Source organism: Chenopodium album, chromosome 14 (assembly GCF_948465745.1).
Source record: "Chenopodium album chromosome 14, dcCheAlbu1.1, whole genome shotgun sequence".
In the NCBI taxonomy this organism is placed as follows: Eukaryota; Viridiplantae; Streptophyta; class Magnoliopsida; order Caryophyllales; family Amaranthaceae; genus Chenopodium; species Chenopodium album.
The window spans coordinates 52,918,254-52,990,342 of NC_137847.1; the positions used below are offsets into that span (position 1 = coordinate 52,918,254).

A 72,089-nucleotide genomic window follows, 5' to 3' on the forward strand; every position below is an offset into this window, starting at 1 on the left:
TTATTATTATTATTATTATTATTATTATTATTATTATTATTATTATTATTATTATCATCTACCCTTTTTAGCAACTCTTCAAGTTCCTTCTTTGAGATCCTTATTCTCATTTGATTTCCCGTAGTCCCAACCGTAGAGGATGATTCCTTACAACCACCTAGAAGCTCTTCCTTTTCCATGGACTCCGATGTGTTGGGCCCCCAATCGTCTTCGGCCCACACCGCCACCGTCGATGAACCATGGATTGCACAACAATGGTTTCCCATTTTGCAAAGATTTTGTAGTTTATTTAAATGACGTGTAACCTGATATTACTGACTGATATGCACAGTTGCAACTAAAAGGTAACGGTGGATATATCTGTATAGTTACTGATAGAGAATATCTATAGAATATTCTCATCTTAGGTTTAGGATATATTTTGTATAAGATTATCTTTATATCTGTACATATCTTATAGTTATGATATGATAGAGAATATTCTATAGATATTCTCTATCAGTTACCCTGAAACACGTACGGACGTACTCGTTATAAGGTTTAATGATAGACAAATGGCAAAAATACTTGAAATTATTGGTTATAATATAAGAGAGGAATGAAGGAGAGATTGAAGAGTGGGAATGAGAGGGTATATATATATATAGCAAAGGTCACAAAAGTTGAAGTCGTTGCATGTTCTAAGAAAGTGGGAAATTTTGCTTACCCAAATTAATTAAAAGAATGGGAAAAAGAAAATAGGAGGAAAACAAAAAAAGAAAAAAAGAGAGGTGATGCGAAGGGGTACGTGGTAAGATTAGATAGGCTCATTTGGGTTAGGTTGGCGGACTATTCACCAGTAACCGTGTTGTGGCAGTAGATTATTGGATAAAATTGAATTAAAGTTTATAATTTATTTTTCATTTATTAGTTTGGGAGGAGTAAGAAGGAAGGTGTTTTATAAATAAATTTAATTAATTAAAAGAAATGGTCATTTAATTGAAGTGGACAGTGTGGTAAGGTCATTGTCGACGTAGTATTCTAGATGTTTATTATTGATGGGTACTACGAGTAATAACTGTGTTTGTGGATTACTTCTACTCAGCAGCTACTACTCTTTCTTGTTAAGTTTACTCCGGCGTAGGGCCGGGGAGGCGCTGATGGGGAACTCTTAGCGGCACACGATGCGTGATTTCCAATCACTTGAGATTATTTTTGGACCTAATGAATTTTTTAATATGTGGTTAGCTATATCGTATGATCAGCCATCATATAATAAGATAGGAGTTATTTAGTCAGTGTTAAAGAGGTTACTTCATCGGTGTTACTCGTATAAGGTTACTCAGTCAGTGTTATAGGGGTTTATTCGTTCAGCCTTAGAAGGTTTATTTGGTCAGTGTTATAAAGATTACCTTTATTCTTTTATAAGTGGTCACAGTGTCACACGGGGTGGCCAACCACACACAATACGGGCTGAATTAAAATACCATATAAAAAGTTAGTGAATTGTTGATTATTAATGATTAAAATGTTGAATCACTTGGTTCAAATAATGTAAATTCAAATTAATTTTGTCTCATTGAAATTAATCAAAATTAACTAAAAAATGATATACAACCCTAAGATCAAAATACATTTAATAATGAGATAAAAATGTAAATATAGGGTATGAATCAAACGTTAATTACACCGATCAGCTAGTAACTTTATTTTGTATTTCTAAATCCACATCGATACTAGATATATTAGGATTATTGTCATTTTGTCAAACAAAATTAAAATATTCAATTTTTAATGTATATGCTATATACTTGGTATACTCGTAGCACAAAGTAAAAAATGGAGGGAGTATAAGTAATAGAGTACTACTAGTATTTAATACTTACGTGCCAATGCATGGTCAAATTATTTGTACAATTGACTAATTATATAGCCATATAGGAGGACGGAGCATGCTGATGCAGTTGCCTACTTTAAGATCATTGTGTGAATTTCTTTTATTCCTTTTGACTTTGTATTAGCTTAGAAATGGCATGTCGAATTATTCCTAGTGTCCTAATTAACTCTCGATCATCCAATAATCCTAATTAATTAGCTAAGAATTTTTTTATTTGTGCGTGCATGCGTGTACATATATATCTAATATCAATTTTAAAGTTAGTATTTGAAGAGCGAGAGAGTTGGTCAAATGAGTATATTATGTATGAAGTATAAATTATTTTGATTGAACAACTTATCTAAGCTTATCTTAACTTATACTATGAACCTTCCTTAGCTTGTTTTGTATTAAATGAAACAGAATAAGATACTTCATACCGAAAGTTGAAACAAACAAACAAACTAACGCCGGCCTAAAGAACATAATGTAATAAGAAAGTAGTATATATGGTCTATGTTTTCCGATTTCTCATATGCTCAACACATATTTATGCGCGTTTGTGTCAAGTGTAGGTACAACAATCTTCGATTTTATTGCTCTGTAATAATGGATAAGTTTTATCCTACAAAAGATTATCAAAATAAGATTACTTGTCAAATAATTAAGTGGGAGTAGACATTATATTCTTTATAGATAATAATGACATTGTTGATGGTATTTCACCTTAGCCAACAAGCCGTAAGGATAAAATCACAAAATTCTACTATCAATAATACGTGTGTAACAAATGTTTCACTCAATTCGTGTATAAAAACGATTATGAGAAATAATATTCTTAAATATAAAATTTACATCATTAAAATTAATGACATAATTAATTAAGTAATTAATATAGCAAGTGAGAACATAAAAAATGAAAAGAATCTTATTCTTAGATCCTCTTTTGCTGAATTTGTCTTCATAATTTCCTAATTAGTGATGAATAAACATATGGTGTGGATTTGCCTGAAAAATCCCAGCTCAAATAAAGTATATGTAGCTGGATTTGTGTTTGACGTAACACTTCTTGAATTGAATATATTCCATTCATACCAAATAAAAATGTCCTTTTCTTTGCTCTTGTTTGATCTAATCTCTACTTTGAAAAACAAAGAGATCTTACTCGCTTTGATTGGCCGTGGAAGTGGAACTGTTTAGTTGGATAAAACACGCACGCCAATGTCTTTACGGTCACAAGGTCGAGTCACATTTTTTCCACTTATACTATATGTTCTCTTCGTCTAAAATATGTTTTTTTTTTTAATGATATTATTAATGCTTAGTATGCCTTAATATAATATTTTCTCTGTTTTTTTTATATTTGCTACACACCTTTTATTACGCTTTTCGAGGAGGTGATTAAACTAGGTAAACGAATGAATTAAACTATAAAATTTAAACCGTATCAACTTACCCCTTTCTTCTTATAGGTGGTAAAATTTTGTAAATTAATTTATCCATTTACCTAATCCAATATCTTCCTTAAAATGCGTGTCCAAGGGGTGTGTTGCAACTAAATAAAAACGGAGGAAGTATATAATAGCTTGATCTGATTTCAAATTTGAGTCATGTCAAATTATTGTGATCATGCGAGTCAAAATCTAATCCTGATATTCATGGGCCGATTTTAAATTGGGTCGGTTGGGTCATACACAGGGTAGTACTCGGCTTGGGTCGCCTAGGCTAGTAGGCTCGGGATATTGACACCCTTGTTGCATTAATGCAATATGCAACTCTAACAGTACAACAGAACCTGCAGACGACCCAAAACTGTTTGAATCTGTGCCCAAATCCATTAATGGATCACATCTTTATTAGACAAAAATCCTAATCTTTTGGATCGTGATCTCTTAATATCAATTTTACAAGTTAAAAATGCTGGCAACGGAAGAGCTCATTTTGCCCTTTGTCCATTAAACAAATTGGGTCATTGATTTATATGTTGGTCTCCTATTTGGCCCAATATAGGACAACGTTATCCAGCCCAGTATAAGCATAACATTTATTACATTATCCAGCCCATTTAATGGGGACTTTTATACACCGTCCAATTCTCACTTTCTTTTTTCAAAGATGAAGAAAAATAAACCCGACTTTAGGGTTTGTTTGGCATCAATGTGGTTTTCTGTTTTTGGTTTTTTAAAATCATATGATATATGTCATATAATGAATAAAAAATTAGTCAAACTTATTAAAATGATGATAATTTTAAAAACTGACAACAGAAAAGTGGAAACACCTTTTTCTTGTTTCCTGTTTTTGGTTTTCAAAAAAACTAGAAACTGAAAACCAAAAACAATGTCAAACAAGCTCTTATTAACTTAAATCCAGTTCCGCCAAAGTAGTTTTAGTTTGAGGGAACAAGTCCAAACTTCACATTGTCTCCGGTTTCTCACCTTGCAACAAGGTGGGCAATTGTAGTACAGGCTCATTTATCATTTGAGAACTTAAACACAAGAAATTGTAAACCGAGATATCTAATATCCTTAAAGATATGTTTAATTGGAGAGCAGCCTGCTGCATTGTCAATTCTCAAATCGATGCTGAAACACTGTAGTGTATCTCACTTTCAATGAAGTCTTGACCTATTGATTAAGATTAAGTTTGTGTACAATATAGTCACAATTCAAATCAAAGTCGCTAACATTACTTGAACAAGATTTAGTTATTGAGCAGAAAGGCTAAATTAAGATGCATGATAAGCTTCAAATGTCAGGGTTTTAATAATTTAATCACGTTTAACTTGTTTTTGTTTTTTGGAAGGAAATGGGGTCTGTTGATTAAGATGATGGAACCGCCCACTTTCGGTTAATACATGATATGATTAAGTGCACAATTTTAGTAGCTAGAACAATAACATATATTTTTCTTTTTACCGACATTTAGAGTCTACAATCGTGATCATTAAATTATGTGCATTATTTATTTAAAAAATAAGTATTGTTTGAAGCAATAGCGAGTCAAACTTTCAAAAATAAGGGGCATATGTATATTTCATAGTTTTTTTTTTTTTTTTTTTTTTTTTTTTTTGAAGAATGTTTATTTCATAGTTCATTATATAGTTAACAACTTAATATGACTGTTTCAAAAACAACTTAATATCACATAATTTTTTTTTTTGTTTGGAAGAAATAATATACTCCGGGTATCACATAACTTTTCAAAGCTAACAGCTTAAATTGCATAAAAGATAAAAATTAAAAACTACGTACCTTTCCCCAAAAAAATAAAAAAAATAAAAAATCATTAATAAGACCTTAAACTGTAACAGTAAGTCTTGTGCGTGACTGGTTGTTACACCATGTGGCCAATTGTAAAACAACAAACTAACCTCTATAACACTAATCGAGTAGCTCCCATAATATTGACCAAGTAACACTTATAACACTGATTAAATAATTTCTATAACACTAATGAAGTAGCCCCATAATATCGATCGACTAACCTTTATAACACTTATCAAGTAATCTGTATAACACTAACGAAATAGCCCTGTAACAATAACCGAATAACCCCTATAATGCTAACGAAGTAACCCCATAATACTTATGGCCAGCTACAAATACTGTAACAATTATTAGATTGCTAATGTGTTAGTTGTCCAATCGCATTATATTAGATTCCTATAGGCTGTAGTAGTTTATTTTTTTTATTTTTTATTTTTTATTTTTTTTATATAGTAGTTTTTTTTACTATATTTCGTACTTTTTTACAATTTTTTTTTTTAAAATTCTACGATCATAATTTATTTGCTAATATAACAAACCAAAAATAGTTGTTTACAAAGTTTAATACATATAGTTATAATAACTATTTTTATTAAGTAAAAATTAGGCTTAAATTGATATATGATTTGGATTTTAAGTAACACTTTATAGGTTCCGGTTTCAAAAAATCGAGAACCTAAACTGAAACTTGTTGCAACAGGTTCTCTATTTTACTACTCGGAATCGGAACCTGTGATTCCGATTTAGGGTACCCTGAATTTTTGCACAACCCTAATAATAATAATAAAATAAAAACCTAAGAACTACAACTTATTATATGTTCCGAGCTTCCAATTCTCTAATGCAACGGCTCAAAATAAAAAATGGAATCTACCAAATATATTATAAGTAGCTAGATAAATGATTTGGGTGTAAAAAATTTCCATATTTGCTAATCAAAGATGCCTAGAAACCAAAATAATCATGAACGATAGTGATGGGTGTCAACTTCGTTGGACCACCAAACTTATATAAAAGAACTATTATGGCTAAGTTTAAATACATTTTACTAACTTTTTAAAATCAATTAAAAATCTTATAGATGAGATCAGATTAACCACATTTTATAGCTTACACTATACTCATGCTTATCTTTCATTTTCCCTAATGAGATAACGCTCATTTATAGCTCTTTTTGACTATGCATGCTCCTATTGTTATTTAGTGAAATAATACATACCCTAAGCCTATTCGTCCTTCAAATATTATTTGCGAAGTATATCACATTTATTGTGGGTATCGACGGTATCGTATTAAGCATTCTTAATTTATAATGTACACTTGAAAATGTCTTTTTATAGCTCTAAAATATAAACAGAGATCTCCTAAAATTTATCTTGAACGACCATCCAAAATTATACAAAGAATTGTAGAAGTTTAAAGATATTGAAAGGTAAGGTAACAAGAAAAGGGCCAGCTTCTTGATACTTATTTATTTTTTTCTTTTTATTATGCAAGCTGTTCTTTATCATTTTCAAAAATTAATGAATCCCCTAGTATATTTTATAAATAATATAAAGGGGTGGCATAACAACTTGCCACTAATATGATCATCCTTTCTATCACAACGTACTATTTGTATCTGGTACTGTCAAAAACTAACCCGATTTGAACCGCTAATGATCTGAACCTGATCTGTACCCGAATAATCGGGTGAAATAGTGACCTGTAACCCAACCTGAATCGACCTGATGTTAACCGACAACCGATTTGATCCAATATTTTATAACCTAAACCCGAACCTACACCCGATCTGATTTTAACCGTCAACTAATTTAATCCGACCCGACAACAATCCAAACCCGAATTAGTACTCGACCCAATTAGAACCTGAAAACAATTATAACCCAACACAACCTGTTATTGACCCGAGTCATGAAAGGTTTAATAAAATTTTACACACCTTTCGTTCAGCTAGTACAGTTATGTAAACCCTCAATCCTTAACAAAATATTGGTACAATTTGTTCAGTTTATATACCTTTTGTTCTCTAATACTTCGCATATAGGCTGAATGAATTCTTAATAATGTTTGATCAAATTATAAAAGGCGTAATTATATAGGTTCAGCTTCACCACATCGATATTTATTCGAATTGAATTTGAACCAAAACCAAGAATGATCTAACTTTAAGATTATCCGACCAAATAATTATCTAACCCAACCCTAACCCGAACCCGAATGTACCATCTATTAACCCGCCCAAACCCGACTCAACACAACCCAAACCTGAAATTGAACCCGATTTGAATTTGACTTGAATCGAACCCAACCTATACCCGAATAGGTAAACGACCCGAAATAATCTTGTACCCGACCTGAACCTGATTTGAGGCTAGATTGACCCGACATAACCTGATTCTAATTTAACCCGAAACCTAATTTGACCCGACCCGAACCCGACTTTAATATACCCAAATTGACAGCTCTATTTGTATCCATCTATCAAATAAATACGTTTTCACCCAAAAAATAAAAATAAAAAAAATCATATATTTACGTGAGTTTTTCTCTATCGAATTACTCCTAACCGTAGGCCTATAAAATTACAAAAATAAAAAAAAAATAAAAAATAAAATAAAATAAAATTATAGCCTTTTAATTTTACAACTTGCTAACCTTTTTTTTCTGAAAATAAAATTAATTCATTTAACAATTTGCTAACTCCATAGTCCTTTGTTCTCTATAAAAATGCCTATAGAAGTCTTGCTCAATTTTCCATATTTAGCGGGACATAGGTCTTGGACAATTTGGACGTGGGTCATGCCTTCTTTCTCATGCAACTTCTAATTATTTGATTAGATAGGTTAAATCCACTAATTAACATATGACACATATACTTTCTTAAAATCATGTTTTTTAGTGTATATAGCCAAACAATTCTTGGTCCATAGGTCAAACAATTTGCTTCGTATCTATAATCTGTTATCGTCTAATTATATGATGTGGTATATTATCAAGGTTTATATAAAGTTACACGTAACACATACACTTTTTCAAATACGTTTTAAATATAAAATTGTAGATTTCTTATGCCCGAATCTATGTACATGGAGCAATTACTAATCAAAATGTCGCATACTCGCGTCAGACCATCACTAGCTAGCTTGTATGAGTGTATGACTAAACGATATACATATCCAATAGATCACTAGCTTGCAAAGTATTCTGCATCTTTTTTAAATACGTATTTTTTTTTCCTAATTAATAGGTGAAGAGAACTTTTAGTTTTTAAATGAAAATACCATAAAGGCACACATTAATCATCACGTAAAGCTAAAAGTAATAAACCATACAAAGCCACTAAAAATACTAGTAACAATTTTCTAATGTTGTATGTCAATCAATCAATCATAATTTTTCCTTTATTGACTCCTTAACCCATTCATCTTAGCTACTACGAGTACTTCATAGTTGTTTCATGTTTGTAGTAGAGGACTAGAGGTGAGTATGATGTGCATCATTTCTTGATATTATTATTATCAAATCCCTAACTTTAGTGTAAGATTCTAACACACTAATTTTAGTGTAGTGACCAAGTGATTAGAGTTCCAATGTTTCACTAGCTAAATCTAGGCAATGTGTTTGGAGATAAAGAGTTGCCACTTAGGCAAAGTGCAAAACACTCAACGCGCACAACTTATTTAGATTTTGTCCTTAACCCATCAAATGGGTGATTCAATTCATGAAGACGATAGAATACATAATCAGTAAGATAATAAATTGATTCAAATCATCGCCAAAAACAATTATAATTTTGTACGAGTAAAACTAAATTAATGACACATACACGAAACCAAGAATCTCCATACAAATGTATGAACACATATTGTCCTCTTAATTGTATTTTTTCAATCATAAAATAAGATTAGCTAGATTGTCACGATCATAAACTTAATTTCTACATCAATGCTTACTAGGATTGAAATCCACAACACTCGATCACTTGGTCACTTATATATAAGTACATCTAAGAAAACAAATTTAAGATCTTTATTGGCAGTAGAAAATGAAATAGTGGCCACTCAATTTATAGTTGAGATCTTAAACTAACATGCATGTGTTCATAATAATGTACGAGTACTTATTTTTACAGTACTTCGATAATTGAATAATTTGATGAAGGACCAGCTTTTTTTAGTAAGTACATAATTATTAGTTGGCATACAAACAAGAAGTACTATACCTTCTTTTCTAGATACACCATGGTCATAATCTTGTGTGGTTCATCTCAATGACTTTTAAAAATTTTGTATTAGTACATTAAGATTTTTAATGGTCAAAGATGTATTAGAGATCATAAGAAAATATACATCCTCTATTTTTTTTACTTGACCTGTTTCTTTTATCACGTTTGTCAATGCAAAACTTTAATTCTCCATAAGTAAAAATTATAAAAGTTAGATATTATGATAGTACTTATTGAAACGAATTCAAAAATATCCAACATGAATATATCTTTTCTTACATATTATTCACAAAAAACGGTCAAAGAAGAGGTAGTGAATAGTGTAAAAGTCAAAGCGGGTCAAGTAAAAAAGAACGGAGGAAGTAAGCAATTAAGTAATGATAGAGTATAAAATCTAATCCTAAACCTCAATCATTGTTTAAACTTTTGGTTTAGTTGAATCTCTAACATGATATCAAAGCAAGCGTGACAAGAAGGTCACGAATCTCATCCACCCCTCCATTTAAGTGGAATATTTAGCGTTGATCAAGTATATGGAGACCCATGTTGCATCCACGAACATTTCATGCACCACGGCCAATGGACTCTTATATATATAGAGTTGTGATTGAGTATTAAACCTATTCTTGGACCTCAATCATAAGGTTCAAAATTTGGTTGAGTCAACCCTTTAACAAGTAAGTTACCCTAACATGTTTTTGTTTTTTTACAACACAATGCACTATAATTTGTGTTAAAAAAAATAAATAAATAAAAATAAAAAAATCAATTGTGCTAATCTATCTTACAACCTAAACACAACAAAATAATCAAAGTAACGATTTGAGATAGAAACACACTAGATCTATAATAATATATATTGAAAGTTATACTACTTCAATTATAGTAACACATTATGCTCCTCTTCCAGTCACAAATCATTTGATTCTTTAATTTAAACGCACTTCTTAATCAACAAAATGTCCTAGGACATGAGACAAATCAGATGTTATTAAGAGTACATTATTTTAACAAATCTTGTAAGTATAAAATACTTTTGCATGCACAATAAGACAAGGCAATACGTTCAAAACTAAAGCAATTAAAAGATGTAAAGTTAATCATATATGTATCACTAATTTCCTTTTCATATCAGAATAATATGCCTCGTAGAATAATCACACTTTATAAGTGGTTAATCAACCAGCCAATGGTTGATGAATTAAGAGATTATAAGCATAAAATCTATACTAATCTATTAAAAAGCGTTCTTAAAAACGTCTATACGCCACGTAGACCCCTTCTTTTCGCCACGTCACTTACTCAAGCTCTTATTATGTCTAGGCCTGTACAAAACTATCCGAGAATCCGAAAATCCGAAAATCCGATCCGCAACCGATCCGAATTTTAGGATATCCGATCCGAGTTTTCATTTCGGATCGGATATCCGATCCGAAAAATCGGATATCGGATACAATTTCGGATATTGGTTTTTAAATTTTCGGATATCCGATATCCGAAAAATATCCGAAAAAAAAGAATATTCTTAAAACAAATTAATAATCAAACAATCACCTATTCACCTTACTCACTTTCAATCTCTCACTAAATTCCTAAAAACCCCAAATTCCTCCCTTTCTCTCTCTACGCATAGTCGCTCAAGCCGCCACCCCACCCCACCGCCACCTTGGCCAAATCTTCTTCACGAAAATTACGCCCAGATCTTCTTCATGAGAAATACGCCTAGATCTCTTTCAATCTGATAACTTTTTGTTTTCTTCTTTTCTTAATTTCGTGCTTATTTATTAATTTTTGATCAAATTCTTATTTTTTGTTACTGGTTTATACTCCTCAACATGAAATGTTAGATTCTAGGGATAGGATAGGTGGTAAACTGATGATTTTGTGCAGGAATTTGACTAATTCGAGCAATTTTAGGGATGTTCATGTTTATAATGCTGCAATGTCTGGGCTATTTCCATACTTTTATGATTTTTGGAGATATTGATTAACCAGTATATCAAAGAGTTTGATTTTGATATTTTGTCTTGTTTTGTGCTGCATTTTAGTTCTGCTTAGATGAATGTGCCCTTTGAGTGTTTTGAATGTATGAATAGGCAATTAGGCATAATCAATTCTGAGTTTCAATAATATCGGATAATGGATATCCGAAATATCCGATCCGAATGATTTCGGATGTCGGATATCGGATATCCGAAATTATCGGATCGGATTCGGATATCAAATTTAGATATCCGATCCGTGAACAGGCCTAATTATGTCATGTCATCCACTCAATACCTCAATATGCCACGTCATCCACACACCCACTAATACTCCATGTTGTCTCAACTACATTTGAAAAAAATATATGAAAAAGAAGGTTCGAACATTTAATCTCTTAAAAAAAAAAAAATTGTTGTTTAACCATCTGGACTAATTATCAATTATGCTTTAACCTTGCACAATAAATAATATTATACTCACTACAAAGTATTGAAGGCACATACTACACACAAACTATTAGATGCTTTTAAAAATTAATAGTTGCTTAACTATAGAAGTAGTAACTCAGGGCAACGCCCGGACTACTCACTAGTTATTATGTTTAAATCCAATAATCAACTACGTAATTAAATTAGCTTAAAATGAGTATGTCCACCTAATTTATTAGCAATATTACGTAGCACTGCGTATTACGTATATATAGTGGGTATATAACAAAGCATATACTTGGTACTTTTAATGAGGTAAATTAACTGGTGGGGTTTCAAAAATCACGAGCAAAAAGCCTATATTATTTTAGAGTAACATGACTGAATATTCTTTGGTACAAATTATGAAGAGAATAATTTTATCTTCTTGAGTCCACTTAGATCTAATCAATCATATAAATGAGCAAAAGGAGCTATAGAAGAGTTTTATTTCAAATAGTTAAATTTTTAGGATGGAAAAGAAAAGCAAATCCGACAATAGAAGAGAAAAGCAATACAAATTAAAGATAGATCGATGGAGTAACTAATTGGGTCTCAATAATAGAATAATTCCCTTAACTAGATATCTTCGATATGAGCTATGTTTTCATTCGTTAACATCTTTGCTATGTTATACTCATTTCATTCCACAATAAACACATGTATTTTAGCAAGTTAATATCTTACTAGTCTTGTTATAATATTTCTGCCAATTAAAATCTTAAGTACACAATAATACATACATTGCACAAACCATTAAAAGAAATAACTAATCACATTATAGAACATTCTTCAATTACCTTGACATAGGCTTAAACCAACACAAGAAATAACTTGCACACGCGCACTCACACGCTAAGCATGTCATCGCATAAAGACTTCTTGTACTAGAAAGCGAGTAATTAGCTAAGGTTGCATCGCGTCTATGTATTGGCCCTCAAATGCCAAGTTTTTTTTTCCACAATTTCTTCATCAAGATGAATTACCATTGTATACTTCTATCTAAATCCTCCTAAACATAATCATGATTAAATCAAATTCAATACTACATACAAGTATTACTTGTGTGTAGTACGAAGTATATAATATGATTGCATGTGTAAATAGAATAAAGGAAACCAATTTATCGACAAATCCTTATAGTAACGGCGTAGTAAATGGTACACCGGCCTACAAATATTGGCCTGTGCAACTAATGACATCCCTAATTATTTTATTTTTTTTGGCCTAACAACTTTTTATTTGGCTCCATCCTACACAACTTCACTAACCACTTTTTCTTAATTATATTATTAATTTTGCTGATAAAGTTCTAATGTGTACACCAATTATATTGTACTAAAAGACATCAATGTCGTCGCAATTTTCATTAATAAATAACATAAATTATGATTATTAAAATACTTATACATAATCTGTAAACCATGTAACCACATGCTTAACACTAAATAAAAGAGAAGCTCTTCCTTTGTTGATGGATTACTTACAAAAAGAATACATACCTTTGAAAATTCGATAATTATATATACTACTTAATTAGATTGCATTGTCATCTTTTTCCTTGCCAAATGTATTAACAATGAAAAGTAATAATAAAAATAATACAAGGCATTGCTTAAGACACTCACTAGTTACAAACTAATTAAAATCGGCTTATCATGCCTAGCTATCAACGCCGATATAATGTGCATGTGTAATAATATTATTCATATATACTTATTCTAAAACTTAATATACTATACACACACATTCCTCCAAACCCTCTCGCCTCTTAGGCTATTAGCCATGTTACTTACTATATATACTTTGTAATCCCGACTAAACAAAAAGCTCATAACAAGGTTCCAGCATAAAACCAATCACCACCGTACCACTTCAGCTAGCTAGGATATATTAACATATAATATCTTAAACGTACATTGAATGTGAAACAAAAGTAGTTTATACATTGAAACTAACTCGATCAAATACGCACACAAATGATCAACAAGTATATAAAAGATTGGTCAGAAGAATATGTACTACATTAAATTGTGATGAATGAATTTTAGCCAGAAAATGATAATTAACAATTTAATTTGGGTTGAAATTGTTGAAAATGTCTGGCTGGACCACAGGGATTTGAAGGGGTAGTGAATAATAATATAGCAGTTAGGATTCTGATTCTAAGGTCTGATTTAGAGCCACAATTTGCACAATTGTTCTCAGATCTTGTCCTTAACTTTGTACAACTATATATTATACTTTATACAATCATATAATCCCTAAATAATACACTGTTGTACTATACTCTTAATTAAATCATACAATAAAATTGCATAAAAATATGAAAATTTAATAATGCTATACCAAATAATAATAATCAATACTACAAACTAAAAAGTGTATACATCAAAGTCCTTCCTCATCAGTGACGAAATTGTTAATTTTGGGTTGTCATGCTCAATATCATGACACGAATGGTGGACCTCACCATTATTATAAAAATAATAATCTACTTTTTTATTTTTTTTTATTTTTTTTTTGCATTTTTTAATTTTTATAAATTTATTTTATTTTTTTTATTTTTGATAAAGATTCTAATATTCTATTAATAAGTTTCCTAGTATTCTATGATTTGGCTATGTTGTTAATTAGTTATTAGTATTAGGTGTTTAGGCATATAAGAAGAAAAAAGTCTAGAGAGATTCCTATACCTTATAATATATATGTCTATTGTTTCCATAAAAATAATCTTCATATTTGAGAAAGATTTGGTAAGTCAACATGATCGTCTAAATTTTTGTTAGTTCTTTGTTAAAATCTAGTCTAATAAGCTTTGTGGTGATTATAATTTTGATTGACTTAAAGAGATCTTAATCATACAAAAATGTGTATGTACATTTGAGTTTAGTATGAATAATAACGGTTGATCTCTTTTGAATTTAGAATGAATCGTATAAATAATTTTTTATATTTCAAAATTGGCAGTATCCTTTATATATATATATGTTCGCTGGTCATGATAAATATAGAGAAAGGACATATAAAGTAGACGAAACACATATATAAGTCATGTCAATTATAATGGTAGGAAATGTTGTCTTTCCATGTTAGATTAATTTGATTTAGGTAGGACATATTGCCGAGGGAAGCATATATTATATGATCGGTTGATTATTATTGTTATTATTATTGCATTGAGCAAGTAGAGACCCAAATTAAATGTGAATTGGATTGAAAGTTACAAGTTATCACACTGTTTGGCATGTAGATGATTGAATTGGAGTACTAACACATCTAAACCAAAGGGGTTCTCCATTCTCTAAGCTAGTGGTGTATGTATCATTGGTGCAGTGACCTAAATTAAAGCTATGTACTCCATATATATCTATTGTATCATTTGTATGTGAGCTGCAAGTCTTGTAGGTAAATTATTAGATACATTTGATGTACTCTGTAGTAGTTTTATTTCGTGGATGATTTATAACTTGACGTGAATGATCAAATTTATTGAATTGAAAATGTGAATAAAGAGTACTGAAACAAAAACGTGAACAAAAAAAAAAAGAAAATTATTGCAGTAAGAATGATAGGAGAATACATTTTCAAATCTTTTTTTTTTTTTTAAAAAAAAAAAAAAAAAAAAAAAACACCTTGAAATTTAGAGTCACTACAACATCAAAAAAATATGCTAAATTTAGTACTCCAAAGAGTAATGATGTAAGAGAGAAATTTATACGTAGTATAAATTATGACTATGTTTCTAATTACTCCACATTCCATAGTTTCTAATTAAAACAAAAAAATGAACTCCTTAATAAGAGAATTGAATTTAGGTGAATTAATTAAATTAGATTATGAATATGTTTCTAATATGAACTCCTTTTTTTTAATTATTATTTGAATTGTTACTATGTCAGCTTCAAAACATAAAGTTTAACACATACACATTATAGAAATCTTGAGAATCAGTGAGTATGTCAAGTAGCATGGTGAAAGTGTTGAAAGGGTGATATATCCAAAATCTATTACAGCAGAGTATTGAATTTTTTCTGCAACATTGTCTTTGCGGCTCACATTATTACCCCAAATAATTATCCCAAATAAGAAATTAAATTATGGAATCTCTTTTTGATATTTCATAAGTTGCTTACATAGTGGCATTAGTAATATTTCTATACATCACAACATGCATCCATAGTACAGTTTTCTTGGTCTCTACCTTTTTTTTTTTTTTTTTTTTGGACAAGATGGTCTCTACCTTGTTGTAATTCGTTGTTTTCATTAATTTGTCAATATTTTTGGAAGTACTACTTGAGTTGTAATCATGGACATTATTATATTCGTGAATTATCTAGGAAAGCTCAGTTGGCCTAGTTTAAGCGTGATTAATTGCCAAGTTCATGCAAAAAATTGTACTCCGTACATTACTTTTTTTTTTTTTACAATAGCAAAGGCAAAAAATTGTACATTGCTTCATTTTCCCTCATATCCTGTATATGTAATTAAAGAACCCTTAATGGCTTAATTATACTCCCTCCGACCTTAATTATATGCCTATTTCTTTCATTTATTACTCACATAATAGAGAGAAATAGGCATATAATTAAGGAACGGAATAATTTATCTCCAATTACAATTAAGATTCCTTCTCCTTCTGTGACAATATATTCCATGAAAATTTTACAGTAGTCACTTGAAATATGACTACCATAAAGATTTCATGATTATATAGTTCATAATTGATATATTTTTTTCAGATAATACTTTATTTTAGATATAAAATAGTATTATCAACATTTTTTTGATTTATCAATTAGTTTCATTTATTTAATTTTTATTTTATTTTATAGTTTCTTGAAAAAAAATTATTTTATGTTGGATTGAATGTTTTAAAAAATATATTTGCATTGTAGATATAATAAGATTAATTGTGACCATTTTATAAGGTGAAAAAAAACTAATCAATCATATTATATATCACTAAAATAATGTGGTAGTTTAATGTACAAGTAATCTTTTGTAAATATTTTAAAATTTATGTTTCCATTGGAATCTTAATAATATAACGCAACAATTAATGGAATAGGTAAATTTATAATAATCATTAATCAATCACCTAGGGTATCACACGTAGATTAAAGCTAGACTTTGTTTTAAATTGAAATTTCAAATCAATTTTTATTATTGAAAATGACACTTAAATTAAGAGTCCCTTTGCCTTATAAAGTTATAAGTGGTGAATTTCCTTTTTCCTCTCAACCTTGATTATTTTCTAGAAACTTCATATTTCAGGACCATTTTCAGACTTTCTCCATCTTTTGACATATAACTAATAATGTGAATTTGTGACAACAACAAAAAAACCTGAAGCTCACGTCAAAGAATCAGAGATTAAAGATTCTAAAAAAATTGTTGGATGAACAAAAACCACAGCATTTTATTTTTTATTTCATTTATTTGTGGATTGGGGAATTTGATGCACAAAACTTGATCTTACAAGGTTCACATTTTTGTTAACCAAAATTTGAAAGATCAAGATCAAATAACTCTACTTTAGGAGACCTTCACTTAAGCTTGAAAGACCATTAAGATATTTTTTTTTTCCTTGGGTCCTCATCAATAGAATTTAGATTCTAATTTCCAATAATTATTTCATTTCGTTTATCAACCAATAAAACTTTACTCTTTTTAACATTTTATTAACGACAAATAAAAAATAATTAAATCAAAACACGAAAGTCTTGTTTCAATTTTTGCATTTTCAACCTTATAACCACCCATTCCCTGTATTAATTGACAGGATGACTAATGTGTTTTCTCTATTTATCGTTTTTGCGTTCTTGTTTCCTACATCCCCGCAACATATATATTGAGGGTGGAAATGTAAATCATTTAACTCTACCACACTCTACGTAATGAAAATCAAACTCGATTCTTTAAGGGTTGTAAGGTGAATATATGATGAAATAGTACCAAATTGATTCTTCAAATTAAGCCATGTTATCATTGGATACTTCTTGATCCCTAAAGTTTGACATGGTCCCTCGTCCAAGTTCATCATAGTGCATGAAAAAAGGACCCACCAAGTAGAAAGAGACCAATAATATGACTCAAACTTCCTACCCCATTGGATTAATGGGTCCCATGCATATATAATATAGTTTCATCATTCACTGGTATGCCTAATATAATATATTGGCTATGCATTATTTATGGGGCCATTGTCCTGTTAACCATCACGCTTATATTATCTTACGTCTACTCTAAAGTCTAAGTAAGTCGAAACATTGCATATTTGCATGGGGTCCTGGATCTTGCTCATACGTGTAATTATGCAATTGTGTGAATGATCGATGTGATCATGTGTATATGTATATATTATGGAGTACTTCATACATATGTGTATATCCTTTTATATCATGTTATACATCATAAATCACTTGATGTCCATATTCTTTGCATGTTATATATTATCAGTTTATCACTTACTATTTGCTTCCCGATTAGCTCCAAATTCAGACCTATAATAATACCTTTTAATATAATCGTTGATCACCCTCATTTTAAGCATAACTCATATTTGTACGACAATAAATGTACTCATCCTATTCTCATCACCACTTGTCCACTTCTATCACCATCAGACACCAGATCAATTCAAACCTCCATAACCACCCTACTTTCCCAACATCTTTCGAATCGCTGTGAAAAGACATATAAAATCACTCAAATGACCTTAAACTAATAAAGATCGTTAAAAAAAAACTATACAAAAAAATTAATCAATGAGCCACAAGCAATAAAGTGAAATGATGAACCAAGTGGTCTCATAAGAATCAAACTAATTAAAGGAGGGTCACAAGATAGGCAAGTATAAAGTCCTAAGAAGGAGAAGTTAGATTAGTTAGATATATATAAGGTGCCAAAAACATCTTCAAAAGGCATTGACAGGGAAACCACTATAGACAATGCCAACTTGGTCCCCTTAATTAACTTTTTCTCAACCGTCCAATGTGCCCACCAAAGGAGAGCTCACTATCTCTATATTAACGACTTGTATGTATTGTTACATTTTAGCCATTATATTGTTTTTTCATCAATTAAATTAAAACCTTTATTATGTCAATTACGGATTATCAACAACCATAACCAAGTTTTACTCCTTAATGAAACTTTGACTCAGATCATATATCATCATATATCAAATGACCCTCAAGAAGTAAACTTCTATACTACTAGACACTAATACATGTACTTCATGCTAAGATTGTATCTTTGTTACTACACAAAAAATTACTTCATAGTTAATAATAGGCGATCATCTCCCACACAAAATATCTATTATTAATCACATGAACTAAGGATTTGATAATTAAGTCAACAAATTCTCCATTTTACTCTCGATCGATTAGAGATCAAGATACTAATTAATAAAACAAAAGGCTTTAACCTAACGATTTTTATGAAACGGAGGTATTGTGACATTTAATAACCTAAATTTTATTTTCCGGGTACTTTGGAGTTGGAAGCTTAATAGGCGGTTATACTGACACGTGGCAAGCAAAAAGGACTAAGACATTGGGACCCACTCTGAGAATGATCTAACACGTGTTAGGCTTATGAAAGATTAAAAAAATGTATCCCTACCCACGTGGACTGTAGGACCCCTATAAGAGATTTAAATTGAGTGCCGCAGTCAAATTATGTGGGGCTCCACATCCACCCGTGGGGTCAATCATGATTTATCCTTCCATGATGCTTTTTTTTCTTTTTTTAAGGGGTAAATACAGTCAAATCAGAAAAATACAGTACGAGCTGAGTATGTATAACTGTACAAGATATTGATCTTACTCCGTAGATTTTGAATATGGAGTAATAAATCAATTAATTTAACCAACATCCAATTTTCTATTTCGTTATTTAAACCTATTACGACTTTATATGTATTACTACCTACGAGGAATCCTAATACATCACTGTTAGACACAAATAAAACTGCATAACATCGTTTTGTACTACTGAAAGTCCTATTAGTACTGTTGAAATGTTTTTTCCAGCACTACTCTGAGTGTCTTTTGTACTACTAAAATCATATATAGTACTACTAAGAATGTTTAGTACTCCGTAGTACTATATTATTGTCTCTCAGTAGCACTCTTAAAATGTCATTATTTACAAATTTGCTATTGTTATGTATTTGCTTGTGTCTAACTGTAAGATCCTAGGAAGTGTTCTACTACATACTACTCCGTATTTTATAGATGCACAAGTTGATCTAAGCTTAAATATACAAGCTACTCCCTTCGTACTTAAAAATTTGACTCGATTACTTATTATAGAGTTTAGACTCTTGTGCTTATGAAATGCATGGAAAGTATAAGTAAAGGAAAGAAGGAGTGGATATATATAGTATAGTTTGATAGCCGATGGGATTAAAGGATGGGTTGATGTAAAAAAAGTGGATGATATAAAATAGAAGAGATGGTGTATGAAGGTGTAAATAGTGTGGGATATGAGAGCGAGATAAGATAGTAAAAGAGAATCTCTAAATAATAAATAACGAAGCAGAATTACGTCAAATTTTTTAAAATGACTCAAAATGAGAAACAAGTAGACAGAGTACGTGGAAAATTAATTAACTATAATAATTTTATGAAAAATTTAATTTTTTGTGTTTGAAATTGTGTAAAACTTATGAGTAGTTACATTTGGATATTCCTATATTAGGTACTCGAAGTTTACAAATTCCTATTAAACTGATTTTTATTGATATGTGATCAATCTATTTCAACTATTAAACATTCTCGATCTAAAAGTTTGAATAGCACAATTCATATCTTTATGTAGCTAAAACCTTAGTGGTTGTGCCATTACCAATAGTATTGGATTGTAGAACCTAACAAGTTGTTATGTGCATGTTGATGAGCCGGACTTTAAGGTGTTTAAAACATTTTTGTTGCTACTCCATATTACTATATTAGTCTATACAATTACACATGTTTGGTCTCCTAAAAGAGTAAAAATTAACCACGCTATAAATTTGGTGTGATAGTTGATACTCGTCTTATTTCTAAGTTTATTTAAGATTTTCATCAACGTATAGTTTGTTATCAAAGTTAGTTTAAGCATTTGGGATTTTGAAAGAGTTGACATGTGAATTTATCATATGCTACATTATTTTGGTTCTTTCATGTACTTTTAATCTGATACAGATAAATAGACTTTATTAATATTGGTTTTTGATTGATAGAACTTTTTACTTAACAAATTAGGCATTTGCTAATCAATAATGATACCGTACCATGCATGAAAATATTGTTTTATACGTGAAAAGTATACATTGAAATGGGAATAAATTAGAGGAGATAAATGGTCGATAATGATTATTGTGGTTTTCTTGCATCAAAATGCATGGATTTCCCTAGTTATTTACGCATACTAGCTCTTTTAAATTTGGTAGTTAAAAAATGAACTCTCAAAATATTGACTTCCTTTCATTGAGGAAAATAATACTCCTATAATGCATGTTTATTGTAATCGATTGTTGTCAAAAATAGTTGGCTAAAAAAGATTTGGCATGTATAGGTTGCTTAAGTATAGTTGGCTATTACAACATTGAGCTGGCTAAATTGGATATCCAATACAATCCAATCCAACTTGTTGGATATAATTAAAATTTTCAAATCGAAAATAATTAACTAACTTGATTCTACAAAATAAATATTAGATCCAAAAATTTATTACGGAGTATTATTGTACAAAATAGGATCGAATTATCCAATGTTTTTAGATATTTTGTGATAGGGAAGTAAAAATTCAAAATATTTTCTGGAAGGTTTTAAAAACCTATCAAACATGATAGTATTATACGGAGTATTACATTAATTGATCACAATAATCCAATTAACATTTTGGAATCAATCTGAAGTTGTTTTTTAGTTTTTTTTTTTCCTAAAACAATCTAAAGTTTTTTAATCAACAACTTCTTAGGGCTTTAATTTTAATAAATTTTATTAATAATTAAATTAACCAAGTAATTCAGAGTCCGAAGAATTATATAAATATCCGATATTTATTATCCATCCTTATATGGAAATATTGAATTGAATCAGGTTGATCAGATATATTCTAGTTTAGAATTTGTTATATACACCCGGGTGCAACGCACACCTGAGGTCATTTACTCATTTAATCAACAAATGAGCAATAATTAATATTTTTACTCATTTTTATTGTTGGTTGTATTAGTAAATGACCCCGGATATACCGCATGTACGGTACACTCGGGTGTACATAATATGCTCTCGTTTTAGTTGTCCTTGCTACAAGTCTACAAGGCCTACAGATGTAGTTCAATACAAACAGAATTTAGGCACAATATAGACATGTAGTATGCTTAGATAAAGGTTGCTACAACTGTAGTTCTATACTTCTATTCATACGCAACTACGAATTGAAAATGGTAAAACTAACAAAAATATCCGAGTTAGCTTATCACCTACTCAACTAACATATTACAAAAATTGAGAAACCTAACAAACAATTTTGACAACTAATTCATGCCATAAATTCAGATAGCCACTTGATCCTAATTTAGTGTAGTAATTGTTACTAATCCAAGAAATCAGTTTCTAATCATTGATTTTTTGCAATTTGCTCTTCTTCTTAAGGTTGTATTTGTAGCCCCTACATACTTTATTATGTATTTTTCTTATTAAATAGGCCAACTAATCTCCTTGCAAATTACTCCTTTAATGATCTAATTAAGCAACTTGAATTATTCCTCTCTATTTCACGCTAATTTCAACTTGCAGCTTCTTTCTTCAATGAATGTAGCCTTGCTCTTATCTTAATGTAAGAATCTAAGATATTTTGTAAAACAAAATTTCGTATTGGGTGCGGCTGGTCACGCCGTGTGACCGCTTACAAAGAAACAAAGTAATTCCATAACACTGACTAAATAGTCCCAGTAATATTGATTGGTAACCTCTGTAATACTAGCTGGTAACCCATTTATCATTGACCAAGACCATCAAGTAACCCCTATAACACTAACGAAATAATCGCTAAGATGATTGGGCACATCATGTGACCAGCCACATACATATAAGAATTTGTGTACTTTTTTCGTTTCATAATAACTTTGCCTAATTATTTTGGTGCAAACCAAGTTTATCGAATAGGTAGAATTAATTATATTCCAAATCAAGGAAATTATATCGCTAAATAGGGTGGGGGGGAGGGTGATTTACTTTACCTATCACTCAATTTTTTTTAAGATGGAGATTGGAAACTTGAACTTTAATGTGCTTAGACTGTCATTTGACGTGGGCTGATGCTTAGCACAATGAAGATTTATTAAACTTAGCTCTATTACTTTGAATTGAATTAAAAAATTCTCCCAAAATTGAAGGTTATGCAAAATTCATTCCATACTGAAATGAACCAAACTTGGATCAGATCAGGACTTGTTCTCTTCTCCTGAAACAAGTAGATCTAGTCTGATATGAAGTTTTATTATCTGGTCTGGTCTGATCTAATTTAAAATTTTGACTAAATTTTAACCGCATTTTAATACTAATCTATAAAGAAAAACATCATCAAATTGAATCCTGTTAGATTTTCTCATTATAACTTTTCAAATATGTAATTTTTATAATTTTTTTAATACGCAATTAACATTGTTTAACAAAAAGTAAATGATAATCAAAAGTTTTGATCTGATCTGAATTTATTAAGGAATAAGTAATAAGTATCTTAAATAAGTTGAAGAGAACAAGTCCTGAGGAATCGGTCCAGCCTTTGGTCCTTGAAAAACCCTAATTATGAGTTTTAAGTCCTACCAAATCCTAAAAACTTCTAGTTTACCTAGTTTTACTTTTCCTTTTACGGGTATCATTTTACATACACCACTATATTACAGGATCTATAAAAGGACGATGTAAAATTATCAATAATATGATTAAACTGTAGTGAAATTATATATACATTGTGAACTTGCTCCTCTCTTGCACCAAAATAAAAAATTATTGATATGCACCTAGAGAATTTTAGTTAACATATTCCTAATCTCAACTAATAAATCCAATAAAACAGTGAGCAAAACATGATAGTAGTAGCTTCACGCGCCAAATAAGGCGCTTGAGTATCACTAATTATTTAACTCACATCCTATTCATCCATTTCTACAATAATTCAATCACTCAATCACCACTTTCCCAATGTTATGTTTATTTCATTTTTCAATTTATAATACTACATCAGTTTCATATTATTTACAATAATTTAACATAAAATAGTGAAAAAATTGTTTAATCGTTGCAAATAATACGAAAATGAGGTAATACTTTAATTTTTATTTCATTTTTCAAACAATTCCGTTCCATTCTCTTTATACAAATCACATGAATCTAATTCTTCCTCTTTCTCTCTCTACCTCCATTTTAATTTCCCCTTTAACCTGAAATGCATCATAAATACATCCTAAATTCAAATGAAATGAAAATTATTGGGACCCACTACATAAAAATGTACTTCTAAAAAATCTCTATATATACTTGCTTCATCTTCAAACACAAACTTATGTTTTACTTACTACTACTACATTGAACTCTTTTCTCATCTTTTAGCTTTACCATATTATAATTTGTTTAATTTTTTGTCAATCATTCATTTAAATAGTGGTTATTAATGGCCAAAGGCCGGAGATTAACCTCGAGCCGAAGCGACCGGCTTCTTGGCACGGGGTCTTATAATAATTACTACGGTCACGGCCACGACCACGACCACGACCATGGTTACCAAGAAAACGGCACGGTTACCGATGTAACGGAATTCGGGGAGGAGGATGTTTGGTCGATGGTGACCGACACCTCGGAGAATCACCATCATCATAACCACATCCGCGAGTGGGACTCACGCGCCACCGTGGAGAGTGAGCGTAGGCGAATGGACGTGGGTGTCACGTGCCACCAGGATGAAAGGCACGTGGGGGGCTTGTCCCTGGCATTTGAGGACAAAGCGCCGCCGCCGTCAAGCCGCAGGATTTTGCACCAATACGGAGGTGCCACGGGTGCAAGTAGGGGCCCACGTGTGGATACCAGACACGTGGCCTCGTCAGCTCCAGTAAACGTTCCTGATTGGAGCAAAATCCTCCGAGTCAACTCGGCCGAGTCATGTGTCGACTCGGACGAGGATGACCCGATTGGTGACTCGGCGGTCGAACCGCCCCATGAATACTTGGCTCGGAGTAGGAAAATGAATGCATTTTCGGTTTTCGAAGGCGTGGGCCGGACCCTCAAGGGCCGTGACATGACCCGGGTTCGCGACGCAATATGGAGCCAAACCGGGTTCGAAGGGTAATTATTAATGAAACACATAATAAATCAGTAAAAAAAAAATTATATATTATGGTGTAAAATTTTTTCCCTCCTTAAAAATTAGTTAGTTAAACCGAATATCGTTTAGAAAATATTTTTTGAACCGGGAGAAGGTAATGAAAATGAATCGACTCGGTTTCGAGTCGACTCAGTGAGTTAACGAGTCCGAGTTTATATGCCTAAAGCCTAAAATACTCTCCCTAAACTTTCTGTCTTTATTTTGCTATTTTAGCTGGGATTTGGCAATTGTTTAGTATTTGTCAATTTTAATTTTTACTCCTAGTAATTTTGACAGAAGGAAATTGTAATTTAGTAGTAGTAGAACTTTTGAGGCAAATAATTGTAGAGTGAAAGTTTTTTGGCACAGTTTTTTTGACTTATATTATGTCTTTTGTGTAAATTTCACAATAACAATGAGTGCCACTATTTTAATTATTTGATACTCTAATTAATGACGAGGTTAGGCTTATCCGTTATTACATGGTAATTCAGAAAATGTTTGGTTGATCCGGAAAATTTTAATCCTTATGCATTTACAGGCCAGGTTATTAATCTTTAGAGTCAATGTATTATTGTTTGTTCGCTAATTATTGATCTCAATTTTACATTGAATAGGTGCATGATGAGCTTGAAATGCATTGGTTATGGTGATTGATGTGGATTGAGGATGACATAATCACATATTAGGTGACACTAATGATGTTAGTATTAGTGCTAGTGTAATAAAATTGCAATTTTAAAACAAAATGCTACTATGATTTAAGGTAAGGCCGATGTGGACTACTAGTGCATTTTAGTCCCTTGAAACTAAGCTAATTCAATGGACAAAGAAAGATGCATATAAATACAATAAAATATCTTGTGAGTCCAACTATTTTTAGTAATTGAAACTTAAGTTTGTTTTGTTAGAGAGATAATTTTCTTACTAATAATTATATGATGAAGGTCGAGTTGATGTGATAGAGAGAACACTTGATATAACTTTTGATTTGAAAAAAAAATATATTTAGAGCCAGTAAAAAATAAACAAAAAGAGTATTTAAGGACAGAATTAGCATAAGTTTATTATCGATTTATGAAAATATTCCGATTGTGAAAAAGTTAAGGTAAAATGAGGGTCAAAACAGATCATATTTCTTAACGAATTTGTATATAAAAATGCCTGTTTTTTATAATCACGTCATTAAGTCATGAGTTCATACTAAATACCAAGCATTTCTAGTAATTTTATAGCATGGCTACCATAAGAATCAAAATACAAAAAGCTCCAACATCAAACTAGTCTAAAAGATAGTAGAAGAAACAAAAACCCAAATGAATACAAAAGCATTTCATTTCAAAAGGTAGACAAGGGGAATAATGATCAAAATAGACAACAATAATATTTTTTTCTCTTAGATTTTTTTTTAAAAATTTTATTTTTAAAAAATAATTTATTTGTGGGGGCCTTCAAGTTCAAGCTCAAGGGAGAATAGAGCCAATTGGCAACAATTTACCAAAGAGAATGGAGGTGGTTCATAGTTACGTCATGTTTGTTACTTATCAAAGAGAGTGAGAAAATAAGGGACCGTTTGGTTGCACAAGTTGACAAGGTCTTTGGGAAAAAAATAATGTTATTATGTACTTGTAAAAAATGACACATTTTTTGGTGGAGTTTGAGCTTTTCTTTCAAACTTTTTTAAGAAAATGACTTAAGTTGGTTTAAGTCACTTGCAATTTTTTCATATTATAATTCTCCCTAGGACCCCAAACAACATTATATATTTTTTATCTTTTGGTGATTTATTTTTGGTGCAATTATCTTTTGGTGATTTGGATATTAGATTAATTGAGGTGGTCCTTGTGTATTCACATTATCAATACTCCACTATACTTATAAATTAATAGGGGATATTCCTCTAATCTTTGACTTATGATAGAATACTAGTTTGACTACAATTGTTTGTAATAGTTGCTTTGCATCATGTTCTACTTCACTTTCTTGTACTCTTAAGGCATACCAAAGCAATTTCATAGGACATACTTTGTCCTTCAGATTGGGGTTTAAGGATATATTCTTTTGCGTAAATTTTGCTTATTTAAATTTGTTTGAGCTTGTTTTCTAATTCTTATTTTAAATTGTTTGAATATACTCTGTTTGTTATCATAATTTTCTTAAGTTGGAAATTGAGTAATACTAGGCCATCTAAACTTGTTTTAATTTTGTTTGGTAAGTTACATTATAAATTTATAATGGCTAAAAACTAGATCATACCAAATAAAATTGAGGGATTTTAATCCAATAATATATTTTAGTAATAAATTAATTTAAAATCATATGTATTCCTATTTAAAAGTAAAGATATACAAGCATATTAAACTTTGGTATGTTTATTCAATTTTGACATCTGATTGTTAGTTATTAAAATACTTGAATATGAAATGCAACCTACATTTTTGTGGAAAGAAAAAACATATAGATTGTTTTTACAGAAATTAAAAGACAATGCAAATCTCAAACTAGGTTGAGCCTAAAACAGTTGGTCTTGTATACTATATGCATGTTGCAACTATTTGATTATTCAACAATGATACGACACAAGTTTCAAATGTTCATTGTTGCAAGCTACTCTAAGCACATTATGTATGTATTTTGAACTTTTGAAGGGGACAAATCAGAGATTATCAATTAGATACTTCTTTCATATATTATTGTGATTAGAGCTCACCTCAATTATGATGAATGTACAAAGTTGTGTAGTTACGGAGTAACACTTATCAAGTTACCAAACAATCACACGATTCACACCAAGATATATATATATATATATATATATATATATATATATATATATATATATATATATATATATATATATATATATATATATATATATATATATATATATATATATATATATATATATATATATATATATATATATATATATTTTTTTTTTTAAAAAAAAAAAAAAAAAAAAAAAAAGGAGAGAAAGAACAACCCGTTAATGTTACTGTTACGCTAGCATCCTACAACTATAGTTCCTACTTTCTACCCATGAAAATTAGTGTATGATTGAATGTGTGATGCCATTGAGATTTCAACCTCTAATCAGATGTCATGTCAAATTATTATAAAAAGATGTTGACATGCATAGAATAGCCTTACAATAATCAATGTTGAGCCCAAATAAATCTAACAATAAGCTAGAACCCATACCTAGCTAAGGTAGAAAAGACCTACGAGTAGTATTTTTACCAATCTTCAAAATTAAATACGCAGTATATTTTTTTTTAATTCAATTTATTCATAAATAAAAGTCATATGATATATACAATGAGATTTATATCTAACAAATACATGATCGTTGAATCAAATAAAAACATCATCTTTATAAAGCTATGATCGTTATTGCAAATTATATACTTTTCGTATCCGCTTTTATATTGTTGTAATTTACAGTCTTTTTTGATGAGGGGGTCTATCGTTATAAATGTGAATTAAAGAAAATTTGTTAAAATAATTCAAGCTATATCTAGCCTGAAACCATGTTTGCTTATCTTGCCGTTAATATCAGTTTAAACTATATTTTATTTCAAAAATCGAAATTGGCACCATTAGTAATAAACAATTTTATAATTTTATGGAGTATGGTTGAACTTTTAAACTAGTCACAATAACCTATATTACTTTGTGCAGGTTAGGAATCAAAGTACTCATCCTTTATGCATAAATGCATGTCATATTGTCAATCACTCAATTTTATTACTAAGAACAAACAAAAGCTCAAGTCCCAAACTTCTTGTTACAATTTTGATACGCACGAGTAATATAACAGATTTTAGAATTTTTAAAGTTAGTACCTTTTGTGTCTTTCACTCGATATCACCCAATTGGAACAATGAACTTTTATCTTTAATTTGTTTTTCTTCGCGTGAAAAATATTGCTAATTGACTTTAAGCTTTCCTATTCATCAATTGCAATTTTAATCAAACTCAATGATATGGCAGGAAATTTACAATCAGCGTGCTTTAAGTATTCTTTCTCAATGAGGTTAAACGGATTTGTACCCGTTGGACTTGGACGTGATGGTCGAAATCGACCATTTGCAGCGACCAAGGACCAGACCGGAAATATTCACTTCCAAATCTCGTGTTTCATGTCAGGCTTGAGTTTTGACTAGTTTCGTGTTGATTTTAAACTTACAAAAAATAAGAACTCGGTTAGAATTAATTCGATGTAATATATGTTATACCTAATTGTGCACGTACACTCTCTATATAACTACCAAGGACATATATTGATATATATATATACTCCGTACCAAATAAAACTTGACTCACTTATTAATAAATTTATTATCTAAAATCTTAAAGGTATGACTGGGTAAAGATATCCGTGGAAGTAAATGCATTATAAGTGATACTAATAAAATTGATTTATGTGGTTATTAATCACATTTTTAATTGCACTTATTCTATCAGGACAAGGATTGAAAAAGATATTATTAGTCTACATACTCGTACTACACTAGACATTAATCATTAGGTCACGCTATTTAATAAATCACCGTAATTAAATACAATAATTGCTAGTTTAGGACCATTTCTTAGTTCTAGAATATGGATTACGACTACGTCGTTGTTATTGTTATATGATACAAGTATAATTTTATTATTTTTACAAAAAATATCATACATGTATCCCGTCCACCTAATTATTAAAGAGAAATCATTTGATTTAAGAGATTGGAGATTCAAATAAAATTGTAAATGTGATCGTCACTATTAGTCAAATAATTATGTACAATCCGATCCCACCAATTTAAGTCGCTCTATATACATTATAGGCATACATTATTACAACCTTTTTCTTTTCACTAACTAGTCTCATATATTGATTTAGATATGTCAAAAATCGTCGTCCTAAAGGGTTGATTATCTTGTACTTGTATCTTTTAAGTTTAATTGATCGTGTAGTTTCAAAAAAAGGAAGAGGCCGCTAGGGATTCACAATCATATAGTATAAGATGAGTGGATCCCTTCTCGCTTTGATAGTTCACATCTTTAAAAATCAAGGGTCGGATAAGAATTGAACTCTCTATTAACTTTCAGTTGTGTATACATAGTTACAATGGAACACCCCAAACAATTTGATTGGAGCATCTAGTTGTTCATATAATACGTATAAGTTGTACTATGGTAGGCTAGTTGTTGGACCATGATCTTGAATCTCCTGAGAAAATAGGGCAAAGCTAAAAAATGTAATCAATCAAAGTGTTTTGGGAGGCAAAAATTTGTTGCCATTGAAAGTGGGTGATGCCATAATTCCTCTTTTGATGGACTAAGTACACCCACTTGATTATGTCCTTTGTAATATTTTTTTTTTCCTAGGACCACAATCAAGGTAGTAGATTAGGGACTAGACTATTTAGTAAAAAGTTTTATCAGACAAACTTCAATCATTTTGTTTCCTAATGATTTCATATCATACATTATACAAAGTATGGAGTATTAAAATTGAACATTGATTTTCTTATTCTCTAAATTGATTTGCGCATCTCTTTTATGCATGGAGGCAAGGCAAAGACATGATTGGCAAGAGTTTCACCTTTCACCTTTACTGTGAGATTACGAGTTTGATTGATTCTTATTAGCTACAGATTTTGAGGGTTGAGACTCTCTTACCTTATGACTCTAAGAGCACAGTCCAACGGATCATATAAGAGTCTTTTTACTTACAAAAAAAGGAAAAGAACTTCTTAATGTAGTACATTATGTTTCCTTCGTTTCGCAAAAATGGTAACATTTTGACTAAAAATAATGTGGGAGTTTTTTTTAAAAGAAAATGTAAGAGCTTTTTTGTTGTTGCATATTTTATAAAACGGAGAAAGTATTAAAATTAAGAAAAAAACAAAAAAAAAACTCGTATAACTCATTTGTTATTCATCACAGACTCACAGTCCAATTTGTGCTTTTATTAAAGCCCAATAAGGAAAACTTGGCTTCATGTGGACTATTTGATATTGATGGGCTATTAACTATTGTGAAGTCCATTGGTGTCACATAAATTACTACAATTTGTTTTGGATTGATTCAATGGCCAACTAAAGAACCCTAACACGTCCAACTTTACTTCACTTTTAATAACACCGCATAATTTCAACCTAATTTTATAAAATTATACTCGTACCATTTTAGAAAATGTATTTAATATTTATATACTATCCTAAAGACCATAGCGCATACATCATAAATTTATAACCGTGATATAGCTCAAGTGGTTAGAGCTTCCCTTTTAATTTCAAGAGATTCTAGAATTGATTCTCACTCCCGCTCTTTGTGGCTCTCTAAACACCAAAAAAAGTAATTCATAACCGTGTTTTTTTTCCCCTTCCCTTTCTTGTGTTATAAGTCCTCGACCTCAACAAGTGCAGCATGTAACAGATTCCTCTGAAGCTCTCAAAGTTGATCGATACGCATTTGAGGAAAATAAGGCATAAATAAAATGAAGAATGGTTGGTGGTTAAACTTTTCACATAAACTCATTTCCACAATTAGCAAAATGCCCTAAGATCCCAAATTTTTACATCTTCATATTCCTTGTACAATTATTAGTTAACTTTGTACTAGTAGTACATTTCGGCAGCCCGAATATTGAGTAGAATCAACAACATTTTTTCTACAAACAGGACATGATGTACTTCGTACTAGCCATTCGTCTATACACATCATATGAAACAAATGTTGACAATTTGGTAGCTTTCGCGCTCTTTCGCCTTCCTCAAGATCCTATATTCGGGATAAAACAAGGACAAGAATGAGTGAAATACAAAAAATTTCTAATTATTAACAAAATCACAATCTTTAATTTCGTTCCTAATAAACAACAATAAACCATTGTTTCTAGAAGAATAATCAATTCAGGTAAACGAGTCGTATTCATGTTATTGGTATCGTATTAGTTATATAGTTGCACAAGGTCTTTAAAGACTATAACTTTATAATTTACATGATGATTAGTGCTTCTTATTTAAATTGTTAATTGTTTAAGCAAATTCGAAACTTAGATCGTTGTATTATTGAATGATGTTGTGTCAGTTTTTGTCAGCTCTACTTATTAAAGGAAATTACTTCATAAATAATACCGTATTATGCATTAATAATGACATAGATAAGCAATAATTATTACCTGTAAACAAATTGTGCAACAAACATCATTATGTGAAATTGGAAGAGAAGAATTCGATGAATTGCTATGGAAATTGATTACAGGGAGCTTCTTGATCTGCTCAGGTAACAACCCTCGAATTTCGACGATGTTATATAAATCTGATCCTTCTTCATTCCCAAATCCCTCGTTCATACTTGTCTGGATTAAAGTAAATTCATTAGCGAGCCAAATTAAAACCATTATGTATGTATTTGTTCTTAAAAATAGACATGATTATTATTATCTATGTTACTCAGACTCTTCATTTTATGTAATTAAGCTTACTTGCCACTGGTACGCCTTAAGAACTGCAGGGCTGACCAATTCCCTAAAGGCCTTGCCATTAAATATGCATCCAAAAAGAGCAACCTGATTGTAACAAAATTAGTTTAAAAAATAAATTAAATTAGGTAATTAATTTTACACATTAAAGCAGCAATTTACAGATTTTAATTCTTAACTAGTGTGTGTCCCGGGCGATGCCCCGAATTGCTAGTTTGTACTTCAATTTGATAATTATGTTCAAGTGTTGTATAGCTAGTGTGTGATTTGGGCGTTGTCGTTATGGTTTTTTTTTTTTATTTTTTACATATGTATATATTTTCTCATTTTGTGAAAAATAATCAAATCAAATAACCTTAAAGGAATATATAATGTTAAATATGTGAAATTTAAAACACTAATAAAAGTTGATTGAGATGGTAAGTGTGTAGCATTTATTTGTTTGAGGTTGAGGGTTCGAATCTAGATAAAACCATATTTTATTAATTTTATTAAATGAAGTCGCAAGCTTATGTGTCGCTGACGTGGCATTGTGACATGTTGTCATATACGTTGAAGAGTGCCACGTAGCACCGTTCCTTTAAAATAAACGCCTTTTAATATATTGTATAGATATGTTAATTTGGTAAGGTTATTCTGATATGAAAAGCCTCGCCTTAATTTTCATCCTCTAAACTATACCTACTTTTGGGGCCCAATAAAATTCAAGAAAAATATCATAGGATTGTCCTACATCCTATTATGGGCAAGTAATTTAATATTTTTTGTATAAGAGGAAAATTCAAGTTTATACGATAAAGCTATTAAATAAAAAAAAAGAAAAAAAAAAGATGGGTCCAGCTTTTATGAGTTTTATCCTTACTAAATTGAAATCTATGATCTAGATTCGCCAATTCGATGCATCTATGATACACCTTACACTCATAAGGATGGTTGATGTACATATCTCTAATAGACGTGACCATTTTGAGTAACACTATGAAGAGATATTTTGTTGAGATCTTGAGAAGATATTTTGTTGAGAATTAAAAGGGAAAATTATTAACATGAGGTTACTTTCTCATAATTCCATGTTAAAAAAGAAAGACAGAAAAAAAAAACCTTATTTTATAAGTTCATTTTACCAAAGAATTGAATTTATGTTGTCCAATTTCTTAATCAATTATGTGCGTTAAATTAATAGCTACATATCTTATTAAACTTTTTGTTGTTTACATGTCCGAATCTATAATCATGGTAAGTACATTATATATAATGTGATGAACAAGTTGCTTACATGATGTGTAGGGTTTAACTGGTCTATAAAAATCAATGCACAACTATATGGTCCATTGTATTAAAGCAAAATTATACGAATTGACTTGATCATATGGACCTCATCTCTAGGAAAACAATATGACATGAATTTTTTTTCCATGTACTATGGATTTTGTCATAGAAATGTCCCTCTTTTGTGAACCCACTTTTTTCAAAGCATCAACAACGTCGTGATTGAACAGTAAACCTTACTCCAATTAAGCTAGTTGATTATCCGTGTAATATAATTAGTGATGCATACCTTGAACGGAAAATGACCATTGAGGAGTGAATCAAGCAACTCAAGGGCAACAATGGCACCGGACATGACCCCAATTGCGGCACCTCTACATAACCCTGACTCGGTTGTTTGCCCTTTTATGGCTCCTGCAATGCCTCCTATCATCACCCCTCCTGCCAAAATATTCCCAAAGTATAAATTATAACATAAGAATAAATGAAAAAAAAAAAAAACTACTCCGTAACAATTATTGTATGATCATAATTTTTGTTTTTGTATTGGTACATTTCACATCAAAAATAATGCATGTTCAAAATTAGTCTCTTTCGAATTTACTAATGCTTAAGTATTAAGAAAGAGAAATTATGAGACTATGTAACTCAAACTCGACTATATACATGTGACCCCTCATCTAATACGTACCCATCAAAGATGTTCAAAGGGTCACCAACATGGGGTTTAATAAAATACAAAATATATCTATATATATTTAATTAGTAAAAGTGGAATTTTAATACATCCTTAAACACAAATATATGTAAGAAACTGAGAATTAATATCATTTAAATAAGATAATAATTAACAAACTTACCAAATGCAAATATGATGGTGGCAATGGCCAAAGCAACATTCTTCAACAAATTGAAAGCAAATTGATGAAACCTAAATTCTCTAATATGAATACATTCCAACAAATGAACAACCTTTCTACAAAGATAATTAAATTGTAATGAACAATTAGAACTTATTCTATGAACATCCATTATAATTGAGAATTTTAATTTGAAGTAAAAATATCTTGGAAATTTATGGGAAAAAAAGGGCTTGGAGAAGTGTGAAATTGAGGGAGAATGAGTAATATTGAAAAGAGAACTAAAAGAGCAAGGTTTTAAATGGGGCTTGAAACTTAGAAAGCGCATTTAAGAGGGTGTGGACTACTTGCTCTTCCCTCTGCACATATATGCATGGATGGAAGAAGTGCAATTAATGTACTGGTGTAACCAAATAATTTTACCCACTTTAAAACACTGAAAATGATATATATGTTATATTCTTAAGGGTTGCATATAAAAAGTTAAAAATAATAACATTAATAAGAATTAATCATCAAGACGTGTGATTTATTTCGACATTCATCTCTTAAAGCCTTAGGAGTTAGGATTGCATATATCATAATTAAACAAAGTAGAGTACATGTTACAAAGTACATGAAATGTTTGTCAATTAATTACTTTAATTGGTTATACATGGAAATATTTGTCAATTAATTACTTAAATTGGTTTTACTTAAAGAATGTGTTTCATACTCTATCGAAACAAACCCAACCCGCAAAATGTATTACAGAGTACCATGCATGCTGGCAGAAAATTAGGGGAAAGCAAAACGCAGTGTTTGCATGCATATCAGTACATTAATAATGTGTTCTAGAATTTTATTTTGGATGCATTAGACATTTTTTTTTACGGACTCAATAATTTATTGTGGGACATTAAAAATTATATTACCTAGTCAAAAAAAAAAAAAAAAAAAACATACGGAGTATTATTCAAAGTAATCAACGATAATTATGAAACCGTTTTTTACAAGACTTTACCACGTGAATAATATAAGAGGAAAATATCTAACCTATAATTTAATACTCGTACGAAATTACGAAGTAGAAAGTTCATTGCTCCGTACAAGCATCCATGCTTCACACTTCACAGTGTACCATGGATAACTTCATGTACTAATTTATGACATTCACCGAACACAGCAATTCAGTAAACTACGTCACTAACCATGCACTAATTTTCAAAGATTGAATGTAAAAATAGGAGCAAGTAATGAAACTTAGATTTAATTGGATGGCCTAATTTGCGAGTGGATTAATTACCACAGTACAGTGTTATATTTATATTATTACGAGTAGTAAAAATTGTTATAACTATCTATGCCATTGTCAATCTTCCTTTATAAAATTAAAATTATTAAACATTTGGGATTAGTTTGTTTTTTCAAAAGTGTGAAATTAACATACCATTGATCTATATGTTCAATAATATACTTCTCCGTAACACATTAAATTATTTTTGTTTGAATTTAAATTTTGAAGTGACTTCGAGTTTGTGATTCCTAACCATCACGTTTTATTAAAACAACGAAAATTGAATGTTTAACATGTGATAATCTCTACTTAGTTAACTTCATCAAGATCGAACTATATAGGGTTTAACATTTACCATGGCCTGAAAATTCTCAAAACCATTTTTTAAAGGTTAAATGGGATACGACATTTTCTTATCATCTTATTTCTTACAAAAGGTCATTTTAGCACGTCTTTCTCATTTTGGTGCATGCTCTTGATATTTGATACTAATTTTTTTTCCTATCTATTAACAGGAGAGATCGCTCCAATTAATCTCCGTAATAAACAAATTACGTACATATATCAAGTAGCCTATTAGGATGAACCACTATTAACAGTAGCTGTTTTGAGGATAAACCAAGTAGCAATTTTATCGCAAAATTTACACTTTTATCCTTGTGATAATAAACAAACAAATATGTTTAATTTATCACGGTAATAAGCTTGGATTTTCTATTTAGTAAGAAGGATAGGTTAAGATTTTTTTTATAAGCTACACTAGACTAAATTTTCTCCCAAGGTCAAGATTTATTTATTTTTTTAAAAAAAACATCATCAGCTTGTACTCTCTAACAATATAATTGGAGTAAATATGGAGTACAACCTACATCCAATAATCTTGTTTGCATGTCTGTTTTGAGTAAGTAGTTCATAGGTAATAATGTTCTCATTAAATGAGGTAATATAACTAAAGAAAATTACACAATTTTTTGGTTGCATGCTTTAAAACCGGGTGCTACACTTCTCCTACTTCTGTTTCTGTGGGTTTTTATTAATTAGGAAATTTTATGGTTTTAAAAAATGCAATTGGAACTTAAAAACTTATATCGATTTTATAACAGGGAAAAATGTTAAGCATAATTTATTAGTAATTTCGTTATTAGTCATGCATTCTTAGATCAATTTTTTTTTCTTCTCTAAAAATTATTTATGTTGGCTGATAATTAATAAACTTTTAGAATATAATAGTATATTAGAATATGTATTAATCAAATACTTGGTATTTTATTACTCAAGTCTACAACTCGGCCTTAGGCCCTGTTCTCATACGTTTATTTTCATTTCACTTCAGTTCAGCTCAGTTCAGTTCAGTTCAGTTCAGTTTAGTTTATGTCTAATGATATTGCTAATGATATAAAGCCAAATTTCATTCTTTTAAGCTCTTATTACAACAACGACAATAATAATAATAATAATAATAATAATATTTAATAATAATAATAATAATAATATTTAATAATAACATTTAATAATAATAATAATATTTAATAATAACATTTAATAATAATAATAATAATATATACACATATGTATAATAATAAATAATCATAGATCACTAATCCGTAGTTAAAAATCACTAATTAATAAGTTCTGTTCAATTCAGTTCAGCTCAGTTTAGTTCAGCTGAGTTCAGTCAATGAAAACAGGCCCTTAGTGTAGCCAAAAAAATTAATAAAGTAGAGATATAAGTTAATTTAAAAATCAATATCACCAATCAACACCTTCGTTTTCCATGTATTTCTATGTTAATTAGTACCAATCTTACAAATCACATTAACAATTAATGCAAAACTACGGATCAGACTAGGGCAGTATATATTATTACCCATAGAACAACTAAGCAAACAATGCAAGAAATGATATTTTATTTAGCTGACATGCATCGAATTGAAACAAAGAATTATGGTCCTAGCTAGCTGTCTCAATGCATGATAAGAAACCAAATTCAGTGATCGTGTGTGATGGCTGTCTATGAAACAATGAGCTATTTCGCTATACCATGTTTGAAAGCTCATTAAATAAATAGAAAATGCCCATTCCCTCTATTTCTCCATTCCTTCATTTAATTTATGAGTGATTTTATTTAATTTTCTTATCTTAGTTATCTACAATGCAATTTGCTACGAATATGTAATAAAGAATGAAGCTAATAATGCTATAAAGTGTAAAAAAAGACGTACGATATAATAATTTCTGCGCTTGTACTATATTGAGTCAGTAGTGCATGTATTGCATTTGCTCATCATGAAGCTAGCAATAAATTGTTAAAGTATTTATCAATTTTTTTATAAAAAGAAAAAATGTTTAGATACAATCATGGATAAAGTACAAGGCATGGAGGTACAAAATTAAAGGGTAAATTCGAAAATACAATGAATAAATTTAAAAAAGTTAGGGTATAATGGTCTTTACATACTATTCAGAAATAGAAACATGAATAACATTTTAGATCTCCAAAATAGGAAAACAGGAATTATATTATGGGACTGAGGGAGTATAATGAAAGAGAAAGAAAATACTACTTCCGTTTCATAAAATCTGCAACAAAGAGGGATTCACATTTTCCAATGCAAAATTTGATAAAAATGTATTAGCAAAAGTAAGAGCAACTTCAATGGTTATAGCTAGGGACTTGCTTGCAATTTTCAAAATTTTCTAGCTACTTTGCTTGGCCAAGCAAATTAGCTTGTTTAAGCTAATTTGCTTGAGAAAAAAGTTTCCAAAATTTTAGGAGATTAACATATTAAAATAATTAAATTTATAGTTGATTGAGAAAATCAAGTTTATTTAGAAAATCAAGTTTATTTAATTAACAAGTTAGTAGCTAACCATTGGAGTACAAAATAGCTACAAAGAGAATTAGCTAAAAATCATATGTGGCATGGGAAGCTAATTTAACGATTAGCTTAACATTGAAGATGCTCTAAGGGTAGGTGATTAATATTTGATGAGAGAGAAAGTGGGGACCAAAAACAAACCCCACATGCAAACTGCCATAATTTTTACAGTTTTGGAGGGAGAATTTTCGTTGGAAAATTTAATTTGGCCTCCAAATTTAAAATTTTCAACTTTTCCCAAAATTCAAATGTTGGCTCCAACTTTTTTGTTTCAACCTAGGTTATAAATACAGCACTTAATACACCACCATTCTAGTTCAAAAAATGTACAGAGCTTCATTAAATACAACCTTCAAAATGAAACATCTACCATCTTAATTTAATTAAGTCAGCACTTCAAGCTTCCAAAAAGTCAAGGCTTCAAGCATCATCTTCTACAGCATATGTTAGTGGTGGGTTACTTCCTCTATTACAGCAGCATCTGAAACAACAAAACAGAAACAAAAAAAAAAAAAAAAATGGAAGAAGGCTCTGGTGATGATTACTTCAACTTAGATCATATTTTAATGGAGGAAGATCTACTCCAACATGATGAAAATGCAAATCAGAATGAAGGCAACGGTCATCAACAAAGTGACAGAACACAACTTACTCTTGCTGAAAAACGAGGTATTGTTGATGAAATTCTAACACAACTTAGGGAGGACGACACAATGCAACGTGGGATGCAAAGTAAAATAGCAGCAAAATTTGGGGTCCACAGATCAACAGTTACCAGGTTATTCAATGATGTAATCAAGCAAAAACAAAGTGGGGAGCTGATTGATGTCAGGAATAAAAAACTGGGCAAAGTTGGTCCCAAATTCAAGCACTACTCCGAAGAATTTCTCCATTCATGCCCACTAAGGTTGAGAACCACAGAAAGAAGTTATGCAGGTTACTTAAAAATATCTCATGTAACAATACACAGGCCGAAGAAAAGGGGGCTGCTCAGAACTCATACTAGTTGTATCCATCCAAGGCTGACTGACAACCACAAGATAGAAAGACTAAGATGGGTGTTGGCACACCTCAGCCCTGCCACACTAACAGAGGATCCAATGTACAATGACATGGACCATGTCATTCACATCGATGAAAAGTGGTTCTACATGAACCCAGAGACAAGAAGGTTTTACCTTCTACCCAATGAGGAAAACCCCTATAGGTGTGAGCAGTCCAGAAGGTTTAAGGTTAAGGCCATGTTCATGGCCATGATAGGAAAGCCACAATACAACACAAATGGGGAAATGATCCATGATGACAAGTATGGAATTTTTGGGTTTGTTCATTGTTAGTTTAGATGAACTACTACGAGAGGGGGGGGGGGTGAATAGTAGTAGGTTCCAATCGCGGAACGAACTTAAGCGAAAATTAAAACAAAACGCAAAAGGAACTTAAAGTGCACATCAATTTTATGAGGAAACCATCCAGTGCCTAGCTGGAAGTAAAACCTCGGCCCTATAGGGACTTATGAACAAATTCCACTATAATAGGCAACTCTCCTAGTACAACCTATTACACAGACCTTTGCTTTACAAGTTCCTCCACGGACACTTGCTAATTGATAAGAACCTATCCTATCATACCTAAGACACACTCAGACACCTTTTTCGACCCAAGACACACTCAGGTTCCTTTTTCGACCTAACACACACTCAAGTTCCTTTTTCCCACTGTGCACCCCAAGACACACTTGAAGTGACTCACTACCACTCGAATTTTAGAGAATTCAAACTCTTACACTCAAACGTGAATTTAAGAGAATTCACAATCTCACCCCAAAACCAAATACAACACAAAGACTCACTCTAACACATAAATGGAAAGCTACACGTGAAACCCGAAACCAAAATGATAAAGCTTAAACCTTTGGCAAACTTACTCTTAAGCACTAAGTGGTTTTCACGCTTCAAACTCTCATTTTGCTTTGTTGAATTACTTCTATATTTATAGAGGTTCCTCAGCTCACAAAGTAAGGTTTTTGTAAATAAGATAAGTTAAACAGAAACCTGATCTTATCTCTTTAAAACCGAAACCAAAAACAGATTTAATTTCGCTTTATTTGAAAACCAAATTTTATCAAATTCGTTTTAGTTAAAAGATAGAATTTTATGAAAAAGATAAAATCGAGTTAAAACAGATTTTAAAGAATAAAATCAGATAAATTCTTTTTCATAAAACTTATAATTATCTTTTATGAATTGATTAGTTTGCCAAGCTGATTTCTAATAAGTTCCATGCATAACAACCATTAACATGTTTACATCAACCTACAAAACAAACTTATCTTTTATACAACTATAAGTTATGAAGTCCATCTTTTTCGGTTGATATCTCGATCTTTGCACGAATCCTTGGTTGTTGAGGCTTGCCCCAGCATTACACCGGAACCAGGTCGTTACACCCGTTTTGAAGTTCCTGTTAAGAAACTTCGGGAAGTTCCATTACTGGAACTCTTCTTCTGTCTTTACTTGTCCTCATGGATCTTCTAAAGTTCCTTTGTCTCAGTTCCTACTTCAGCTCCCAACGCTTACTAAACCTGCAAACATCACAACACTAGAAAATCCTTATTAGATGGAAGTTTGCTCAATTCTTAACATCATCATCAAAACCTCATAAGGGTCAACAATGTGTAATATATCTTTGGAAAACTCTTGAAGTCTATTTCAATGCAATTTGAATCACTCCATTATCATTTGTAGATTAAAAGTTATGATCAAAATAATGGACGTGACTTATTTTCATTAAGTCTTTCGTCAATGCTTTACTTCATTATAGTTCATTTTCGCCTCATAGATATGAGTTGAGATCCTTGAGCGAGATAGCTTCATACTCCATGATTATTATACTCAAAATTAGCCAACCATAATCCACTGCATCTAATTAAATCACCTGAAAATCATCAAAACACACGAACGGAGAGTATTAGAGCATAAATTAAGCAAATAATGTAAATATACATCTTAGGTAGACCTCTAAATCTATAAGCAATTGATTGAATTGACCGTAGATAAGCACCTTAAACGTGTACAAATTAAAATTAGGACTTATCAATAGATATGCTTTAAATTAATATCAAATTCATACACCATATACTTATAAAAACACTCAATAATAGAAAATTGTGAATCGCATGCATTGTCTAAGCATGTCATGTTCGAACTTAGAAGTACAAATTAAAATTCTCTACAAAAATTCTTTACGTGGACTCTATGAATACTATTCCGTATGAGCAAAAAGTTTTTAGTCTTATTATTGTAGTTGAGAATACAATTGCAATTCTTCTACTGTTTTATATTTGTAAGTTTGTCTTTTTATCCTAATACTAATATTTTGTTTTATGTTTTGTTATATCTACGGGCCTATTCCGATTTACTAAAAACAACTGAACTGAACTAAACTGATTGGGACAGATCAAACTGAAATGAATTGTTTATGAGAGAAGGAAATTAGTAACTGAACTGAACTGAACTTCTATTAAGCTGGACAGAACAGGCCCGTATATCACACAAGTTTAAAGCTAATTTTTTCAATGTATAGGCTAATATAAGCAAAACTTTTATTATGTAGTCGACTAGGGGTCTGTTCTCTTCAGCTTAATTTCAATTCAGTTCATTGAAAATTCAGATTAAAAACAACTGGATGGAAATTCAGATTCAAAGTTTATCCTTTTTCCATAAATTCATGAGATTTATTATTTGTATAAGATAAATTTTGAGAATTGAATTTTTTTTTTCAAAGTGAATTTATCCAGGAACTTGTCACATATATGTCTACATACCCTTGAAAATAATGTACAGTCTAATAAGTGCTAATTGTACTAACCTCCAAGAGTTTGCCAACGGTGACATTCCCGTTATGTTTATCACACCAAGATTGGGATAGATGTTTTATTCTTCTAATTGATCTTGTAATTGACAATGCCATATCAAGGAACTTCAGTTGCAATCAATTCAGCTTAATCATCCCAAGTTCCAGTCTCATGTTCTCAAAGCGTTCTCTGCTCAAAGGCTTAGTTAGAATATCAGTAATTTGATTATTAGTAGGACAAAATTCTAACTTAATATAGCCTTTTTCCACATTATCTTTTAGAAAATGATGTCTAATGTGGATATGCTTAACCTTAGAATGTTGAACTGGATCCTTTGATATGCAGATAGCACTAGTATTGTCACAATCAATTGGAACACATTCAAATTTTAAACCAAAATCACATATTTGTTGTTTTATCCACAGCATCTGTGAGCAACAAGCTGCAGCAGCTACATATTCAGCTTCTGCTGTGGACAAAGCAACTGTATTCTGTTTCTTGGAACCCCAAGAAACTAAGCATGATCCAAGAAATTGAGTCATACCTGATGTGCTCTTTCTATTCACTAGATCACCTGCATATTCAACATTTGTATATCCCACTAAATCAATTGATTCATTTCTTGGATAATAGAGGCATAAGTCATCAGTTCCTTTTAGATACCTAAGTATCCTTTTGACTACTTTAAGATGAGATTCCTTTGGATTGGCTTGGAACCTCGCACATAAGTCTACACTGAACGATATGTCAGGTCTACTAGCAGTTAAATATAATAAGGAACCTATCATACCTCGATACATCTTCTGATCTATACAAGTTCCAGCTGTGTCTTCATCCAGTCCGATGTTAGTTCTCATAGGTGTTCTCATAGACTTGGAACTTTCCATCTCATATTTCTTTATGAGTTCCTTCACATACTTTTGCTGGTGAATCATTATTCCTTTCTCAGTTTGTTTGATTTGCAAACCAAGAAAGAAAGTTCAGCTTACCCATCATGCTCATCTCGAACTCACCGCTCATAAGGTCAGCAAAATACTTCACCAAAAATTCGTTAGTTGCACCAAAAATAATATCATCTACATATATTTGTACAACTAAAATGTCAGTTCCTTTAGATTTCATAAACAATGTTTTGTCTATTTTTCCTCTTTTAAAATCATTATCTAATAGGAACTTGGACAACCTCTCATACCATGCCCTTGGTGCTTGTTTCAGCCCATAGAGAGCTTTATCAAGTTTATAGACATGATTTGAGAATTCTGGATCTTCAAATCCAGGAGGTTGTTCCACATAGACGTCCTCTTTTAATAAACCATTTAAGAATGCACATTTGACGTCCATCTGGAACAACTTAATATCCATAAAAGCTGCAAAAGCAATAAGAATGCGTATAGCTTCTAACCTGGCAACTGGTGCAAATGTCTCATCAAAGTCTATGCCTTCTTGTTGATTGTACCCCTTGACAACCAGCCTAGCCTTGTTTCTCACAATGATTCCATGTTCATCAAGCTTGTTTCTGTACACCCACTTTAGTCCAATGACCTTCTGGTGTTCCGGTCTAGGAACTAGGTGCCAGACTTTGTTTCTTTCGAATTCACTCAGTTCAGCTTGCATTGCCATTATCCAGTCTGCATCTTGTAAGGCTTCATCTTTCTGCATTGGAAGTTTCAGAAGTCATGTACAATCGATTCTTTCAGTTTGGAATACCATTAGTTTTAAGGAATAATATTACAGAAGTGATAGCTGGAGTAAGAGAAAGTTTCGAGTTTGATTTTATAAGGTACGACACTCAACGTAGAAAATATTACAGTTTCAAGTTTTCAATTTATCACAGAGAAGATGATTATAATAACATCACAAGATTTCTTTTTGGTGGTTGGCAACAATTTATGAGTGATCACGCTTTAATTGTGTTAGGGTTGGTGAGTGCACAACGAAAGCAAATTAAAGATGTAGATATTGATAAGATAAGTAGTAGCTTAGATATATCAATGGAAGATAAGCAGTAAAGAAATGGACACAATATTTAATGTGGGAAAAATTATCAAAAAGTCCACGAACGGCGAGCGCCGAATTAATCCACTATATGACAAATAGAAGAGTAAAAGAACCCTTTAAAGAGTGAGTATATATTACAAGAAAACTCTCACTACAAGAACTCACAATGGAGTAGTACAAAATAAGGAATAGTGGATTAGGGAGATTGTGTGTATGTAGAAACTCCGATCATGATAGATATCTTAGAGAACGGTATTTGTATTAGAGTCGATTTGGTTATATTTGTTAATATTGTATTTATCTTGTTAGGAGTTTTAGGCAAGTTAGGTATTCTATTGTATTGTGTATATATATGTATGTGGTGATTATCAATACAAAGTTTAAGCCATTTTCTCCAAGAATTCTTTACTTTAACAATTTGTAGGTAAATTCTCTTTAAACATAGAGGGACAATCATATAGCGTATGAGGGTATCAGAATATTGGAGGATGGTGTAGGTGGATACATGCACCCAAATGATGCCCAACACCTTATATTTATAGGTGATGTATGGAGGTGGAAGAAGTGTGTGGAATTTTCTATACACAAGCTCTTCAAATTGTTTAAATAAATTTAGAAGTATTAGCTAGTTCTAGATTCTTCCACCATTCTCTATCAATTTCTCAATACTTTTAGAGTATTCTAGAAACCTTGAGATGTAATAAGTTGGGCTATGGAATTTGGGCCACACTAACCCAACAAATCGAACATGATGTTGTGATTTTCCAGTGGTCGTCTTCACTGTTTCATCGACATCGACATGGAAGAAGACCTTTCGAGATGGAGTCTACAGGTAATCTGTTTCTTCAAATTTCCCAAAATTGCCACAAATTTTCGTGGATTGTTATTGGTGTTTAAGTATTTGGTATTTCTTGATTAACTTTCATGGAAGAATTTGGATTTTCTGTAATGGCGGTGTATCGTTGGGTTTTCTACTTTAACTCTTAATTTCAATACCTTTGATATAATTTTTAGTGGTTTGGTTAAATGGTTTGTCATGTGCTTTACAATTATTTACTTCCTCGTGAAATATGAGTTTTTGCAAAAGATTGCACAAGTTAATGATATGGTAACAAATGGTTTATGATGTGTTTAGGTTATGATTTTTTGCTTAAAGGGTAACAAAGGGTTTATGACGGCATTGATGGGTTTAGATATGATTTTTGGTTGTTTATTTGCTTAAATGGCAGCAAAGGGTTTCTGTTTGATTGTTTGCAAAAGATAGCAAATTATTTCATATCCTGTCGACCTCTTCCATAATTAAGAGTCCTAATTTATCTTCTTTTTTAAAGAAACCGAATCAAGGCATGCTTCCACAAGCGCGGGCAGCTGGCCCATTAGGTCAGCCATCTAATGAAGGGGGAGCAGGCCCATCAGGTCATCTGTCTAATGGAGGGGCATCAGGCACTGACACTGCTCGCAATTCAGGACAGAGGATTTTTACTCTTTATGCTTTGTATGATACACTCAAGGAGGAGACAACACAAGCATCTGCAAGAAGCAGAATCACAGTGGTTGTATCTGATCATGGGTCAAGGTCTTAACCCTGTAACATCTGTCAAAGCAGGGAATGTGGTAGCTAGACGAGGACTAGGCCAACATATCTTTAAATTTAGTTGAGAAATACTGTGTTTTGTGACTTTTTCTTTTTAGCTTGTTCAGTAGTCAGGACTGTAAATTGAGATACAGTGTTACTTGAGGTATGAAAAATGGGCATGTTTTTACTCCTTTTGTTCCTTGACTAGTGTTTTCAACAGGTTTTATTACATTGATATTTGAATCTAAAATCCTTAGTAATGAAATTTATTATTACTGAATATTGGCCTTTTATTTTAGATTGAGATACAATGTCAATCACTGAAAATATTTGCCATTTACTTTTTAAATGTTAGCTTCAATAAAACATGATATGACAAGAGTTTTACATAATGTAGACAGTAAGAATGACATAGCATGTTGTCAAAAGAAGAATATCATGGGAGAGGAAATTCTAAGACAACAACACAGTTTCAGCCCTTGAGAGACCATGAATTCTATGGGAAGTTGGGAATTGACAGACAAAACAACTTGACTGTTAGTCGACTATTCTGCTAAGAGTAATGTACTAGCTTCTAAAATAGAACACTGAATAACTTCAAGCTCTTGTCTTTTTTTGTCCGATGGAAGACCTGTTTGGCATTCCTCGAACTCTCCATGCAAAGAGTACATATTGCCATTATATTGATGTGGCAAGTGCACTGGACTATCTACGCAATGGTGGTGATGTTCCTATCATTCATTCCGATATAAAACCAAGCAGCTAGCATTCTCCTTAACGATGACATGGTTGCTCATGTTGGGGACTTTGGCTTAGCAAGGTTTCATTTTCATGTACCACAAAATAGTAGTAGCTCAATTGCAGGTAATTAAAGGAACAATTGGGTATGCAGATCGAAGATGCAATCGGAGAGTTGATAGTAACAAGGGATGTTCTCCTTAACGAACTACATATAATCCGTGCTATTCACCTATTAACCAAAACAAGCTAAAATGATAGTAGCTGCTAACATCGATCTACTTTACATGAATGAGAGCTTTATCCTGTTATTAACCAAAACAAGCTAAAATGATAGACTTAGTGATTTAATGTGACAAGAGGGATTATAGCTTATAGGTTCAAATTTCATCCACCCTTCTTCTTAAATTAAAGAATTGGACTCTAAACATTAGTTAGTTAAATCTTTTAGTTAAGTAGGAAATTGAAATTTGAAATTCTTTGTTTTACGCATGCCGGTAAGATACAATTATATTTGATCTTATTCTATATGTTTGCTACATAGAAACAAGGAACATATAAACATGCATGATTAGAATATTTAGATATATATGAGTAAATTTGGCTCGAGATCTACTTGAACAATATATAGGTTAGTTTCGGCTAGGTTGAACGCAATGAGTTTGATATAATATACTAATTAATATTTTGTTTTATGTTTTATTATGTGCGTGTATCACACGAGTTTAAAAGCTAATTTTTTTTAACGTATAGGCTAATATAAGCAAAACTTTTGACTATTCTAGTTGAGTAATCGACTTCCTTAAAAAAAAAAGTTGAGTAATCGACTGATAGCACAAGAGGTTTGAGATTTCAGAATTATACCAGTGCAGAAATTTTCAATTACTATTGCCAAAAAGAATGATCGATGCCTATATTAATTTTGGCTTTTGGGATAAAGTTGAGGATTTTTTGTAAATTACCACCCCAAAATGTATCATGTATTGAAATAACCACCCATTTTTTTTGAAATTAAAAATAACCACCCATATTTTACAAAACATGTAGGTTTTACCACCCGACCTATACTCCGACCAGTTTTCCGAGCATGGGCCCCATATAACGGCTGTTTTTTGATTTTTATAAAAGTTGTTTTTCGATTTATTTCCTCCCTTGTTTCACAAACTACTCCAAACATAAAATTCTTCATTTTTTCCACAAATTCTACCAATTTTTACTCCAAGTTTTGCAAATTGACAAGCGAATCATTTGAAGAACGTACTTAAATTTTTTTACACTAATTTGTACAGCAAGGTAATTGAAGAACACACTTAATTTTTATTTTTTTTAGTTATTTTGCAATGTTTAATGAAGTAGAATTCAAGTTATACGATATTTGTTGTTTGGAATGTGTTTTATTAGGAATTTAATGATGTAATCATTGTTTGATTCATTCAATTTGACTTGAATTGGAAATTCATAATGAAATTGTGGGTCGCATGCTCGGAAAACTGGCCGGAGTATAGATAGGGGTGGTAAAACCTACAGTTTTGTAAAATATGGGTGGTTATTTTTAATTTCAACAAAAATGGATGGTTATTTCAACACATGTTACATTTTATGGTGGTAATCTATAACCCTTAATAAAAATGGGAAGTTAGTAATAGTAAATTTTGGAGTTATTACATTAACACCCCTGAAATTAATGTATTGCCGAGATTACCCTTTGTGGCCTTATATTGCATTCTGTTTGACTCCTGTAAAGGAGAGTACAGCTGTTAGTGTTTTGTGTATGGTGTTTTGGCTGCCAGCTAAAGCCTTTTTTGCGATTATTGCATTATAGGAGTTGTTGTTGAGCTTTGATTTTGGTTTGGTTTGGGTTTTGTATTTTTGTGGCCGATGAGGCTCGGAAGGAAATTATGTTTGATTGCTGCTATGTCTGGGATTGGCTGGTATGGTTTCAATTTCTTTTTTGCATTATTGGCTTCGATTTGTAGACTTTGATTGCTTTTTGTTGGATTATGAGAGTGTATGTTGGTATTATTAGTTGGTTTGATTTTGGATTTGTTTGTTTTAGTTGCTGTATTGCCTTGCATGTTTAGTTTGTTGATTAGTTTTTGATTTGTAGGTTAGGAATGTACTTAATTTGGTTAAGTGCATGCTTAGGAAATAGATTGGATTTTTTTTGTGGTGTAGACTAATTACGTATTCCTTTGAGAAAACCTTCTGAGATGTTCTGTAACAGTAGTACTCTATGCAGTGCCTTTTCAAGAAACTTAAGACAGAACAAAGCCTTGGGAACTACTCAATTGTACTTCTAAGAAGAAAAAAAAAGACTTGGAGTCTAATTTGTTGTACTTGCAGTACTGATTTTAGGGTTGCCCTTGTGGGCATAGTCGGTTTAGTAGTCTACAAATAGAGAAAGATGTTGCTGGGGGTTTTCACATATTCGTTTCTGGATACTGGTGCTTTGAGATTGGTTTGCAAAGGTATTCTCTTAAGTGTAGTTACTTGGTTGAAAATGGTATTAGATTGTTCATTGTAACCAACATTATTATTTATTCCCTATCAATTTGAATACTAGTGCAATAATTTTTTGACAAATTGGACGTTTCTTGACAAATCGAATCTTAACATTACAGATTTTCGCCCCGTTGTTATGTGCTATTTTTCTTGTGTCATTGATTTACTTTCTAATCTTTGGATATCATTATTCAAATAATTGCAAAAGCACAGAAAAGCAACTCCCACACATCTTTATTAAATTAAATAGACTGGTTAAAAGATGATCTTTGAGGGGTGTCCTACATTTGAATTAGTTATTAATAGTTTATTTTACATGTTTTAAGTTGTGGTATTTTTGGATTACAGGTTTGGTGAAAGTGTTTTGTGGTTTGGTGTATTTAAAAGTCAGTGTGTTTTGTTTAGTGTGCAAGATATTTTGAGGTAATTCCTTAGACCTTGTTTTAAATTAGTGTTGCCTTCTAATGTCTTTAAAAAATCTTTGTTTCTGTTATTAGATAGTCTTTTTCTTATAGCTCTATTAAATAGACTGGTTAAAAGATGATCTTTGAAGCGTGTTTTACATTTGAAGTAGTTATTATTTGTTTATTTTACATGTTTTAAGTTGTGCCATGTTTTGGATTATAGGTTTGCTGAAAGTGTTTTGTGGTTTTGTGCATTTAAACGTCAGTGTGTTTTGTTTAGTGTGCAAGATCTTCTAAGGTAATTCCTTATGCTTTGTTTTAAATTAGTGTTAGCTTATGATGTGCAAGATCTTCTGAGGTAATTCCTTATGCTTTGTTTTAAATTAGTGTTAGCTTATGATGTCTTTAAAAATTGTTTGATTCCGTTATTAGATAGTCTTTTTATTATAGCTTTGTTCCATTGTTTGTTTTATGGTGTCCTGTTACTTGCAAGGTTTTTTGTTTTTTGTTGTCCATGAGTCTGATTACAGCAAAGTACATAGGCTTTAGAGATATTTCCTTTGTCTGATTAGGTTGCCCTTTTAGAAGAGTTCTGTTCCGAAATTCGTTAGTTCTGTAGATACGCTATGAAGGTGTTTTTTGGAAGAAACACAGTTTCCCTGGTCTGAATTGTGTCCTGAACATCGATTTTGCCATTACAGGTTATGGCTAGACGATTAAACAAAGTCTGTATTCCTTTTCATCCTTTTTTGGAAAAGATTATTTCTTGGCTCCAGTTTGCACCTCCAGTCTATGGATTCATAAATGCTGCTAAGAACAATGCCTTTGTACGGGTTAGCCGACCAAATACACGTGCAAAGTTCCTTTTTTATGGTGGAGATGCCAGTTCAGCAGAAGAGTCTAGCGAGAAAGCAGCTCACAAGGCTGTGAAACGATTAATTGGTCGGTTTAATGTCCGAGTAGATGATTTCACGCATGAACGCCTTAAGATGTATCGCCTATGTGTGAAGTTATATAAAAATAGATGTGCTGAATTAGTCTAGGAGAGAGAAGACCTGAGCTGCATAAGGTCAGAATGTATTTCAGGAGAAAATGCATCATTCCATGATATCCATGTTTCAGTTGACTTTGCACAATTTTTGGGTGTCTTGGTGAGGAAAACTGGTGTCACTACAACTGCTATAGAGACTACTATGGTACAGGGACATGGTTATATTTCATGGCTAATGGTAACCTGTCCTCATAGTAATATTGCCATGGAGTGCATTTTTAGTGACGCTTGTGCTGAGATAGCTACAGCTGAGCAAAGAGTTGAAAAGAAAACATCTTTTTTCATAGCTTCTCAATTTAATCTAGAAATAGTTGATGCTAACTATGGTACTGCAACAAAGCTAAGTGTTGAATGTTCCTTGATACGGGAAAAGTATTTGATCCTGAAAGGCCATCTTGAATGTTTAGAAAGGAGTTCTAAACAATCTGATCATGCTAATTGTTTAGGGATTGATTGTTGTATGACACCAACTGGAGAAGAATCACAGATACCGGTCCTTGCTATTCCACCAAATTTTCCGCTTAAACGTAAGGTTGTTGTGGAAGGAAGCTCTAAGAATGTTGTGGAAGTACAGACTTAAGAGCGGCTTGTTACTGGTCTGCCGGATTTAGAAACTGTATTTAAGCGTGCTAGGGTTGATTAGCTATACGTTATAAAGCATGCTTGTTTTGGATGCTGGGTTTAAGAAGTTGTACTTAGTAGTGAGGGTTCCTTTATGTAATAATCATATTAGTATGCATTTTATGCTTATTAGTAGTTATTGTCTTGAAACCAGGTTGTAGGTTCTGTTTCCGTTGTTTATGTACCCCTTTTGATGTAATGAATTTTGTATTTTCAGTGTTTTGAATATGATGGTTCAATATTTAGAGACTTCTGTTATATATATGTGTTTCCTGTTGTATTATTTGCAATACTTTGATATTTAGCTTTATAAATGAATTTGTTATCTTATTTTTGGGTTGAACATGTTTGGTTTGTTTTGGAGATAGTTTTCCTACATTTTTTCTCCTTTTTGTGCGATTTTTCAGCTTCAACATATCTGATTTACGCTTCATAGAGTTTGTTCCAGTCCAGCTACAGCAAGCAGTTCAAACTGTCTTGTGATTTGTAACCATGGGTACTATATTAATTTTAATCTTGTATAACATACTGTGGTTTATATATCTATTACTTGCACCTTTTATGGTTAAGAATAACTTGAAAGTGTTGTATGCTAGATTGTCGTTATGGTCTACCACAGCTATCTCGCAAGAGCTGTAGACGATTGAATCAGGCCGCACAAAGGGCATCTCAATCAGCATTTGCTTGGTAAAAATAACTGGTTTTCTTATCTGAATTAGTTTAATGAACTGCTTGTTTGGAAATAATAACTAAAAGTGGTTCAAATTGCAGCCCATCTATATCGGATAATCAGTATCAAGATGCACGTATGTGCGAGATTCGAACGACAAAGAAACGTAAATGTATACAAAAACTAGCTGATCCACGGGGAAATGGGTACTGAGTGAAAGTCTTTTGGCTTGCTCTTATTTTTATTGTCTGCTGTATTAGATTTTGGTACTGTTAGATTGTCTATCTTGCCTAATGACATTGTGATAGTTATTCTTGACTAGACATGCAATTCCTAACTGCTTAGAATTCACTTGCAATACTAGAATACTATATCTAATATTACTGAACCACTCCTTTGTGCAGTGCATCAGAGGAAAGCATGGCTACCTGCTCGACAAATACTACTAGCCAGCGTCTTAAAGAAAGTAATAAATTACAGAAATGCTATACAATTTAAAAGTGCACATTATCATTGGTAGTGATTGTGGTTCCTTTGTTGGTTTTTGACAGATCTTCTTGGTGCTGCTACAGATCGAGAGTTACCAACAGATCCATTAAGATTTTCTGTGCCTATTTACTGTCCTCAATGTGGTGCAAAGAAATTTATGTTCGAGTCCCTCCACTTTTGCTGTGGGGATGGAGACATTCAAATAGCAGCAAATGAGTACCCTCCTGAGCTTGTCTACATATTTACTTCCAAGGATGAAATTGCTGTTCATTTTCGAAAGTATGCTAGATTATATAACAATTTGTTTGCGTATAGTTCTCTTGGAGGGGATTTTGATTCAAAGAGAAAAAAAGGAATTTATGTATTTAAATGCATGGTCAAATGTATCATTTTGTCCCCAATTTATTACCAAGAAGTGTCCTAAATACTGCAGCTATACTTCTATGATGGACAGCATGAAGTAAAAAATAGACTGGGTTGTTTTTCAGAAGTAAGAGAAGATGTGATTCGGATTCTTATGCAGGTGTTACACCAGAATCCATATGCTGTGTTTTTCCGGTCTCTAAGAGAACGAGTTGTTACTGAGGACACGAAAATTATTCTGAATCAGAATCCTGTACTTGATCAGCGTGTCTATAATGCTCCTTCTGTTGATGATGTAGCTGTCATCTGGCCAGAAGATGCTTCATCAAGCCAAAGCTCAAGTCCTTATATTATGGTGGCTGGAAAATCTGATCAGACTCATAGAATCTATCATAATTATAGTTGTTATGATCCACTTTAGTATCCATTATTATTTCCTCGAGGAGAATGTGGCTGGACTCAAGGTCTTAAAAAAAAGTCTCATCCAAGTAGACGAGCAGCAGATTTATTTCCAGATCCCGTAATGTCTTGTGTTGTTCATAATGCTGAAGATTTGTTGAATCAAGAAGAAATACGTACACAATTCAAACCCTTTGTGTTTTATAATCTATGTCAAACGTACACCTTAAATTATTTTTCAGTGGCATAGTTCATGGATTCTTTTTATGCAGGTGCAAAGAGACAGAATACTAGAGCAGACAAGTTTATTTCTCCTAGGGAATATTATGCTTACAAGCTGCAAATTCTGCCTAATAACATGCTATTGCGAGCAAGGAGATGTTTCCAACAGTATACAGTAGACATGTATATAAAGATTGAAAACACGAGGCTAGATTACTTCCGAAACAATCAGGAAACAATTAGAGCTGATTTATATAAAGGTATTTTGGATTCATTGGATAGTGGAGAAAATGTTGATTATAATGTTGGCCGAAGGGTGATATTACCGCCGACTTATATTGGGGGTCCTCGGGATATGAAAAAATGGTATTTAAATGCTATGGCATTAGTGCAGAGGTTCGGCAAGCCAGATTTGTTTGTAACAGTTACATGTAATGCCAACTGGCCAGAAATAAAGAATGAGCTAGCTATTGGTGAGAAAGCACAAGACAGACCTGATTTGGTTGCTAGAATTTTTAGAGCAAAATTGATAGCACTGAAGAAAGAAATCATGGAGATGAAGGTTTTTGGAGAAGTTGCTGCAATGGTGTAGGTAATAGAGTTTCAGAAAAGAGGTTTGCCACATGCTCATTTTTTAATTATTCTAAAACCTGAATATAAGATGAAATGTCCTGCTGATTATGATAGGTTTGTTTGTGCTGAAATACCTTCTGAAACTAATGTCAATCTCAGGCGAATTGTCTTAGCGCATATGATGCATGACCCTTGTGGTGAACTGAATCCAGAATGTGCATGTATGCGCACTAAAATTATGTTGCAAGAATAAGTATCCTAAAAAGTTTTGCAATGAAACTACTAATAGTAAGGATGGATATCCTATTTATCGTAGGAGAGAAACTGGAGAAAAAGTAGTTATAAGAAATGCAGAGCTAGATAATCAGTGGGTTATTCCCTATAACCCTTATCTGTCTTTGCTATTTGATTGTCATTTAAATGTTGAGGTGTGTTCGACAATTTAAGTAGTAAAGTACCTGTATAAGTATGTATATAAGGGTCATGATAGAATTTCTTATAATGTTGTGTCATGTAATAATGAAGTTGTGGATGAGATTACGCAGTATCAATCAGGACGATGGGTATCTCCTTGTGAAGCAGTATGGAGAATCTTTAGTTTTGATTTGTTCGAGATGCATCCTCCAATTTTACCTTTGCAGGTTCATTTACCAAATATGCATAGTGTTTGTGTTCATCCTCATGAAAGGCTACAGGCTGTTGTTTCAAATTCTAAACGGCTAAAAACTCAATTGACCGAATTTTTTGCAATGAATGCTGCCTCTGAAGCTGGGTTGGGATACTTATATGGTGAATTCTGTGAGCACTACACATGGGAGCAGAGTACTAAGAAATGGAAACAAAGGGTCCAAAATAGGATATCAATTGGGAGATTAGCATTTGTCTATCCTGCAGAGGGTGAACGGTTTTTCCTAAGACTTTTATTGCTAAATGTAAGAAGCCCTAAGTCATTTGAGGATTTAAGAACTGTTAATGGCCATCTCTATCCAACTTTTCAAGAAGCTGCTATAAAACTTGGAATTATAGAAGATGATGATGCAGCTGAGTTAACTTTGTCTGAAGCTTGTAAGACTCATATGTCTGCTGCCTTACGCTGGTTATTTGCAACAGTCCTTATATTTTGTCAACCAAGTGATCCTCCTGCTTTATGGGATAAATATTATCCTTTTCTCGGTGAAGACTTTTCTCACAAATTTCCACAGTAGCTGCAAAAAGTGCAACAACTTACTGTAAGAGCTATAGAACAACACCTTGAAGCCATGGGAAAATCTCTTTCTTTTTTTGGTCTAGACTATTTAAATTCTCAGGTTAATGATGAGTTCAGGCGGACAAAGGACATTCTAGATTCCCTTGATGCTCCTATCCCAGAAGAATGCTTTAGTTGCGGCTCTAAGTTGAACTCCGCACAGAATGCTGCTTTTGTGTGTATTATGGATCATGTTATGCAGCAAAAGGGTGGAGCTTTTTTTATTGATGGTCCTGGAGGCACATGAAAGACCTTTTTGTACAATGCTTTGTATGCAGAAGTACGGCTGATGAACAAGATTGTTTTACCTACAGCTACATCAGGAATTGCTGCAGCAAACATTCCTTCAGGTAGAACTGCTCATTCAAGGTTTAAAATACCAATTGATAGTGAAGCTTCTTTAGCGTGTGATGTTCCGAAACAAGGTAGTTTAGCAGCACTATTAAAGGAAACTGCACTTATAATATGGGATGAGGCCTCAATGGCTAAGAAACAAAACCTTGAGTCTTTGGATCTTCTTTTACAAGATATATGTGAGAATAAGTTTACATTTGGAGGCAAGGTTGTTGTTTCGGAGGTGATTTTAGGCAGGTTTTACCGGTGGTTCCTCAGAAAACTATGAAGGAAGCAGTTGAAACAAGCATTGTTACTTCTTATCTGTGGCCTAAATTTATTAAGTTTAAACTGACAGAAAATATTAGAGCAAGAGAAGATCCTATCTATTCAGCTTTTCTGCTTGATTTGGGCAATGGGAAATTACAACAGACAGAAAATGCATTGATTGAGTTACCACAAGATATTGTCCATTCCACCAGCAATCTAACAGAATTAGTCTCAACTGTTACAGTCGAAACATTTCCAGAAGTTGCTCAGGGACAAGTTGATAGTCAAGTGTTCACTAAAAAAGCAATTTTAACGCCTGTGAATGACGATGTTGATTCTATTAATACATCCATGATTGAGCAATTCCCTGGTCAACCTGTTAGATACAAAAGCTTTGATGCAATTCTGAATGATACATGTAATATCTATCCAACAGAATTCATCAACAAGCTAGGTCCTGGTGGAATGAGTCCTCATGAGCTGATATTGAAGGAAAATTTCCCTGTTATACTGTTGAGAAATTTACTCCCTTCTTCGGGTTTATGCAATGGCACAAGACTAATTTGCAAGAGATTTTTCCCAAATGTAATCCAGTGTGCTATAGCTGTTGGCCACTACAAAGGAGAAGCAGTTTTTATACAAAGAGTCAATTTAAGACCTTGTACTAGTGCCAACTATCCATTCCAGTTTGAAAGAAAACAATTTCCTATCAAGTTAAGCTTTGCAATGACAATTAATAAGTCCCAAGGACAAACTCTAAATCAAGTATCAATTTATCTTCCACGTACATGCTTTTCACATGGACAACTTTATGTCGCATTATCCCGAGCTAAGAAAGCAAAAGATCTCTGTGTCTTTACCAAAAAACCTACAGAGAAGTGTTCTTCAACTGCTGTTACCAATGTAGTGTCTTTTGAGCTTTTACACTTGGCAGGTATTCTTGAAAATGATACATAGTAGTGCTCAATATTTGTCAATAATGCTGAAGGGTAAAGCAGATATATATCAGTTGTTATTGTTACATCTACACAGGTAACTTAAGATTTTGCTCTATACATTTTGTTCAAATTGGTGCTATTTTGCTAATCTTGTTTGCTTTTTCTTTTTAAAAAACATTAGCACTTCTGAATTACAGTAGTTGTCATGTTTACCTTTGCCTTGATTTTTGTTGTCTTATTTAGCAGGAGCTAATTTCCAAGCTAAACAATCCATACATTACTGAATATGAAGGTTCTTTGGTGCACAAGGTAAACATAAGCATCACATAGCAACCATATATAAATGTCCTTGATGCAGTATTGTCAGCTATTATTCATTACTTATCTCGATTAAGCATAGTAAGACCTTTAAATAATAATGCTGCTGTAGTAATTTGAACTGAATTCTTCAATTAAAAAGTGAAATGGGCATTACATGTTCTTTTCTGGTCAAAAATGATATGTTTCAAATTGTATGCTTGACATAAGCAGTGCATTTGGCGGTCATATCTATCTTAAATATTTCCATGATTATCAAATCACTCATGTATCTCCGAGAATCATGTATCTCCGATAAGATAGTAATTACTAATCATTTGCCAATCATTCTAATTGTTGTTATCTACAGAAAATCTGCAAATGGATGGCTAGGTTGGTTGTAGCTGTGGATTACTGGTTTTTCTTTTCTACACTTTAAACCATTCACAGCAAATCTACATGTGCTTACAGAATAGGTACTGGTCTTATTTTCGTCGGATTGAAACCATTTTATGGCACACTAATGACAATTATAATATGATTACATTTATTTCAGTATTCAAACGTCTTCTACACAGAGGAAAATCACATTCAGCTTCGTAAGAAACTTTTTGCCAAGTTTTTTTCCTTTCTTAGATAATTTATCCTTTAAGATATACAAAGTACGATTGAATTGTACTAGATTAATGTTCATCGTTGTTTTGTGTTGATATTATAGGTGACTTAAATCTAGGAACATATGTCAGGTCTAATGACCTTGCCTTATCAGTATTAACTCTTGAGAAATCCCTTTATTGATATGCATTTGCAAGCTATAATTAAATTTACCTGATCAGGGTATTTCCATTTATGACTTATGTGCTCTGAAATTCTTGCAGATATATCTTAGAACTACAGGTCAGATATACACTTGCTTGGTAAGTAACAATGAGACCTAGGATTTACAGTCACCTTTGACAAAATCTATATTATATTTTTTACTATTAAAATACACAAAAAAAATGTAAAGCAACTTATTAATTAGTATATCGATTAATGTGTATAAGATAGCCACTTATAGAAATTTAGAAGTCGTTCCGTATTTACGATACTTTTTTTTATCCAAGCGAAACATTTTTCCAAATTACTTATAAAAAGTGAAATGCATACGATTAATAAAATAATTTTAATGATCATAATTAGAAGTTATAGTCGGTTTTTTATGTCCAAATATTTGGGTAGTGTTTCTGTTGGGTATATGTAATGGGCTGTATAAAATGTAGCCCATATTAAGAGTGTTATCATTTAGATTTTGTTTTATAGGGAAAAAATGCAAGTACAAGTCAAAGTTACTGTTCATATTAAAACTTTTTCAAATATACTAAGACAGCTAAGTTGCTGTACTTTTCCATAACTTTGGCCACAAAAAATATTTTCTGCCTTCCTTATTATATAAGTAAAAAAGTAATCCATGTACTTTGGCCACAAAAATTACTAGCCTTTTAAGATTAATGCATAAAATAATAATACCTTCACAATATCTTAATCCATACTACCTTCTAGAAGTACGAAAACTAGAGTAAACAACAGTACCAAGGTAAAAAATAATTAGGTCATCTTTGATAACTAGGTTTTAGCTATAAATACCCAATGACCTTCCTCTTTATTTTTTATTCCTTGATTCTCTGTTATTCCATTCTCTTTAAAGGTATATTCTTCTTTTTTTCAGCTCATTTAGTCTATTTGTCTAGCACGAAAATTGATGGCTTTCATTCACAAATTCTTACCTAAAAATTACTAGAGCAAGATGTTAACTTTCTAATCAGATTATATGTTGAAGGAACCAATTACTTTTTATATTATTCAATCTCCTCTAAATCCTCTAACTATTATCTATTTTTGGTGCACTTTTAATATATAGTTCTACTAAAACATCAATTACACTTGAATTCACATACAAATTTTTTTTAAAAAAAATAGAGATCAATTACATTTTATTAAATTACCTCTGTTTTTTCCTGACATTTTTAAAGATTTATTATACTATTCTGTTATAGTTGTTATAATTTTTAGTAAAGACTTCTATTTATTGTTATATATATATGTTTTGCACAACTTATTTTCCGATTTGTGCTTACTATTTATACAAAAAAGTTTGCTGGAGAAAAATAAATTATTTATACCTTTTTGTTAACAATAAATGTTTCTATGTTTGTTTTTTTTATTGATTCTTCCTTGCACTTGTATCTTAGGCCACATTTAAATTGTTGATTTAAGCAAATTTATATATGCTCCATAATTAGCTAGCCTACATTGTACTATACCTTGCATGGATGCACATACTTATTACTTTGCATGATATACCTTATTCCTACATTAACTAACTATATCAATATTAATTTCTTTGCTTTGTTTCAATAATTCTGTACAGGAAATGAATACACCTTCAAAAATGAAACTTGAACCTGTGTACTTAGATGAGCTTAACACTCAAAGTAAAGACTATAAGGTTAAAGTGACTGTCGCTGAAAAGGGAAGGGCTCAACCATCACCAAAAAAGCCTGGTGTCATATTTCAGACAATCATCTTAGAAGATGAGAAGGTAATTCTGCTTTATCTGTATCTTTTTTATAGCAACATATGTATTTTTCCATTAATGTACTTTTACATTTGTTTTCAATTTAAAATTAATCTTATTATTGCTACTTTTTTTATTACAAACACATACATTCACTTAGCAAGGAACTTTGTACATTATCAGAGTAATGGATCTGCTTTCTTTTGCTAGCACATCTAGATGTATACATGAATATTTACTTATATTCAACTAATGTGCTCATTAAGGTGTGGTTTTATTGCTTTAGAAAGACACAATCTTACTATTTCTAAATAAACATGGGATTGACTTGTATCTTATATGACTAAACAGAAAAACAGAATGAGACGTGCCATTTTTGGAGATCAAATACACGCACATGAAGATGTTCTAAAACCAAATGGCCAATATGAAATATCAAAAGCTCCTATAATGTATATGGATGAGCAGTACAAGATTAACCTTGAAGAGCTTCCATATCAGATGACTATTGGACAGCAAACTATCATCCAGCATTTAAATCCAGAAGCCGGTCCAATTGAGCCTAGATATCAGCCACTGTCAACTCTTCCAAGATCGCCTGATCCGAATGGCAGATTTGGTATAATTATGCTATATAAATTTTATTCATAGATACTTTTCTGTCTACAGTTAGTTTATATTGCTATTGATATCATCTAAAGTCATTCTTTTATTTTCTACTTAAATAGATATTGTTGGTGTGTTTCTGTTCGTTGAAGATGCACCTCGAATGATAACTAACATTCGTGGGCATGACAGTCCAGTTCATGAAATATCTGTTAGTGACACAAGGTAACCATATACCTTTATATCTTTTTAAGACATATTTTACCTTTAGTTACTACTTGATTCAAATAGCTAACAACATGTAATGAATAATGGATCAGCCAAGACCATGCTATGACAATTTCAGCATGGAATGATCTTACTGGTAAACCTTGTGATGCGATGAGTAATTGGGCTGAAAGATTCAATGTCGTCGGTTTTACTGCACTTAAAACCCGCCATACAAGAGGTAAAAATTGCTCCTGTGCTTGAGCGTTTGTACTGTGCATATATAATCTAATATAAAACATTCTTGAACTACATTGCAGGATTCACTTTGAACACTACTATGTCTACTAGGATCATTATAAATCCTAAAGGAGAAAGAGCAGATATGCTCCGAGAATGGTAAATTAGTACATGCATCATATTAACAGCAAACAAATCATTCATTATATAATGTACTTGGCTTATTCTACTTTGAATTGTAGGGTCAAATTATATCAGCATGTCTTACTTGATAGACAGGAAAAAATTCTGAATGTTAGATACCCAAGTGCTGAGAAAAAAGTTGTGACCATAGCTGAACTACGAAGCAAAAAGGTTTATGCTTCATGTTATTACTTTAGTCTGAACACAACTTCCTGCTCACAATTTAGAAACTTTTACATATGCTTCCATATAAAGCTTCCTAATACATGTTTGGCTAAATGAATACAAGCATCAAATGCAATCCTGGATGAGGTAGCATGGATTAGAGTCACTATACCAGACCCTAACCTACAAAGAGTTAATGCATACATTGGATGTCTAGGTTGTGGAAAACGAACACACCTTCCTGTTGGAACTCGCTTTCCTTGCATTTCTTGCAAAAAAGGAGAAACTACAGCTGCTTACAGGTACTTTCCATGAACTGATTTATATGTTATTATTAACATAATAAGATTATCTACTAATTCTAGCTCCTTCAATGCATATTTGTACAGAGTGACTTTCAAGTTCGACGCTGCTGATGAAAGTGGGACAATGTCATTTACAACATTTAATGATGACACAGAAAAACTCTTTCGAAAAAAAAGCAAACGAAATCTGGAATATCAAGAGCACTGTAAGAATCAACCCTAATGTTATACTCTTTTGTTTTTTGGCAACTTCATTCAAATGTATACCATGTTATTTACATCACAATAATCAAATATACTATACATATTACTCTCGGAAACCTACTTATTGTTGTAACAAACACATATTATACATTTTATGCTCTCCTTCTTCAGCTTTTCCTACTTTATTTCTCTTTTCCAAGTTTTACTCTACTGTTTCAGATTATATGTTATTTCATAGATTCAATTTCAATAGCATTTGCATTACCTATCCATCACTTACTATCCAATATGACTATTTCAACATTCCAGGCAAATTTGGAAGCTTTCAGAGTCGTACAAGAAACTCTTTCCACTAAACCTTTCTTCATCCAGGTAACTCCCACTCAAGAATTAGCCATGAACAGTGTGCTGCTTTGGACTCTCAAGAGTATTGATGTAGAGAATAATGAACCAGATGCTCAGATCCTACCTTCATCAATGTCGGGGACTTGCACTACCAATAGAGAGCAGCTCTATACTTCCCATATAATGTCCACAGCTAAGGCTTGTGGGAAAGCATCTGTTGTTTCCGAACCTGATATTGGTGCTGATTTCAACACAGACAGTACAACAGCATTTGATGAGGCTTTTGCTGAAGCAATGCAATTTCAAGAGATCAGATTAGCTTCACAAGCATTCGACACAGATTGTTTTGATATTCAAAATCAGCCACCAAGCAAGGGTATTGTCATTTCAGAACCACAAGCACCAGTTGCTGAACTGCCTACCTGGGCCAAACTTTCTCGCCCACGAAGCAATGTGAAGAATAAGGAAGCAATGATTGCAGATGTAGAGATGGACACAGAAGATGAAGATCATGTTCCCAGGAAGAAACTCTGTACCACTCTGTTCAAGGACAACACTGAAAAAGATAGTGCTGAGAACAAAGACTCTGCTACAGCCACCTCAGTGATGCAGGAATGAAAGCACTTTAAAATCTATAAAAATTGCAGCATATTTTCCTCCTAAAATATAACTTTTAAGTATGGTAGTTTGCTAAGTATTCAGCATCTTTTGGATGTTTAAAAGGAACATTTTGCTCATCTTGTGTTCCCTATAAACATTACTTATGTATATAGTAATCCAGACATGTAGTAAGTCATGTTATGTAGTAACTGCAAGCTTTTGGACATCCTGCTCTAAGTTAGTCAAGAATTTCTATTATGTGAATGTTTATGGTACCAGCTAAAGCCGTATGAATTGGCTATATTGTATATATTAATATCCTTAAATCAGGATACTTATTTATAATATAAAATGAGTTATTTTATTTCCTTGGTCTCTTATTTAGTTGGCTATACAACTTGGTCTTCACTCTTTTATTCTTCACTTGAATCAAAAAATAAGAAAAATCCATGTCTCATATTCAAATTTCAAAACTGATAAATAAATTTATTTATCAATAAATATTATCCAAACCAGTACCATATATACTTGAGTAATGCATTATTAAAGCAAAAATTGATATGAACCTAAGAATTTGTTCACTGTCATTTGTTTAGCAGCTATCCAAACTAATGTATTTACAAGTTATACATAATATATGACAATCTTAACATCTCTACTCTTCCTTTTCTGTTTTATTATACAGATTTTGCAAAAGGAAGCCAGCAATTCAATGCAATGTATGCTGCTGAATTCTGATCCAGAACATACACTTTCAGAGTGATGAAAACAGAATTGCACCCTTAAGTAATGTCTTCAAACTGGTAATCCCCTTTCACTCATGAGAGCTTACTTTAAATTCAGCTGCTTACTACACACACTTAAAATAATTTTAAACAACAAATTTAAAGCAAAACCATATATAAAGTTCAACATTATTTCCACATATTAATCACCTATATTACACTACTTATTTTTCTACATAGCCTTAACAACCAACCTGAAACACAATCTTATTCAACATCAGCCCTTTTAAAAGCAAACCCTTACACACCTATTGAGGAAATACTATCATAGAAATAAACCAAATACATTTTAACCTAAAACAAGCCAAACACATATAACTAGACAATCTATTTCCCTAAGACACTTAGATAGGTCCAAGTAGAAATTCAAATAAGAGAGGATAGCCTCGTTGATAAACTACTACAGCACCAAAACCATCAATAATACACTGATCTTCATAAAATAGATTAACACCATTTCTTAAACAACAAGCAATTATTACATTCCTTTCTCGAGCAATATGAAGTTCAGCACACCATTGTTTGAGTCTATGTCGAATCAACACCACAGTACATGCTTTCATCTCTTTGAAATAAGTTCTAGCAAATAATGAAGGAACAATCTGCACAAAATAGAATTTTGTAAGAATTTAAGCATAAAAAGACATTCATGACAATGTAAAAATAAGAAAAGGGGGAAAAAAAGAGAACAATTAAACAATTAATCTAGATAAAAAAATCAAACATACTAGAGTTCCTTCATTGATATATGGTACACGGAATATATGCCTGAAAGATGGACCAGAACATTTCTGCTGCATTGCAGATAGATGAACATCAAGTTCTGAAATAGTTAGTGGAGGTCTCCTTTCAAGGTCAGCAACCCTTGGTATCATGGCATTTAGATACGTCTTCTCTTCACCATGAAAGGCAAATATTCGTGTGTGAAATATGCTATTACCTTTGAAATACATTATTAGCGTATTTCCAACTTCAATATCATTATCCGATATAAATTTCCTCCACCCTTGTCCAATACATATACGCCTAATTCCACTCACACTACAAGATTTCTTAAGACTAACATTCCATGAGAGACCATCAACACCACGAAAAACCTTGAATTCTCCACATTGATTTGCTAGAATGTGATAAAAGCTAGGAGGTATTTCATGAACATACATACACAAAACAATTAACACAAAAGCATTTAAATTTTTTTTTAAAAAAAATAACTTAGCAAAATAAACAAAAATAAACATCACATACTGTAGAAGATTGATGCTTTTCCTCAATTCTGATTATCCATTTCATTACAAAATCCTCATTAGCCTGACAAAAGAAATGCACCTACAATTAAATTATGATTCCTGCAAGAATTAAACAAGAAACTTTAATGCTTAACTAGATACACATACCATCATTTGAATTCCAACTATAGATACAACAATGCACACTACACTTTGCAGCAAATCTAACCCACTATATATAAAAACTGAGATAAAATAATAATTTTCAGAATAACTACAAGCTCCACAACAACTGTGGCCATGTGAACCTTTTTATACATCAAATACACTAAGACTATACCAAACTATAGATTCTTAATCATTATAAATGTGCAATGGCATTAGATTTCAACAAAACTTCTTCATAAATGCAGTCATCTTTTCCTAAATTCAAACATTACCATCAATTACTGTAAACTAGCTGCATGATTACTACATTGTAACCTCAAATCTAAACTTGTAATACCAGTCAAGCTTTAGTAATTTAAGCTTGTTAATACATTTTAGAACTCTGACTAGCATAGCCTTTCACTGACATACAAGATTCTTGCTTATTCATAAACACATATACCTAATAGAGTATTTGATTCTCTAAAAAGTCATATAACCAAATGAGTACTCCTTACACAAATCGTTGCAAGCAAAACTTTAGCTATTCTAGATTCCCTTTGCTACATTTGAATTTAAAATACGCAGCTATTCAATTGTAAATAATAATATTATGAACAAAAAAAGACAGCATATAAATAAATTTAGAGAATCAATTTGGACCTTTAAAAGTGTAGTTTTTTTGTCAAAATTGGCATAGAAAATTTTCAAACTTCAGCTTGCATTTAAAATTTACCTCATGTGTTATATTGTTGTACCCTTTTAAAGTATGCTTCTTGGAAAACCTTGACTTTAGAGTATGCTTTAAGAGTAGCATTATAAGAATGTTAATTTCACAAAAAAAAAAGTATTCAAATAAGCAATAGCATGATTCTGCATTGTACCTACATATGCATTTAACCTTCTTTTACATAGATAATTTGAAATTCTATTTAGCATATATATTCAAAGCCCTTACAAAGTTCCATCACATAAATATTTATTAAGCAGAAAAACCACAACTAATTTCCCATAACAACTCACCATCAATCCATCATCCATCAAGTAGAAGACACAAATACAAACAATTATATTTAAAAAAAAAACACAAAACAAAGGCTTCCAAATCAAAATCAACCATTATTTATATATTAGAGCTTCATTCATTAGAAAATTACAAATCATTATATTACCTTCATACTAACATGAACTGCATCTTTCTAGCTAAATACTTAGATTGTTTAATCTAATACAAAAAAGACCTAAATACAAAGCTTTAGTTTCATGCTATCCATTCAAAAGATCAGTACAAAATAAACCCCCACAATAAAGCAAAATGCACCTCAGCAATCAAATTCCCCATCTATGATCTTCCCTTATGGGCTTCTCATACTGTACATCTCAGAATCTTTTACTTGTTTCCTGATTTTGTTGATAATAATCCCTAGAATCATAATCAGACCAGCTACCATCCTCATTGTCGGAGGAATTTCCATAATCAGAGCCACTATGTGATTGAAATGATGCATCCGATAGTAAAGCATTTCCTTCTCCAGACTCCGTTTCTGAGTCAGAATTGAAGTCGCTCTCAGAAATTTCATCACTCTCATCATCTTCCGTAGTCTCCTCGAACTCATCTTCATCCTGAATTTCAACTTTCTCTTGATCACTATCAGATTCAACACAAATTATTTTTTGCTTATGCGCATCACTTTCAACCTCTCGCTTTCTTTTCCTACTCTGTTCACCTTCATCTATTTTTTGGTCCCTCTTCGAATTCCCCTGTCGCAATACTTCCAGATGACTGTTCATCTTCTTTGTAACATCAGCAAAATACAAGAGAAAGCTCGAAATATTCTCCTCTTGAGATTTATTACCATTAGGCTTCCAGACAGGTGGCTCGAAAACTTTCCCAGAAGATGCAGTACTATCAGTACTCCCCATTGCTATCACACTAATTTTACTTTTTTGGAAAAAAAAAACCTAAAAAAGCATAGCAGAGAAAGAGACAACCAAAGCATATAAAGTAGTCAAATTCCCACACCCGATTAGACTAATCAAACCCAATATCATCATTGTAACGTACTTTTGCAATAAATAAATCCAAATATCTTCCAAAGCAAAGTATATCTTTACAAATTCTTCACTTCAAAACGTCATTGTACGTGTAATATATACTTTTAGACATTCTGAAAATAGAAAGTAGCTTTTTGGCTAATTCTTTTTATGCATGATATCTAAACACACGTGTGTTGGCCACGGTTTATTCATTTTTACTAATCCTTGCATTATGTATACACCACACTAGATTCCTAATAAAAAATTAAATTAAATTAATACACATAACCAACTACTTATACAAAAAACCAAAAAACAAAAAAAAAACAAAAAACAAAAAAAATATATATATATTCCACTTAAACTATAAACTAATATCAAACGCAAATTCAATCGTTACACTTCCAATACACCTTTTTTAGCAAATGCACGAATATTGCGTTGCAAAAATTAGAATATATTGCACTAAAACTAATATCAAACCCACATTCAATCGTTACACTTCTAATATATTATTAGTTTAAAAAATGCAAGATATCAATATTTCACCCTTATTATTACAAAACCTAAACATAATCACGAACACTACACAAACGAAACAAATTCGCGAATATTACTTATCTTACCGTCGGGGGCACGCGCATAGCGCGTGCACCAACGACTAGTTTACATAAAAATCAAAAAATTGATGGAATTGAAAACATATTCTTGTACAAAGTCTACCATTGTGCGGTCTGAATTGGTATATTCTACCGGCCACATTCCTACCATCCGTATTTTTGTGACCTTGTCACTTTCTTTCAACTTTTTTTTTTAAGTTGAACTTTGAATTAATGCATGAATGAAAGTATATTGAAATATTTATTATTTGCATTATACTACGTATATTTTATCTATTTATATCCTAGATTTGTAGGTATATATGTATACCAAAATTATAATAGAAGACGATTATATATTGATGGTATCGTCGTAAACTTAGTTAAACGTTACTCATTGAATTGGAAAATACATCAGGTCTACAAAAAAACAAACAAAGCAGCATATTAAATAACAAATGTAGGACATCTTGTAAATTAATATTTGTAATAGTATGTAACTCCTCTCGGTCCTTTATAATGATAAATTACTAAATTAGGTGTGTCCCTCAAGAGAAGGATCTCCTAATAGTATTCTTTTGTTTATCTTTTATTTTTTAAACAATATGTATACCCTCTTGAAATTAGAATCCACATAGAGTGGTCCTCAAAGGTATATATATATATATATATATATATGTATATATATATATATATGTATATATATATATATATGTATATATATATATATATGTATATATATATATATACATATGTATATATATATATACATATATATATATATATATATATATATACATATATATATATATATATACATATATATATATATATATATATATATATGTATATATATATATACATATATATATATATATACATATATATATATATATATACATATATATATATATATATATATATATATATTAACTAGAGAGCTACAAAGGCGGGGGTGAGAATCGATCCAAAATCTCCTGAAATTGGGAGGAAATTTCTAACCACTGGAACTATTCCTCACTCTCAGGTATAAATAATTTAGTAGCATAAGAATTAGATGTACATATTGTTATATGGGTTCATTTTACATTTATTTTTATTCGATCAACTTTTAATTGTTTAAACCTCAAAAGCTGATATGATATACAATATGTTAAAAGACCACCTCAACCAAAATATTAAGCATATGATTGAGATTCAGAAATATGTTTTATCAATTACATTATACTAAAAGTGAAACTTAGAGAGACACTTGGCAACATAATATAAAAAAATTCCCTCTAAAATTTCTTAAATTGTTTATTTTAACTATAAATTACATGTTTAGTTATATCCTTTCATATAAATTTCATACTTTTTAATATAGAGTCTATTCAAAATATTTTATATCAATTTTTTTTGGTAACATTTATTATCATTATAATTATTTAACAATCGTAAATTGCGCGGAGTTTAATCTAGTACTCTATTACAATAAAACCAATAATCTTAGGGCCCGCCATAGCCACCAACTTATTTTTTTTGATTAATTGGACTATTTGACAAATTGACATGGTATTAGAGCTAGAGTGACAAGAGGGGTATAAATTCAAATCTCATCCACCCTTCTTCTCAAAGGATTGAATTATTCTAACCAATAGTTAGCTTAATCTTTTGATTAAGTAGGAAATTGAAATTCTTCGATTTACCAATGTTAGTAAGATACAATTATATTTGATCAGATTCTATGTTTGCTATAGTGCAAAGGAAAAAGGATCATCTAATCATGCATGATTAGATTATATCAAATTTATGTGCTACTAAGTATATATATGAGTAAGTGAGTAATTATATGAGTAAATTGGGCTCAATCAACTTGAACAATATTTTCGGCTAGGTTGAGCGCAACGAGTTTGACATAAGTTCCCTCTTGTGAAGTTGTGATGGAGTAGAAATATGAGCCTTTTTTTTTTTAATGAGTAAATTGGGCTTAAGATCAACTTGAACAATATTTTCGGCCAGGTTGAGCGCAGCGAGTTTGACATTAGTTCCCTCTTGTGAAGTTGATAGAACTATGAGCTTTGTTTTTTTTTAATAATTTTTTTTGTGTTTAGAGAGCCATTAGGACGGATGATGATAATCTATCTGAAATCTCCTGAAACCATAAATGAAGCTTGAACCATTTAAGCTATCCTCTCACTCTCATAATAAAGTAACGTTTAGTGTATGGTTATATCTTTATAACAAAATGGTTTTTTTTAGTGTCAATTTAACAAATCATGGTAATGATCATGATACGCGATATTTCTTGTGTGGGAGAAATATATGATTTTCTTTAGCTTCCAAGTCTTTAGATTGAATTTAATTGAGTTTGGAGGTTCACTTAATCAATACTCAAATCATAATACTCCATAACATATTTAACCTCGAACTCGATTTGTCAACAGAAAAATCAAGCCGAACTTCGCTTTTAATCAAGCAAAGTATGAATTGTTATTGATTACAATTTTATGTGGCTACTAGCTCCCACTATGGGCCCAGGGCTCTATATATATATCGAACTCTGATCTAATTTTGAATTTAAATAATAACGATTTAATTAGTTCTATCCTCTCGTCATATGAACTTTATATCATTTTGAGTTCAACTTAAAATTCATACTCCCTCTGTTCTTTTTTACTTGACCTATTTCTTTTATCACGCTTGCCAATGCAAAACTTTAGCGATCAATAACTTTAATTCTTAATAAGTAAAAGTTATAAAAGTTGTATATTATAATAATACTTATTGAGATGAATTCAAAAAGATATCATATGAATATATTTTTCCTTATATATCATTCACAAAAGACGGAGAAAAGAGATGTGATGAATAGTGTAAAGTCAAAACGGGTCAAGTAAAAAAGAACGGAGGAATATATTACTAGTAAAGTAACTCGGATATTAATCGATTGGATATTAGAAGCTCATGTCAATTTTGTGACGGCTAGTCCCATTTTGTATTTTCCTTGAACACGTTTTTGAATACTCTTACCAAAAATTGCGGTTATAAAAAACTTAAATTTCTTTTTTATGTGAGAGGACCAGAACAGCAGTGACGACTGTAATTCAGCTGGTGAGTCAACAACTCTTCCATAAAACAAAAATAACGTTTGTTCTTTTCAACTCCCATCTCAAAAGTTTTAATTTTTCTGAATTTCTGTTTTTTTTTTTTTTTTTTTTTTTTTGAAAATTTTGAATGATCAAATCATCAAAAATCTCATATTTTCTGGGTTTCAATTACCCAGATTTCATTCTTCTTCTTTTCACCCCAATTTCAGTTAATTTGAACTGAAATTTACTTGAAAAAAAAATTCAAAAAAACCCTAAGTCAATCAATTGCAAAATCATCATCATAATCAGTATTGTAATAATTATTTCTTGATCTGTTGTTTTTTTGCAGAATCTTGAATAATAATGGGTTGTTGTGCAAGTAGAAGCAAGGTTTCAGAAACCAAAATGAATGTTGTTAGATCAGAGAAAAGAACCAGCAACAGTTCAAGCAACCCAGAAAATTCTCAGCAACACCTTAGAAATTATCAGCAACAACCCCAGCAACATCAGCAACAGAGGCAGCAGATTGTTGTTCAACAACAAAAACCCAATTCCCAAATCATTCAACAAGAACAAAGATATATTAATAATAATAGTAATCATCAACCCCAAAAACCTAGGATTGCAATTGCTGGCCCACCTTCAGATACTATTTTGGGAAAGCCTTTTGAAGATATTAGGTCACACTATAAACTTGGGAAAGAATTGGGTAGAGGTCAATTTGGGATTACTTATTTGTGTACTGAGAATTCAACTGGACAAACTTATGCTTGTAAATCAATTTTGAAGAGGAAATTAGTTACTAATGCTGATAAAGAGGATATTAAGAGGGAAATTCAGATATTGCAGCATTTATCAGGGCAGCCTAATATTGTGGAATTTAAAGGGGTTTATGAAGATAGACAATCTGTACATGTGGTGATGGAGCTTTGTGCTGGAGGGGAGTTGTTTGATAGGATTATTGCTCAGGGGCATTACTCCGAACGAGCCGCTGCCGCGGTTTGTAGGCAGATTGTTAAGGTTGTTCAGATTTGTAACTTCATGGGGGTGTTGCACCGTGATCTTAAGCCGGAGAATTTCTTGCTGTCTAGTAAGGATGAAGGAGCTATGCTCAAGGCTACTGATTTCGGGTTGTCGGTATTTATAGAAGAAGGTTGATTTCTTATACTCTTTGTAATCATTGCTTTAACTTAATTCGTGTGCACATTGTGTTTGTTTATACATTGGCATTTACATACTATTCTTTGTTCTGTATTGCTGCTTTTTTGAACGTGTATACACCTTGAATTCCTTTCCCACCTAAAAGAAGTTAAAGCAAAGGTAATGGAAAGGAGATAC

General features: G+C 31.6%; 4 protein-coding genes and 1 pseudogene across 4 annotated transcripts in view; 4 read left to right on the top strand and 1 right to left on the bottom strand.

Moving 5' to 3' along the window:
- Positions 1-24,393: 24,393 nt before the first annotated feature.
- Positions 24,394-25,617, top strand: LOC145579556 (protein S40-5 pseudogene; annotated as a pseudogene).
- A 6,117-nt stretch (positions 25,618-31,734) lies between these two features.
- Positions 31,735-35,039, bottom strand: LOC145579557 (NEP1-interacting protein-like 1). Its single transcript, XM_081636799.1, has 5 exons — positions 34,774-35,039; positions 34,203-34,354; positions 32,648-32,731; positions 32,342-32,521; positions 31,735-31,941 (listed from the first exon to the last, which is right to left on the bottom strand). Exons 1-5 carry the CDS (start codon positions 34,943-34,945, stop codon positions 31,768-31,770), a joined length of 762 nt encoding a protein of 253 aa, XP_081492925.1. The 5' UTR covers positions 34,946-35,039; the 3' UTR covers positions 31,735-31,767.
- Positions 35,040-39,446: 4,407 nt separating this feature from the next.
- Positions 39,447-40,265, top strand: LOC145578366 (uncharacterized). Its single transcript, XM_081635695.1, has one exon. The coding sequence runs from the start codon at positions 39,447-39,449 to the stop codon at positions 40,263-40,265; it is 819 nt and encodes a 272-aa protein (XP_081491821.1).
- Positions 40,266-54,475: 14,210 nt separating this feature from the next.
- LOC145578367 (uncharacterized) lies at positions 54,476-55,592 on the top strand. The gene is made up of 2 exons (XM_081635696.1): positions 54,476-54,608; positions 54,913-55,592. The coding sequence occupies exons 1-2, from the start codon at positions 54,476-54,478 to the stop codon at positions 55,590-55,592; spliced, it is 813 nt and encodes a 270-aa protein (XP_081491822.1).
- A 15,045-nt stretch (positions 55,593-70,637) lies between these two features.
- Positions 70,638-72,089, top strand: part of LOC145577547 (calcium-dependent protein kinase 2-like) — a 6,198-nt gene continuing 4,746 nt past the window's right edge. Inside the window, exons 1-2 of the mRNA XM_081635033.1 lie at positions 70,638-70,773; positions 71,101-71,904. Of these exons, the coding sequence (XP_081491159.1) occupies positions 71,115-71,904 (790 nt within the window). The 5' untranslated portion in view covers positions 70,638-70,773; positions 71,101-71,114. The remainder of the gene's footprint in view (positions 70,774-71,100; positions 71,905-72,089) is intronic.

Bases quoted from the DNA above. Each gene is read 5' to 3' on its own strand.
- LOC145579557 (XM_081636799.1), bottom strand. From the start codon at position 34,945: ATGGATGTTCATAGAATAAGTTCTAATTGTTCATTACAATTTAATTAT. The intron at 34,355-34,773 runs GTAAGTTTGTTA...ATATTTTGGCAG, and splicing joins CACCATCATATTTGCATTTG to GAGGGGTGATGATAGGAGGC. The intron at 32,732-34,202 runs GTATGCATCACT...TGTTACAATCAG, and splicing joins ATGGTCATTTTCCGTTCAAG to GTTGCTCTTTTTGGATGCAT.
- LOC145578366 (XM_081635695.1), top strand. From the start codon at position 39,447: ATGGAAGAAGGCTCTGGTGATGATTACTTCAACTTAGATCATATTTTA.
- LOC145578367 (XM_081635696.1), top strand. From the start codon at position 54,476: ATGAAATGTCCTGCTGATTATGATAGGTTTGTTTGTGCTGAAATACCT. The intron at 54,609-54,912 runs GTATGCGCACTA...GTAATAATGAAG, and splicing joins ACTGAATCCAGAATGTGCAT to TTGTGGATGAGATTACGCAG.